The sequence below is a fragment of the Atractosteus spatula genome, chromosome 14 (assembly GCF_055471065.1).
Source record: "Atractosteus spatula isolate fAtrSpa1 chromosome 14, fAtrSpa1.hap1, whole genome shotgun sequence".
Taxonomy (NCBI): Eukaryota; Metazoa; Chordata; class Actinopteri; order Semionotiformes; family Lepisosteidae; genus Atractosteus; species Atractosteus spatula.
In genome coordinates, this window is record NC_142719.1 from 27,306,435 (window position 1) to 27,368,719 (window position 62,285).

A 62,285-nucleotide genomic window follows, 5' to 3' on the forward strand; every position below is an offset into this window, starting at 1 on the left:
GGTTTTGAGTGTAGCATGTAGAACCACAAGCTCTGTTGAGCACATAGTTCTCTTAATGTAATTATTATGGTTTTCACTCGATTACCAATTTCCCTCATTTAAAAAGTAACAACATCTTCATTTTACCCAGAAAACCGAAATGAAACTGAACTGCCATTCACATTGACTTTCACAGCTATTCCAGATCATACCTTTACACACACACTAATGCCACCTTTATCACTTTAAAGATGAGAAGATGAAAGGAATAAACTCCAACAGCAAAGATTCAACGACTCTCCATCACAACTGCTATATAAGTGACATTTATTAGACATTTTGCTATATTTACAAATCTTGCACTTTTCTGGACAATAAAACTCGCCAAGGTGCAGTACTACTTGGCAGAAAGTATAGAAATTGGATCTGTCCATTTTTACGATGAAAAAGTCATCTCACTCAAGAGAGACTTACACTAACGTAGAGAAATAGTAGATAGATCAAAGGGACCATGTAAAAAGTTCTCAGGTAAGCCTAGGGCGGAAAAAAACGTATTCAAGTTGGTAAGGAGTTGGAAAATCAGCATTAGACCATTCCTCTCTCTAGACATTATTTCACAAGATAAACCTCTCCTGACACTGACAATGAATGTAGGGGAAAATATTTTAAATTAATGCCCAAGCCTTGATCCACCTGAGCAACTTGAGTTCAGCTGAATGGAGACCTACAAGGAGCCTGACTACTCAAGCTCTTGTCACTTCATCATTACAGTAGTAGAAATAAGACATAGAACAAAAACTGGACCCCCTCACTTATGCTCTCCTTTGACATTTGGAATTAAGCAATTCCAGGTAATCTGCCTGATTGAACGTGCAGTAAAGATGTGATTATTTTGTATACTGTTAACACACTTCTGTTTGTTAGATAGATGTAGGTCTTTTATATTTTTATACATGATGCATTTTGGACCCATCTCTCAACCTACTGTAAGTTCAAACAAACACCATGGAATTATTTTCTATTAAAATGTTACTTTTTACACCTTTTGCTTTACTCACGTTTTATAAGAAACCATTTGCCAATCAGTCAATCTTTATTAATAAAGAATAAAGCCTGTAGTACTGCCTTGGTTTTTATTTTTATTTCTGGAAATTAACTACTTACAGCATTCCTTAGAATTATATGTTAAATTTCTGCTGTCCTGTATGTATACTTATGTTATAAAACATACCTATAAAGTAATTCTAAAGTATGCTATTTTCATAATTTTGAAGAAATTTCAACAAGGGTAGTTTTACTTTTATAACTTATGCAACAAAACACTGTTTTGAAATTATTTCAAGAAAATGTAATGTAAACCACTGAACTGTTGAGAGTCCCCATTGCTGAACTGCAAAATCATGGCCAGCATAAGGCTGGATTCCAAATCACTTACAGTTTGAAAAGACAGGGAAAAAGCAAGACTGCCCTCTATTGCCTAAAAAGGGCATAGTGCATGCTACTGAGTAACTATGAACAGATAGTATGTAAGGCATTATTCGAACGTCACAGACTTGATTGCAAATAGCACTTAACATTAGCCACTAATGATTGAATGGTTACAGAATCTTCAGCATCCACTAGTAAAATTTTACATCTAGAAACATATAGAAAGAAATGTCTCATTCTTAAACGGTATTTTGTTATTTAAAGCAGTGATATTATTCCTTTTGTCTTCTGTGATCTGTCTTGATTCACTTCCTGCAGGTGCGCAGTTGATATTTGATGGAGTTTTGTTTTTTTTTCTGCTTCCAGGACTCTAAATGCAGGAAGGGGGCTGTTTTTGTTTCCGAAAAGCAGCTGTGAAAGAAGGGCATTGAAACTATTAGACAAATTGTATTCTATTTTAAGAAACCGTAGATGTCTCACAGAAAAATGCAGGATGATTGAATGTGCAATATCCTCTCCAGGCACTGTGATGCTAATTTAATTGAGAAATACTAGTAAGAAAGTGACTATTTTGGGTCTTAAGTTAAAAAAACTTCAATTTTAGGAGGAGAGAAGCTACTGATTCCATTTTTACTACAAATCACATAGACCATAAAGATAAAAAGAATGGAAGACAGAAATAAAGCTCATTTCTGTTTAAAATCAGCAAAATAATTGTACTTTGTAGTACTAGTACACAGCAGAAGAATACAGTGTGGTTAAATGGGTACTAAAAGTATCCTTTTTTTAATCTAAGATTTTAATCCAGTATCAATTAACATGTTATAGTGCTCTTTGATATCCGCTTATCACTTCTGAACTTTACATAGCCTTTAGTCTGGTTCTCCATTAAAGAGATGGACTGTGTAAGATGAATGTTGTTAAAATGTGTCAATTTCTAACAAAAAATGTTAAACAATGAACAATTTTCAATAATGACATGATGACTAAATATATAAACATTAAATAAAATGCACTGTACACAGACTAAGATATGCAAGGTAGGAAAATAAATATTCAATGACCTAAAACATCCTAAGGTGTAAAAGAAATGAAATCACCGATTTCTGAATTCAAAATCCAACAGAAATACTGTTTAATCACAAAAAAAGATTTTGATATTAAGTAAAAATTCACATACAAAGCCAACAGCGGTAGTAATAATTCAAACTCTGCAGTAGATACCGAGTATCACTATTAAAGCACTATGGGAGTTGATGAGATTAGACACTTCACAGGTTAAATTAATTGGTTATTAGAAAATAAAAAGTGGAATGGGGCAAAAGCACATCACTTCTGTGTATCAGAGTCCCAAAACTCTGAGCAAAGAAATTCTTGTGCCCAGCATCAAAACCTATGTTAAGGATCAGAGAGCAGTGCACTCTGGTCACACAATGGATGTCATGGGCACATTGAAACTGGCTGAAATCTAAGTATGCCACATGCACTTCTGAGCTGCTGGGTTCACATCTGTCTGCCATGCCATCCCAGTGAATGTTTTTGTTGTCTCCTCAAACCTTGCTGCTTACCTTTAGTAAATGAAGAGGACTCTGGTACGAGGGAGAGTAGAAAAGCTAGAGTCTGACAGTTTCCTGACCTTCGCATAGTTGATGAAGCCCCTGAGGAACAAGAGGAATCCTACCGCAATGAAAAATAAATATATATGAGAAGTGCAGAACTCTTCCGTCTCTGTAGGCTAGCTTCACAAGCAATTTCAAGTTCACAAAGAACCAAAAACACAAGTATCTCTCTCTCTGTTTGTTAAAGCATATCAATAATTTCATAAAATGGCAACGATATGGAACAAACTGTAGACTGCTTCTGCAAACTTCAGCAGCTCGTGCAACTCTGGATTTCACAGCAGCAACCAAAAATACTTAAGAAAACTACAGAGAGCTCTGCCAGGTATGCATTTGCTTCATGATCTGGAGTTAGATGGGATTACTACACAATGCCTATTCAGAATAAAATGTCCACCTGCAGCATACGCTAGTATGAAAAAAAAGAAGGCACTGACATGGTCTGCTGATACAAGTGTGATATGGCTTGCACATTAAACATATCACATGGGTTTGGTAGAGATATCAATTGTACTTCAAAACTTTCCAAGATATCCAGTGAACCAGCAATGTTGAAGAGGGGTTTAAATTAGACAATGAGTGGGTGCACCATATACTTTGTCCTTTCTCGAATATATTTACAACCAATGGAATGGATGGTGGAGGCATGTTTCATCTCTCAATTTACTGTCCTGTCACAGCTTGCTCACTGAATTCCTGAGTACCTTCTGAAACATGGTTTCCTCTCTCAACCCCATGCACCAGCAGCCCACATTAGCAGTGTGTGTCAAAGGATATACTTTTCTGAGAATTAATATACCACAAATATTTGCCACTTTAACAGTAAGAAAGTGAGCTGGATATTGACACTCACCCAGTACAAGGAAGACCCACCACAGCCAGTACTGACCATCAAAGTACCCAGGGAAATAGGTAGAAAACTGAAATGGAAAAAAATAAAATTATGAGGACAAACGTTTACAATATACATAAAATAAGAGTAGGAAATGCACAAATTTGACAAAAGTGCTTAATATATATGCATGCATTTCTTTACACACCTCTATAATCACCATATGTGGAAAAGGAGCAATGGGAATATTATTTCAGGAGCTCTAATGGCAGGACATAAAGAATTTTCTTACCCGCACAATAAGGATCCATTTGATGAGTGACAGCCCAAACCCAGAAATAGCCCCGTATCTTCCTGCAGCAGAGGTTGTGAGGCAGAAGGACAGGAAAAATCCAATCCAGTTAAACAGGAAAGCCACTGAAAATGCAAAAAGTAAACAGATTTCACCAAATATCTGTCCACAGATGTGTTGTTTTCTTTTTTCCACTGGTTTTCAGGGATCTGGAATGCCAATGCCAAGAACATGATCCCAGACACTGAGTTATTTCAGTGATGTCAAAGAGTCACACAATTTGCTGCATGTATAAAACCAGGGATCTTTAGATACGCAGTGTCCTAATGGAGACGAGGGCCTGTAAATTGTGCACAAAAGGAAAAGACAGACCAAATAAAAAACATTTTAACAAGTCTTTTGCTTAGACATCTTTTGCAGTACCAGGGGGTACTGCAAAGAGATGAATCGCAAGAGACCTCACCTACTCCAAAAAGCAGCAAAACAATAACTAATTTCAAGGTAGAAGTCAAGTTACATACAAATCTGGGTGTTATATTAGAATACAACATTTTAAATATGATGCTATTCCTTCTCAATCACCAAGGCAATTAATTCTCCAGTGTGTGATTTTACCATCTGTATTTTCAAAGCAATTAGATTTGCCAAGGCAATTAGAAGTATTCAGTATCCACAAGAGGGCAGTTATACTACAATCATCTCTCCTTTTTTCCATTTGTTCATTTAATTGATGTTTAAGACACTACAGACTTACATAAATTGATCCAATCTGTTTTGTGTACTATGCATTTGTGTTAAGTGCTCTTATGGCTCACATCTCTGCACACCTGTGCAACAGAGGAAGCCTTAAACAATGTTGCTTATAAAAGGAATATGTATGGATTCAGGAAATGCAGAACAAAGAGTGACTAGATTTCTTGAGCTCTATGGCTATACTGTTTATCCTCACTACATTCATGTAGCATTTTTGTAGCATGCTTGGCTTCTTACAAAAAACCTGAATTAACTTGACAATGTTTAACATAGCACTCACTGAAGAAAGTTAGCATGAATATGCCATCATTCCCTATCCTCAGCTGATCTGCATCATCAAAGTCATCTCTTGCCACAAAGTCATCATCCTGAAACAGACAAGAAAAAAAAAACAAACTATTAGAACTTTAAATTCCTGGGATATCCGTGATGTTCTAAAACAGCAAAAAATGAGACAAATTCTCATTTTAATTGTCTAGCAAGAGGATTTTGATAAATGATATTCACAAACTATTTCATATTACGCAAAACAGAACCTGCAATGTTCCTTCATTTGAAGTTTATTAATCTATACTCAATATATGAGTGTATATATACACACACATAGATTATATATGTTTGTAAAACAACTATGATTATTTAACATCAAAGGTGTTCAGCAGCTACAATTTAAAGATTATTTAATTGTTGATTTCTGAACACTGCTAACCACATTGCAGTTTCTTTTTTCTTGGAACTCTGAAAACAAGGTGCTAACTGTCTGTCTGTTTACACATCAACGCTGTTTTACCACATCTTCAAAACCAGTTATAATACCACACCCACACTTGTGCTCTATTACTGTACCTCCAGCGAATTGCCAGTTACATCATCAAAAGTGTCCAGGCGTTCCCTGTGCTGTACGTAAGCAGTTTGTGGCAAAGAAACACAAACCAGTAAAACAGGACTAGAATAAAAGTCAAATAAAAATATTCCACCTAAATGACGTTTGTTCCCAAGTGTACACATTTACATTCAATGTAATCATTTAGGTAGCTATGGATTTTTTAAAACAAAATAAAAAGCAAGGAGAATGAAAAGGAAATTAATACTTTGGCCTGGTAACTCTTGTACTCACAATGTCCTTTTTTAATAATGTGGAGTCAAATGTAAATTTTAAAACCATCAATTGAGTCATTCAGGTGGTTTTTATAAGAACATAGCTACAATACCTGTGTATGTAAATCCAATAAACAATTGTCACCAGTAGGACAAAAGTAAAGTATTTTCTCATGGAACCAGGAATATTTAAAGGATCTTTTTCACATGTTTGACTTACTCTACCTCATGTCACAGTTCCAGACAATCTCCTTTTTACCACATTACCCTGCAATGACTATCGGTACAATCTGCGAGTATGAATGGGAAAGAAAATCAGAACGCACCCTTCCAGTGACGAGAGGAATTGTTGCTTCAGCTTTGGTTCTTTCAGCTTCGTCGTAAGATGGAAGCGATGTGGCAACATTGTAAGAAGGTGGTTTTGGAAACCCTGCCTCATCTTTATAATCAAAGTAAGCTAAAATAGAAAAAAAGGACATTTTTTTCAACAAACAATACAACATATTTTGCTCCCGAGTATAATCAGCTACATGAAGATAGTAGTTTGAGCAGTAGGTTTACTTAATTCATGCAGTTTAGTGTCCCAAAATATGTAAAATTTCTCTTAAAGAGCAGTGACCAACTGTAAAACCACAACCCTACACATCTTACAGGTCATTCCTTAATCTTCTATTTGTAAAAACTGTAAGACTACTATAATAATAATAATAATAATAATAATAATAATAATGATAATGTTTCTTTATTAGCCCTGTACAATTTCTTGCATTAGGAATTTGTCTTTTCACATACCCCAGCTTTTCTCCATGAGACACAGACACGCAGACAAGGAGAGAAGCTTGGGGTCAGAGCGCAGGGTCAGCCATTGTACAGCGCCCCTGGAGCAGTTGGGGTTAAGGGCCTTGCTCAGGGACCCAATGGAGTAGGATTCCTCTGCCGGCTGCGGGATTTGAACCGGCAACCTTCCAGCCACAGGCACAGACCCTTAGCCACAGAGCCACCGCTCCGCCCTTTCTACCTTTCTACCAGTAAAACTGATAATGTCAATTAAATCAAGAAATACCAATAGCCTTCAGAAAAACAATACAATTTATCTCTATACTATTTTAATGAAAAAATCACATGCTTGATTCAAATTTAAAAAGTGATTCAAATTAAACTGTTCCAAGGGTTTAGGAATATGGCCATTTAAGGTTAATCTCTAAAACCTGCTGGATTGTGGCTGTCCAGGACCACGGATATACCTCACTGGATGGATGCACTGATAGGTCAAAATGGGAAGTTATAAATTAGGGTGACGAGGTAAAAGTAAAATGTGCCCTGGATGTTTCACCAGTATTCTTACTTAGGCTCGCTTACCTGCATTGTCTGCTGCAATGCTGCTGTATGGAGGAGGGGCATCAGAAGCAGCTTGGGAGCTTTCTCCAGGCTCCTCCTCATTCGGCAACTGGAAAAGCAGTAACACCAAAAATAAAACCCCACATTCAACAGCCTGTTGACTTTATATTGCTCATTTTTAAAGAACTCCCCTTTCCAATGAGTGAGGAAAGAAGGTTCAAACCTGTAAGTCATTCTCCAGTGACATCTGCTTTGTGCTGATGTGTCTGTGATGTGCTGAAAGAATTGAAATATTGCCAGATTACACACTCACTGGAACCTCTTTTGAAGATACTCATCTAAAAGAGCTTATAAAGAGTACTGCAAATCTCCGTTGCAATGCTTCTGTTTTGTTCTCTGCCTTGCTCACTACTGTGCAGTGCATCATCCTGCAGAGCTATTTGCACTCTGACCCCCTGAACCCACACACAGCCAAAAAGAAACATCACCCATAACGGAACAACACTGAACCCGTCATCTTTTTCACAGTCGTTTCTGCCCAGCAGGTTATCTTCACAGAATCAGAGACATTTTCCACTATCTCATTACTAACATTGCTAATGCTGGGGTTTTGTGGTTTGTGAGCAGTGTGACAGATATCCATACAACCCTCTTACAAGTATTTATTGTAGTGTACGGATACATTACAGCTCTCTTACACATGATCATACACACAAATATTGCTGCACTGGGTCAGGAGATTTGATGTAAATTGTTTTAACACTGTGAAAACAAAACCGAAGGATTTTTTAATCAAGCCTGAAAAAAAATTGTAAAGATTTGGAAATCCAGGCAGTAAAGGCCACAGTTAAACTTAGGAATTCACAAATAAAGAGATACCTGGGACTAAAAAGAACAGTGCTCCATCACCCCTTGCGAAATTTCGTAGTATCGGTTTAATCTTCTCTTTTGAAAATAAATTCATCTTAACTTAATCTTTCAGAGACATACTTATGGAGTTTTAGAACTCTTGAGAGCTTTAAACGAAACGGTGGCTGTAGAGCTTTCCAGTATTTCTCTAGTTGTATAATCATGGGTTACTCAAAATTCAGCCTGTTCTAGCACTGCCACGTTTGAAGCACTCGGCACATTTCTGTAACTCATATCCTGGATAGGATGTCTTCTGTCTGCTTGGGCAACCAAATGAATCATCTTTTACCTCACATGACATGCACATTTTGCTGAGGGATCGAAACCATTGCTTGTGATTGAAAACAGGGAAATGTAAGTAACAGAATATACAGAATTCAATTTCTATTCTTAAATGGATCTACTGTAAAAAAAAACTAAGAAAATACAAAAGCGGACATTAACTCTGGAAGCATAGATAAGTTTTTCTATTAATCGGTTTGGCAAGCAGAAAAATAGCATTTTCACTGTAAATGAAAGCCTGTTGTTTCATGTTCATTTCTTTCAGAAATCCACTACATGTTTGTATAGCAGGCAGGCAAGGGTGGTGAGAATTTTACGTTACTTACGGAAACACTTTCACAAGATTTTGTTTGCTACAGATAGGACTACTCCCCTATACCATAATAAAAACCTATTACAATAAATAAGCTATTAGAGTTAAAATTAAGGATAATTAGAAGGAAGGTTTCTACTAATTACAATTCCTTTAGTGTCCTACAATAGAAAGAGACAGGTCTAGATAATGCACAAGGGAGGGAGAAGATTTAGTACCTTGAAACACAAAAGCACCCTATTCATGAGGGAGATTGAAAATTCTTCTAATCTATATCTCCCAATTCTCTTCTCTGAAAAGTGTTAGTGTTGAAAACTAGAAATTGAATTCATTTTAAACTTCATAAAACAACAATTAATATCTTAAAGCAGATAAATGCTAGTAAAAAGACTCAAAGCATTTCACTAAATCAGTGGACACATGAATGCTCATGTTCAATGTAAAGCTATACTTTTTTTTAAAATGTGTACTTGCAGGTCCAGATTTAATGCTTTCTTGAAGCAAGATCTATTCATTTAATCCCCTGTAGGTGAATTGCTTTTTTAAAGTTCTTCCCAAAAAGGTGAACCAAAACAAACTTGCAATTAAGAATCTTTTAAATACTCTAATGAAGCTCACTATACGAGTTGTGAAATGTAGTATGCATTACAGTGATCACCATGAGTTAGATTAATAGACAGAATATGAGGACACCTGATCCAACCGTACAGATACCATCTATAGTACTCATGAATAGCATGGTAGCACAGCGGTTAGCATTTCTGCCTTGCAACTCTAGGGTTATGCATTCATTTCCATACCCAGGGTGTTATCTGGGTGCAGCCTGTATGTTCAAATGGGTTTCCTCCAGGTGCTCCAGTCTCCACCCACATTCTAAAGACATACCATTAGGTTAATTGGCTTTTGGGAACATTGACTCTGGTGCGACTGTGTGTACCCTGCAATGGACTGATATCTCCTGTCCAGGGCGTGCCCTGCCTTGTGCCCATAGCTGAACGGGACAGGCTCCAGCTTCATCATGACCTTGCACTGGATGAAACAATTATAAAATTGCTGGATGGATTATTCATCACTGTGAAATTGAAACTAGTTTGACATAATAATGCTGTACTAATGTATGCTTAAGCAACATATTAAATGCTATGCTCGTGGTTTTCTAAGAAACCTTAATATAAACTGAAAGTGTAAATTTTTAACATAAATGAGTAGTTATTTGTTAATGTTTTGCAAAGTCCTACATTAGGACTAGATTATACAAGTCAAAGGAAACGAAGTGAGCTTTTCACAAATCACATGAATTCCTCAGTAATTCCACAAGCTAGGTACTGCTGTAAAATTCCAATAGCATGCATGATGACTACAGAGTAAGGGAAGGTTTGAGGTTGATTTTTTGTATTAAACATGTCTCTCATTTCTGACTCACTACCTAAAAAAAACAGTGGAAAAAGTTAAATAGCTGAATTCTATGCACAACAAAACTTCACATTAAAGGCCGTTTTAATCTCTTTTGATTTTCACAAAACCTAAGAAACAATTCAGTCCAAACAACCACAATCAAAGAATAATTCCTACTTCAAAATTGTGATTGTTACATTTTGTATATTAGAAGAGAAAGATCATGTAGGAAACAAAGCCAAATACAGAAGCTCAATGATGATAATTTGCTGAGAAGCAGTCATTGCTGTAAGCAGGAAGGAGATATTCATCATTAAAATACATCTCATTTTGGAGTGATTTCGATAATCTAAAGAATGCGTTTTAAATGTCAACATTTTGTTATGGGAAGCTGAGGTTGAGTGGGTACCGAATAACTTTATAAAGACTTATAAAGGCCGTGTAAGCCAATTATATTCTTTTCTTTAAATAGATTTGCGCATTAAAAAGCCTTGAGCACACCTTTATATGTCGCTATCAGTAATGCTACCAGTAGTAATGTATTTAATAGTTTACATCTTGATTAATTTATTAAATGTCAGAGCTGAGATCTAACTTTTGTAAAAGCATTACATTTGATCTAAACCATTTTTGCATTTTACAAATTAACAGATCGTAATAAAACTAGTAAAAGTCTATATTTAAAAAGATACCTTCGTCTCAAATCGTAAAACAAAACAATGACAGTCCCTCATACAAATAGTGTTATATAATGCTATCAAATGCATTATTTAGTCCCTCTTCCTGTTTTCTGTTTTGAGAACAGAATCGACCAATTATGTCTACCAAATGAAACCTTTGGCCTACTTTGGTGACGCTTAACTACAATAAAAGAATATAGCGAACATTTGTTGAAATATACAGAAAAGGTGGAATGGTTTCATAGACACATTTTCTTAATGTAGAAAATAATGAAAACCCCACCTTGATAACGTCATTGTAGCCACTGTTTTCATATATACGTTATACTTTAAACGGTATCTGCCCAAAGACCATGAATAACATTCGTCTAATACTACCTAAATACTATTTCAGATCGGTTAAACCAGACAGAAATGCTTCTACTATTTAGTTCAAAATGTTAGGAAGATGTAAAACCAAATCCTGAAGGCTTTCGATTTAAAACTTAATTCGCACTTCTTACTTACTCCGGGTCTCGTCGACTCAAAATGTAGATTAAAATAAGTTTTTGTTTTATTTATAATAGAACAATTTAAAGGTTTGTAGGCGAAACATCAGGAATTGGTAATAATTTGGCCTTGACCAGCTTAATACTGTATTACATTTCAAAACAATCGGGCCTAATATCCTCAATGCATCACCGGTGTTTCCTACACGAAGTAAAAGCTGCCGTCACTTGAATAGACGGTTCGGCCTTCCGTTTTCACCCGGTCCGCTCAACTCACTTCCACTTACCTGCTGGTATCTACTGCTTTGCTCAGTCATTCTTCCGTCAGCGCAAAAGCCTTTAATAAAGTAGTATAAGCAAACCAGATTGTAAAGATTTATCCCCGACTTATTCTTTTTGTGCCAAATCTGTGTAAAATGAAAGAAACGCCTCGTCTGCCAGGCTCTGAAATTCCACAGGGGAACACGTTTCCACCCTTTTCCCCGCAGCTCAGCAATTGCACTCCGTGCGATATAACGAAACAAGGTCGAATACTGCCACCCCAGACCAAACTACGACTTCCACTGAAGATGCTTTCATTTCTCTGCTGTGTATTTTTCCATACTGTGGCAAGTTTTATAATAATAAAACGATTATACAGACGTTCATAGTAGTCATTTAATTATTTTTTATTTATTCATGTTTTTCCAAGTATATCCCAGAAAAGAAATTAAATACAAATTGGTTTTGCTGCTGATTATCATAATAATTTTCACAAAGTAATTTAATTATTTTTGTGGATAAGTACTTGATATCATACCTATCATTAAGCATTATATTTTATGACAATAATATTTTATAGTTATTATTTTTATTATAATAGTATAAGAGTCCTTTGAGTTGAATAACTTGAGACAGTGAGAGTGCAATAGTTCTACAGTGTAATTTTACACAGTGAGCTTTCATACCTTTTAAAAATAAGTGTGACATCCTCTTTCCCTAAATCCATTTGGCTAATTTCTAAGTATTGTTAAGGGGGATCATTTATTAAGAAAGCAAATCTCATTATGCAAGCAAATTAACTTACAAATAAATGTCAAATATGTGTAAAGCTTTCAAATCTTTATAATATTCAGGGTAAACAAATATGGTCAAATCAATAATATTGCTGGTATGTTTCAAGTGTAAGTCAAACACAGATGGGCATGTAGTATTGCAGACAGGTTGCAAAGGCCATGATCTCCCCTCTTTTGTATGTTTTCTGATGTTCTTGTGCTCTTGTGCCTAAAAATGTCTTGATTTCTTAATTTAGAATTTCCCCCGGTTTGAGTTTGTTTTCTTACATTTTATTTACTTATTTCTCCATGGATACCAAGGTTGATGTAACTGGTATCTTATTAGACAGTCTGACAACTTTTAAACTTTATTTATTTATAATCAGTAAAAAACCTGCACTGGAAGAAAATGCAGTCTGAATTGTCTTTTATTGTGGAATGGAAAGGATAAAAACAATACGGCTGACATAGTCACTGAAAGTTTTACAAGTTGGTGGAGAACCAGGTCAGTTTCTTAGGTACTTTATGAGAATGGGATAGGTGGTCCCTATGTGCTTCTGGTTGTAGTGGTGGCAGACAATCTCTACTTCATAGATGCTGAAAGACACTTTAACTCTTTCATTGGGGGAAGTCAAAAAACAGAGGGTGTAGAGAGCAAACTCGAACTCAGGACTGACTCCAATGAAGATACTGCCTTTGGGCTTGATCCCATTCTTCCAGCTGAACTGGAGGGCCAGAATATGCTTCTCCTCATCAGGCTAGGTGACCACAAAGATCAAAAGAGGAAACAAGAGTTAACCATGTTATACCTTGATCTTATTCACAGTTCAGTACTGACAAACAAGATTACTATGATGTTAAAAGATTAATTTGAATTTCTGTTTAATCACAGGCTTTGTAGAATTGAGTATCAGGGACAACTGTATTCTGCATGTAAGCCTTCATACGTCTCACTTTGCCTGCAAAGGCAAACTACACAGCATTTCATTTTTCCAAACCTTTAAAATGGTGTTTTTCTAACTTGGGGTGCAAGATAAGGCAGATTTTTTTAAAACATAAATCATTTAAAACATGACTTAAGCTCAGGCACGTGCAGCTTCTTTGTTTGATGAAACCTATATATTTTTAAGTAAACTTAAAGGTGTGATTATCCATGTATTCTTAATTTTACTTAAATTGAAATATATTAATCCATCTTTTTCATTCTGTAGTAGGTATTAAAAACTTACCGTCAATGATTATTTAAGTGGTGCGAAAACATTTTGAAAACCAAAGGGGTACTGGCTGCAGAAAAGGCTGCTTTAAAATAACGCGCTGCCCCCTGGTGGCAAAATATATAAGGAAGCCTGAATATGGTTTCTAGATCCCTGCATCCATTTTCTAACCACGTCATAAAATTCAGCGTTGTGGAATGAGCAGGAGCCTATCCTGGCAAGCAATGGGTATAAATTGGGGTTCAACCTGGACTGGATGCCAGTCCATTACAGGGCACACACGCTCAAACTAGGACCAATTTTCCCAGTAGGTTTTTGAACTGTGGGAGGAAACCAGAGCACCCAGAGGAAACCCATGTGAACATTTTATAACACTCATAATGCTATTTCAACATAAGGTGTGTTACATTTTGTACTTTGTTGTTTGTGTAGTGATCAAAGTCCAGCTTCAATAATCCAGGCAGGTTAAGAATCATGTCAAGGAGACTGTAATCACCACTGTTCATAGACCTATTCACTTAATCATTTTTCAAAAATAAAAACAACACTTAGAATTAGTAGCGCATAATAGGTATTAACAGCAATTCGTGAACTATGATTTGATGGTTGGGAGCTTGTAAAACCCAAAATTGTCTTTAAAAACCTGAAAAAAAATAATCTCGGGAAGATAAACCTGTTTCTTTTTTTAACAAAACAACTAACCCCATAAAGAATTTGTCTCACGCAAAGCTATTTAGAAACAAATATTTATCTTCCATAAAATTGGTAACGTAATTAAAATGACAGTGCTTTAGATGAGACATGAACATCTGTGGATTCCAGGATTGAGCTCACGCATAGCTCTGAAAAAAAGGAATTTATCATCTGCACTGGAAACATTCAGTGCAGCACCTTGGGTGTTATGCAGTATCAGAAAAGCAAATTCACAGGTAAGTTCTCAGCTTCTGATCCTTGACAGAGTTTGCTCACTTGAGGTGAATTTGCATCCAGACTGTAGCCCCTGTAGTCAACGTGTCCCAGCTTTTCCTGCAGATATAACTGGATCCAGTTGTGGAAGCCGATGACAGTATGGCCTCCTCGCGTCTCTCCCACAAACACATGTTCAAAGCCTGACGAGTCCGGCCTGAAGGAAAGACAGGATACTATGAGATATCAAACTCCTTATTTGTGTGGGTTTGCTGAAATAGTTTAAAAAATCTCACACTCTCACCAAAGGTCACCTTTCTATCCCTCCATTTTCTAACCGTACTTCCAATTAAGGGTTGTTGGGAAAGTCAGAGCCTATCTCGGCAAGCTGCAGGCTGAAGGCGGAGTACACACCATGGAAGGGACGCCAGGCCATCACAGGACACAGGCAGACACAGACAATACTGACATCAGGGCCAAGTTTCCCAGAATCCAGTTAATCTACCAGTATGTCTTTGAACTGTGGGAGAAAACTAGAGCACCCAGTGGAAACCCGTATGAACACATAGAGATCATACAAACTCCACACAGACAGCATCACAATCTGGATTTGAACTGAGGGCCCATTATTATTTTATCTTGCATATACTGTTCTTTCCTGTGGGAATACCCCTGTGTTTACTGACCAGTCAATTGTCCCTGGTGTGAGTGAGTGTGTGTCTGTGTGTCTGCCCTGTAATGGACTGGTGTCCTGTCCAGGGTGTTCCCTGCCTTGAGCCTGTTGCTTGCTGGGATAGGTTCCAGCTCCAACATCGATCCTGTATTGGATAAAGTGGTTAGAAAATGATCTATGAAGAGGACCATTTATCAGAGATTATTCACCTACTGTATATTCCTTCCCACTCAATCAGAAATTCAGGTGGTGGAGAAAACAGGAGGTGAAGAGTGTACACAACTTTACTCCTAAAAAAACAGGAAACAAGTCCAAACTAGGGTAATAAAAAAATCCTTTTGCCTACCTGGTAGATCCTCTTCTGGCATATAGCTCAAACCAGATGCGGTAGAGCTGCTGTTTGAATTTTTCAGTGTCCTCAGGAGATAGCTGCTTTTCCACAAGATATTTGTGGGCGATCTATAGTGAAAACATAAGAACAAGTCCCAGAAAGGTTAACGTTACTGTGTCCCACTGCCATGGTCAAATCTCTTTTTAATGTAACCACTTTTTCCTTATGTTTTTTGATTGCAAGATTAACAGATTCCCAAAGGATTGCTTCACACACAAAAACGTATAAAGGCCATAAGTGGAAATCAAGAGCAGATGTCAAATAGAAGGCACAACTTATTTGTATTTGTGGATGTTGGAACAAATTGTCCAGCACAGCTGTTGAAGAGTGGGATTCTTTAAGACCAACTGGATAGTTTAGGAAATCATGAAGAATGGGCTTCCTCTCATTTGCAGCACTTATTGTATTCTTACATTTTATATATTAATATTACTAGAATAGCCTGCATAAATGTGTAGTAACATTTGAAAATAACAGAAACAAACCCTACAGTATAGTTTATATAGGTTTAATAATGTATCTAAACCTATGGTATATATAAAGTGCAGACCTACTCAAGTATTTTCACTATCAATTCTGAACTCTGACTGAAAATGTCTGTCTTTAGACAATACTAGAAATGCAACTTGGAAGCAGTGAAATGCCAGGAAAAAAAATCAACTTCAACATTCAACATCGACCTTTTTCCACTGGCCAGAGGTAAGCAGCTACCTTCATGGTGGGAGTTTTCATGACCGAATCGAGGAACCTGTGGTTTTCAGCTTCCTCTTCTGGGGTCACGACCTCAGGCTCACCTGCATCACTTTCATAGTTGTCAAGGAGAGAGATGAAGGCTAAAGTGGAAAGATCAGAACAGGTCTTCAACTGAATCATGTGGGACACAGGGGATACAGAGAAAAATACCAGCCCTGGGTCATGTTATCCCTCAACCGGTAGCGAAGGTAGGAGTATGCAGTTATTTCTTGAAAAAAAACTCACCAAGGAAGGTTTCCTTTTTAAAAATGTTTTCATCCACAAATGTGAACAGTGGTGAAGTAGCCCCATCGTTTCCATCATCATTGGACTGCGTGATACCCGCCTTTTCCTCCAATATCATAAAATGGACTTGTTAGAGAACTGTCTCTTTGCTACATACAACAGATCAACAGGTCAGACAAGCAACCCTAATCCATTGGCCTGACTGCAGAATTTATAGCTTTCACAATGATGGATATTCACCTTATTCTTTTATTGCCATGTGAGGGATATGCTACCAGACGCACGTGATTTCTCTTTGACCAAATGGACATGGAAGTGGGGTTCTAAAGACCGTGTCAGAACACAGATTCTTAATTCACAGGAAGTGAAAAAAACAATACAATAGCATTGTAGCAAACCTACATGTTCACTTTTGCAGATTAACAATGTGCTTCTTAATACTAATCCATAACTATGTTTAAGGATTTTATTTAAAAACAAACTATTTTACTTCATGGACTGTATGCGAAAACCTTTGCGTAGATTTCATGGTGAAAACGTTAAGTTGCCTTTGGCTATCAGCATGGCCACTGGTACCTGCAGAGAAATTTGGTAGTCCTTGCCAGGCTGCAGCCGGTTCATATCATTGTCCCAAAGCTCTTGTGCCATCGCCGACAGTTCGGGGTCACTTTCATTCATGATGCAACTGACTCCAGGTGGGACCAGTTACCTACCAAATCCTCAGTCACCTCAGTAATAAAGCTGTGTGAAATCAACCATATGGGCATAAGAAAGATTATAAATGAGAAAACTTCTATATCTATATCATTTGGCTGCTAAGTAGCTAATTGATCTGATCTTGCATCATGCCCAGTTGTTTCTTTAAAGAAGTAATGGTATTGACTTCAGCATTCAACAACATGGCTGGACACTTGCTACATTCTTCCACCACCTTTTGTGTAAAGAAATGCTTCATGTAGCCTCTGATTCATGTTTCAATGCTGACTCTGAAGAAACCCAGTGAGAGGTCTATGTGTTTATTTGTTTTCAATGCTGCTAAATCTTAAACAGTGTTTTTGCGTATTGTACTTACATTTGATTGTATTATAAAATATTAACTTTCCTTAGTAAAAGGACCCAAACATAATAGCACAATGAAACAGACAATGAAAAATACTACTACGGCATCCAAAAATGTCCCTTATGAGCACTACACTAAGTGGTTATATCAGTGTGTCAGCAAACTGTACTGTACAGTATATATTATAGGGTAAGAGAACTCATGGATATCAAATTAATCAAGACTTGATTTCACTCTCTTTGAGTGACCAAAACAAATAATAATTACAACATGCAAATTTAAAAAATGCAAACCATCCATTTTTTGTTGCAGTAGAGATGCAAAACAATGTTTTCTTATTCAGTAAACTATGTAAACAGTATAGTACAGTATGTAAACATAGAGCACATAGTATTTATTGTTACATATTGCTTTTCATATTGAATATTGCTTATTGCATAATCAAAGTAATTGCCTTAGAAAAGTCTGAACTTGTCTTCACTTAATAATACCATATGGATTCATATATTGTGAATACTGTTGGCCCTGTAGACTATCAGCTTCATGACTGCAGTACATTATACTGGTTTGTCTTATTGTAATCTTGATGCTATTTATATGCTGCCTTTGCTATTAATATGTCCTTTTTTTAAAAGTTTCAAAAGTTTTTCTATTTTAAATAAACTCAATGGAATATTATTCAAAATAAGGTACATAAAAAATGTAATCTCAACTCACATCACAACTCAAATCACATTTAAAACAAATGAGATCTACTTAACTAACATCTGTGGAAAGCTGTAGAAAAAAAACCGATAGAAATTGTTTATTAATACTGAATCAATTAATTTAATAGTCTCTTTGCAGTCCTGTTTTTCTGTCTCCTTTAAAAAATGTATTTTTAAATACATATCTGTAGTCCATCTCAAATCACATTTTCTTTCTTAAAAATAAATAGAAAATATATTACAGCATCATGTCTTTTCTTACCAGTAGTTGGAAGATTTCAAAACCGGATTCACGATGCCGTCTATGAGCTATGTTTGTTATCACTCTCCACAGCATAAAATATTCATCACATTAATGTTTACTACAATACTGTGTTCTCAGCTCCTCGTCTCATAACAATTGCCCTGGATTCATTCGTCCTCTCCTGACTTTTCTTCTTTTCAGAGTATCTGATCACCCACACAGCACACACCACTGACCTTTTTTTTCCTTCAGCTTGCAGCAACCATGTGTAACGTTCTGGAACCTGTTTGTAAAAACAGCAGTACCTTTACTGCTGTAGACACGATGGTGTTCCTACAGCACGAGTCAGAAAGGGGACAGTTTTAAAGGGTTGTTCAGTGTCAGCAACTCTGGTCAAAGGGATTAAGCTGTGTGTGCTGCCTTTGAATCTCTTGCTACAGATGAATTCTGTCTTTGTTTTCTTTGGTATGGTATTGTTCTTTTCTGTCCCAATACCCTCATCCGCCAAACCCTCCTCCCTCCAGCCCGTGTTTCTGACCCTGGGGAAAATATTGATAGAGATCACTCAAGGGTAACTACACAAGGGTGAAGACCTATAGTCCATATAAGTCCTATAGTACATATATAGTATATATAAAGTGTAGACCTACTGAAGTATTTTCACTATCAGTCCTGAACTTTGACTGAAAATCTTTCTTTAGACTGCTGACACCAATACTAGAAATGCAGCTTGGCAGCAGTGAGCAGTGATTGTAGGGTTAAATCTCCATAGGGCAGCATTAAATGTCCTGGATTTTCATATAGATGTTTTCTGTATGAGATTTGAAAGGTGATAGCCCTCTTCTATAATTTCGACATTAATTTGCTCACACCCAGGGCTTTTTACTTATACATTTGACTGTGCACCTTTCCAAATGACTTTTTCTGTCACTAAGATCCTATTTGGGAAATCTAAGATAACTCAAACAGCTAACATATTCGTAAGGTAACAGGCTTGGACAATGGCAAAGATCAAGCTTTAGAAACGTAACAGTTTTAGATCAAGCCGACAGAAGTCCATTAGATGTTCAGTATGCTGCTTTGTGTTTATACAGATTACATTTTTTTTCATTATACATCGCTGCTCCTCATGACCAGGCACTAAAAATGCTGTATATGAATTAACTTTAAATAATGGAACTTAATTGTACTGAACAGATCATATATACTAGTCATTAATGGTAAAGCTGAAATAAAAAAGCAAGCTATCAGGAACTAAGAAGTCTGCTTCTCTATGGATAATATTCCAACAAATTACACCAAAGTGTTTTTAAAATTACCAGCACAATGAATATTCATCAGAATTCTGGGAGCAACAACACATGATATATGAGTATACCATGAAATTAAAAGATAACATTTTATTTCAATGTGGCAGTTTATTTCAGAATAGGATCTTCAAATTGTTTGTGTAAATATTATGCTGATGATATATTTATTTCCAAACCTGAGACAAAGACCATTACAAAGGTATCCAAGGAGCCATCTGAAAATGCTTTCACAACACTGGCTTCAACTTGTGTTAATATTTAGTGGAATGAGACACAGATCACGAAGAACTCAACCACTTTTTATTCAGGGCTGTATTTTTACCCTACAGGAAGATCATCACTGACATCATTATCCTGATGAAAAAAAAGTTCTCAATCATGACTTCTTAATTACCAATCCATGACTTACTAAGTCAAATGGGTTTAAGATCTTAACTGGAAATATTCCATTGTCCTGGTCATTCACAATGTGAACAGATGAAGATTAATGGCAGACTGTGGAATTTTGTGGAATTGTTCAGTGTGTGTCCAAGAACAGGTCCAGCACAAAGGTTAAACAAAATTGTTTAATCTCCCTGTTTACCCACATACGACAGCATTAAATGTCCTGAAGCGTCATATACAGTAGATGTTTCTGTATGGGTTTTGAAATGTAATAACCCTCTTCAATAATTGTGAACAGCATTACTCTTTAGATGATAAAAATACTCCTCATACAAGATGTGTCGCATGATAATTTAGCGTGTTCTTCTCGAGTGAATTTCCCTAGTTCTCAGTATGACTGTAAGCAGATATTAAAGTAAGGCAGAATTCAAACTACATTTATTCAATCCACAATGGAGTGCAGCACCTCTCTGAAGCACAGCCACATGCCTCTGTTCTTTTACTCTGCAGTGCAAGACGCCTTTGTTCTCCCTTTAAATTTAGATCGGTTTTCCAAAGGATTTTGAAAAGTTAAAAAACAAAAGATCAAGTTGGCCATGTGCCAAACACAGAAAGATGAATGTAGGTGTCGTGTTGAAATCAGTTCACAAGGAGATGACAGGCCAGTGTCTCAGGCTTCAGTCACTGTATGCTTTCTCTGTTGGCTGAGCTCCATTGTTGCTCTTCTTCCTTGCTGCATCGGACAGCGGCTCCACCAGCTTGTTGTGAACATGCATCATTCCTTAAACAACGCAACAGATTTCAGGGTTAACTCTGTAACAATTTCAAAGGCACGCATCAAAACATTCTCCTTATCAAGAGCTCCAGGCACTGCCTGGGGACATATCTTCTAGACAATGTGTGAATCTCTTTGTGTTGAGAGTGCACAATAAGAATTTTTAAAAAGTAATGGAAATTATTCTTCTGATTCTTATTCGAGGCAGATTGAGAAGATTTCTGGGAAAAAATCAGATGCTAGGCAATTCATATCAATATTAACACAATGTTTAAATAATACATGTGGAGTAAAAACAGTTATAAAAAAGAAGTACAATTATCAGGTTATGAATTAATAGAGCTTTTATAAGGAGTACTTTATGCATCCACACATACAGTAATTGAATATAACAATTTTTACATCAGTTGGTCCTGTATGATTTCAGTGTGATGGCTGCTCAGGAAACCTTTTAAAGACCCTGACTATGATCCTGAAGTTACTGCACATTTAGAGAAGAAGGAAACTTCACAGATGAGGGCAGCAGCTCTGTTCCTCGAAAGTCTAGACTGAGGCCTCTTTAAAGCATCAGCACCTCAAGGACTTTGTAGAGGATGAAGCTAATCTAACACTTGGTTTATTCAAGTAGTTAAGATAACAGGAAGAATGAAAGCATGCAGACACTACAGCTTTTAAGGACTGGAATTGTGCACCACTCTTTTGCACAGAGTGCACGGTTGAGAGCTTGGAATTGCACCTTTGAAATACTTGACAGTTTTAACCCGGAGTTCCAGGGTGGCGTCCTCATCACACACAAACACAGTCTGGGGGTGCTGCTGGAAAGCAGAGACAGTCCACATGTGGTTGACTCCCTCCTCTATGGCCTTGTAGAGTGCAAATGCTTTATGAGCTCCTGTGATGAGGATCATCACCTGAGAAGACAGTGCAGCCACAGAAACCATTCACATTAATCACGGACAGCTTTCTTACCAGTTCTCTCATTTTATTAAAACAACGATTGCTTTAATTCTGTATACACAACTCATGAACCCATTCCGATTTGCTTTAGTCTCTTTCTCCACGATTATTTTTAGTAAAGCGTTTGTTGTCCGACTTGTATCTTGTCACCTGAGGTAGTCCCAATATCCAACAGCCAAGCACATTCACTAATTTAAATTGAAAAATACTGATGGAAAAAAGAAACGCAACATTTTCTGGAATGCGAATACTATAGTTATAGCTAATGTACTTTCACAAAAAGTTGTCAATTTGTTTTAAGCCCTCTGACCAGCAATACAGCTTTTGCAATGAGGCATTACAACTTGCCAATCACACAAAAGCTCGTTAGGTGCATTTTTACCCAATGAGGTCCAGGTGGAACAATGTCTGATCAGGTCATCTTTAAAAAAGGCCTTGATTCAAAGCTTAGGTCACTGCAGGAGAAAGGCCACACTTAGTCAGTTTTCTGTGCATTCCATAATGCCTCGAATGTCACCAGAAGCAAGGGAGAGGTCCATTGGCATGCTGCAGGCATGTGCCAGCGTTGCCAGACACTAAGCCACTCTACTGTGTCCCAGCTGCAGAGAAGGTTTCAGCAGACCAGCAGGACAGATGACTGTCCAAGACCTGGTCGCCCTCAAGTGACCACACCAGAGCAGGACCGACACATCAGACTGCTCCATCTGAAAGATCGTTTCAGATCTGCCAATCTTACTGCTGCTGAAACTGCCGGCAGACACAATTCCCGCATCAGTGACAGGACAGTGAGACTCCATGCTGCTGGCCTTAGAGCAAGGCGACCTGTCAGAGGCCCTCTGCTCACACCTCCTAGACGTCACACCCGACTGGTTTGGGCCAGACAGAGGCTGCGATGGACTCGTCAGCAGTGGCATCAGGTCCTCTTCACCTGTTCTTCTGCCTGTACCACACAGACGGGAGGGCAAGAGTGTGGAAGAGGAGGTGCTGCATTTCTTTTTTCCATCAGTATATAAGATGTCTTTAGTGAGGTCATGAAGCCAGCCTTTAATAAGATGGTACAGAGATAAATTGGGACTGGAATAAGAGAACTGATAAACAAAGTATATACTGTATACCATACAACAAAATAAACAGATAGACAGAGAGATAGACAAAATAGGATCAGGAAAGAGAAAGCACACAGCTTAACAAAGAATTGACCATGTAAATAGAACTTTAGAGAAACCGGCTCTCTGTAAGAGACTGGTGCCTTATAATTGTGGAAATGGTTATTTCCTATTTGTGGTCTCCACTAGGCTGAAATAAATCTCTTACTTGTATTCTGATTCATCATTTGGAATGGGGAAAAGGTTCCCATTTTATCAGCATCCATTATAGTGGTACTTTAGTCCTGAGTAGAGTTGTTTTATATGATAAAACACAGCTTCTGTGTTTCCTATATGGTATTTGTACCTCAGTTATAGGATGAGTTCTATTTTTTTCTTTATCTTCAGAAAGCTGGGCTCTGAAAGTTACAGTTCCAGACAAAATAGTCATACAGTAGATGTTATGTGCTGGTGTTTGTACATTGCTGCAAATCAATTTGTCTTTTAGATTTGCTACCTGACTTATTATGACTTATTATCACTTTATTATTAAAAAACAAAAGAAACACATGCTTGTAAGTGTTTCACTCAGTTTTTCCCAGAAAGCACTTTTATGACCAGTCGGTTAAAACACATTGGTCTCCTTTTTCCGTGGGGCATAAAATACAAAATATTCCAAGACCATGGAAATCATTTTCTACATAGATAAAAGAAAGTAGGTGATGCAGATATTAAAACTCAAAGATAAGGCAAAATCAAATTTAAAGGAAAGTCGAAGAAGAGCTCATTCATTAAATATGTCCTTTCAGAGTGCTAAAGGAGTTCTGTATCATGGAGTTATCTGGCACTGTGTTATTTACTAACTGTGATTAAGGGAATGGTTGAGCATTATCATTAATGACTGTATCCATCCCCCAGGCTGAAACAATATCTCTACCTGCTTCTGTTCACTGAAGTGAGAAAACGTCCCCTTTCCAATGCACTAAACTCAGAGAATGCACAAGATATCTTCACATCTCCCAGCTGGGCACTAGCTATGATAATAAAATACTTCAGCTCCATATATCAATTCCAAACTGCAAGTATACTGATGCAATATTTATTTAAAAGACAGGTGTTATACATCCCCGCCTACCTCTCTGGCATCCATAACTGTTCCCACCCCCACGGTTAGTGCCATAGTGGGCACTTTGGACAGGTCCCCATCAAAGAAGCGGGCATTAGCCAGTATAGTATCCAGGGCTAATGTTTTTACACGGGTTCGAGACACCAGACTGGAGCCTGGCTCATTGAAGGCAATGTGCCCATCAGGTCCAATACCTGCAGAGAAAGAGAGTACACTTCTTCATCTGTTTTAGAGCCAAAGTCTTAAAAAAAAGTTCCTCCTGGCTCTCTTTCCTCACTTTTATTAAACCAAGTCAAATCACTTCAAAACTTGTTAATCAATGTCTTTATGTTTGCATTATCTTGGGTTACAAAGCTGAACACAACTCCTCACCATAAATGATTCAATCAGTTGAGTACTACTATTTCTCTATATGGCTACATACTGTACATATCATGTATGAGGAGTATTTTTTGCTGTAGTAGCAATTGTAACAGTTAATTAACTCAGCCACATTACCTCCCACAAAAAGCTCTATTCCTCCTGCAGCTTTAATTTTGTCCTCAAAAGCATCACATTCAGTCTGCAGGTCTGGTGCATTTCCATTTAAGATGTGTGCATTTTCTGCTTGGATGTCAATGTGCTTGAAGAAATTATTCCACATAAAAGAATGATAGCTCTCTGGGTGATCTCTAGGGAGGCCTAATTATGTTGGATAGGGAAAAAAAGAGATAAGGATAAGCATGGAACACAATGATGCTTTGAGTTCACTAATGATTTTTTTACACAATATGTAAATCTGGTATTACAATTTGATTGCCACTCGCCAGCCTATAATTAAACACATTAACACACTTAAATAGTGGCATTGTCTGAATGGAAGTATGTTCTCAAGCTTCTGTTGTATATCCTTTTAAATTTGTTTTAGCAAATGTTTTGACATGATAACTTCATCACATCACTTTCTTTTTCCTGAATCCAATTCAGGATCACAGCAGCCTGGAGTCTAGCGCAGGAAGCACTGAGTGAAAGGTACACTCTGAAGGGTGTGCCAGTCCATCACAGGACACACACAGACACTGACCCAGACACACACACTCACACCAGGGCCAGTCTTCCCACTACGTCTTTGGACTGTGGGAGGAAACCGGAGCACCCGGAGCAAACCCATGTGAACACAGGGAGAACATGCAAACTCCACGCAGATACACCACGTTAATTGAAACCAAGGCCCCAGTGATATGAGGCAGCAACACTAACCACTGTATTAACAAGCCACTCTCCATTCTAATACAATATTTGTAAAATCAAGAAGAGACAAAAATGCTGGATGGGGCTCTTTTAAAGCTTATTTTACAGCTTGTTGGTAGGATTAAACAAAATGTCAATACTGATGATGTTCCTCAAAAACTTTCACTTTTGTGAAATAATGTCACTTCGAAATTACACTTGTCTAAATCAGTGACTTTTAACCTGGGGTGAGAGACATATCAGACATTTTTGGACTTTAAATTAAGATTTTACTCCATTACTGAAACATATCAGTAAGTACAGATTAAATCTTTTTTTGAAGATAAGGCATCTACTAAAGGGCTTACAAAGCAGAAGCCTTAGATTTCATGAGGAATCAGAGGACAACTTACCAACATACTCATCCATGTTAAAGGTTTTAACATATTTGAAGGAGAGCTCTCCATTCCTGTAGTACTCTATCAGTTTCTTATAACATCCCAGAGGAGTACTGCCTAAGAGATAAAAAGTGTACTGTAAACCATGTTAAGTGAACTTGCGTGACCAGTGCTTTAAGAATATAGTCCACATCTTCAAAACCATATACATTTATAATTAAATACAAAGGACTGTACATTGTCATGGTAGAAAACTAGATAAGAACATAACTGATATAAGAAAGATGAGTTCGCAATCTGCAAAGGATTAAAGTGAATTTTTGAAACAATCCTCTAATTTCTCCTGGAGCACTGCATACATTTTTAATTAAAAACAGTATCCGTTTTAATCTTTGTTATTCTCTGATGGTGTTAAGCAGTATTTGGTGTTTTAAGGTAAGAACTAGGTCCATATTTTATGCAGTACTATACAGTATATTCCTTAAATAGTTAATATTTTCTGCAGTGGAAAAAGCCTTCTTGAAATTATGGCAGTGTTTTTTTAAGAGCTACACGCCTGGCTGACGGTGAAGTCCGCCTCACTTACTTAATTTACTTTGTTAAATTCTTACCAGTGGGAAGTCCCATTGTGAAGTACCTATCAGGTCCTGCGTTGAACTGAAGAATTCTGTTCCTTATGTATTTGGCCGCCCATTCGCTCGCCTGATCGTAATCGTCAAGAATGATCAACTTCATCTTATGAAAGAGCTGAGACGAAAAATAATGAAAAAAAAATGTAATGAAACTGTAGCGGAATCTGCAAATCGTGGACTTTAAGAGGAGGAATTGGAAGTATAACTCTTCGGTAGACGCCCCACCTAAACCAGACCTTTGTACTCATTACAATTATTGCAGAGTAATTACAAATAAAACCTTTTTTTTCAGCAAAATACCGCTAGGGGCAAAGTTAAAACATGCAAAGTCTGAACAGAGATCGAGCTTGTTAAATATTTCATAGGGTCACAGTTATAAGATCCGGAGCTACCAGATTCCTGAGTTGACAGTGTTAAGATTACCCACAAAACTGCAAATGAGAGAGATTTGCAAACAAGTCTGTCGCAAAAAGCGAACACGTCTGTGTTGATACTTTGATCGGACGCAGATACAACAATGTAAAAATTCAGTATAAGAAAGCATTTTTAACCCGACAGTCTTATTTCGGGCAACAGGAGTTACGTTACATTATTAAAGTCTTTTATTTTTCATTTCTTCATTTTTTAAAGTAATCATACCCGCGAAAAAATCGCTCGTTTGATTCTTTGTTTCGGCAGCTCCGCAGTCTTGCAAAACAGGAACAGCAGCTCTCAGGAATTGCAGGCAGTCATATGACTTTAAATTAAACAGAAGCATCTGGAGTAAAAACCACAAACCAGCAAGTTATATCCAGAATATTTTAAACCTTAATCGTTTCAGCGTTAGATGTCTTGGATTTTCAATATCTGAAACGATTTTGTCACCCTAGTCACCTGACTTGTTATGTTAGTTCAGATTTATCCACGATTTATCGGTAATTGTTGAACAGATAGGATAAATGGATAGACCTAACGCAGACATACAGTTCAATGGCATTAGCAAATCTAAAAAATACCGCAGTGTAAATAATAAAATATTTTTCACAGTTTCTTCACTTAATGACATGTTTTTCATGTTTTAGTTTAGTAATAGATATTGTTTCCACATTCATGTTAAATTCTTTCGATTACTACTTGTGATCCGGTGGTGTTTTTCATAATTTGCATTTATTTTGTAATATGTACCCCTGACGATGCTTTTGTCTTAAAATGTTATAAGTACTCTTGTTTGTATTGTATTCTTTGCTGCTGTTAATGCTTAAATAAAAAAAACTTGTGATCCGGTGTAAATCTCGGAAGACACATTTTCATGGTCTCTATATTTCATCTGTGGTGTTAACTGAGACGTGTCTTATATTATTCTGAATTGCCAACAAACTGTAACTTTCATATTAACCAAATTCCACAGGCTAAGTTAGGTATTTTTTTTGTTCTTTTCATTGTTAGTTTCTGCATCTAAAAAAATCAAAGGTCTACTTCGTCACATTAAATTTAAATTGCTTTAACTAAAATCGCGAGAAAATCTAACCTTCAGGTCTAATGCCAAAAAATATTCACCGGCCACCTGTGTAGCTGAATTCTTTCATAATCTTTTCTCCAATGGTTTCCCTTTCAAAACCGCATGATGCAATCCAGTCTTCAATATCACTGTAACGAACCACTCATAATAAAAGGTATTAAAGCATTTGGTACATATGGTATGTTTAAAATAAAACGTTAAATTCTGAAATTAAACATTTAACGAGTAAAGTATTGCAATAATATACTGTATAACAATATAAAAGACCTTCCTTCGTGTCTGCCGAAAGAAATTACAAAAAGAAAAAGAAAGAGGGAAAGAAAAAAAACTGCTTTTTCAAGTTTTAACCAAAAGCTTTATTTACATGTTTCACACAGTTACCATTAGTCTAAAGAAACTGTACATTACTGATCTATCTGATGAAATGACCTTTGAAAACCATTAAGAACTATTGTAAAGCACACATCACAAAATAATATCCATCCCACTCTTCTGTTCTTCTTTTGCATAACCACTTCATGGTGGAATACATAAGGTACTCAAACTTCTTACAGTTTCGACAATTTATCAATAAAACATATGAGCAGGTATCGTCCATTACAGGCTGTGCCTCTATCATACAGCCCATATCTTGTCCCCATGATTTTTTATTCTTTGCACCCCAAAAACTGACTTCAAAGATCTACTGGTGATAATGAGCTCCAACTCAGAGTAAAATGGTAATTAAGCAGCAGTAAAAAAGCCTTCTGCCAGGACAGCATCAAGAAACTGGTACTACTGTGAGCTACTGGAATGCCACACATAGGGACTGTGGACAAGGGGTGATTGTCCGTTTTTACTGGATGTTATGAAGGTGCAGGACAAAGGAGTATCCAGGTAAAGGACAGAACCTACAGTTTGGTGTCTCCCAAACTAAGATGCTCGACTTTGTTTTTAGTGTTTTGTGCAATGAAATACTGTGATTAAAGATGGCCAGTGTTCATATCCAAAAAACTCATGGCTCATATAGATTTTTAATTAATATAGTCTCAGCACAAAAATGAAAGTGCTCACTAATATAAGCTTGCATTGTGATAATAAAGACATTCTTCTTCAGGGGAAAACCCTCTAGCTCAGACTAGATTTCTGAAATAAGGTGCAGTGTACAGCAGCTCCTTAGTAACGGGCCATGTGTCCCAAACACACTTTCCGCTGTTAGTCCTCTTCATCACTCCAGAATTCCTCATCGTCATCAATATCCACTCCTTGGAACAGCCTAGAAAAAGAGGCGATAAAACTTTGTGTAGGTCAGTGCATGGAAATACATGAGTCGGAATGCTTCCCCCTTTAAAAAAAATATTTAAAACAATTTAACGTACTTCCATTCCTGGGCCGTTAAAATTTGTAACTGAAATTGCTTTCAACTGACAATTACAATCTTTCAGAATGATGAACTTAAAGGCTTTTCAAACTTTGATTCGCTTTGGAAATACAGTAAGTCCAACGGTATAGTATTTTATTATTTGTGGAACAGCTGTCAAAGAGCAACAGCGATGCCTATTGAGTGCTGCATGCCTCCAATCACAACGCCTGAAGCTCTTAGGTCGCTGTCTAGATCTGGGGTTCTTAACCTGGGGGTCGCGACAGTCCCACACACTATAGTATAACAGTATAACTGGCAAACACAGTGGGGTAGTCATGAAAGTACAGGCCGTTGCACTGTTTGCTTTGCGCACACATTATTTGATTCACAGACGAGCCCTACCAGCTAAGAAAATGCCCCCCGAACTCAAACAAGTAATGGATGAAGCTGTTCGTAATGTAAATTCCATCAAGGCCAGTGCAACAAGCACACGACTTTTAAAGATTATTCCAAAAATCAAGCATAGGATCACTGGAGAGGCAGCCTTTTGCTACTATGCACCCAAACTGTGGAATAGTATTCCTAAAAATATTAGAGAGGCTGGCTCTGTGGATATTTATAAACGGCAGCTCAAAACTTATTTTTTTACTCTTTGTTTTTCTTGATTTTTCTCATATAATTTTAGTGCTATTTGTATTGTTTGTGCATGGTTCTTTTAATTTGTTATTGTCGCTTATTTTAAGTTGGTTAAAGTTTTTCAATTTTTTTTGTAACAAGCACTTTGAGTTGCAAAATATTGTATGAAAGGTGCTATATGAATATGAACTATTCTTATCATTATTCAGTGAGTAGGCTTACAATTTATACAACGTGACGATTTTTACGTGTGTGTGTGTGTGTGTGTGTGGAGGAGTCACAAAATATTTTTAATCCCAAAAAAGGTCACAATCTCAAAAAGGTTAAGAACCCTTGGTCTAGATCATTCTGTTTTGTCCTCGCTAAAACTGGAATGACATTATAATGTCCTGCAGCAAGTTAGAAGCTTGATTTGTATACAGTAAATAATCACTATATGTGAAGTAAAATGTTGAGCTTACTGATTAAAGCAGGGAGATGAGGTATCGTTGAAATGGCCATATGGATTGACCCTTGACAGTGGGCCCAAACACAGCCAACAGAAGTATTGCTTGCAGCTGGTGCAGGTCATCTTGTTACAGCCGTCCACCTTCTGTAAACCAAGAGTCACCATCGGTTAGCCTTTCTTTCAGAGACATTAACATAAGACTACAAAATGTAACCATGCAATTGCAGATTCCATCAAGAAGTGTCATATTATAGAGGGCTGAAGAAAACAAAAAGCTCTGGAATTGTATAACATCAAATTTAAGAATGGAGTAATTTGTTGTACACATTATTGCATCTGTATATCCAGATGGCACATAATTAACCAACTCTTATTCAAAGTAGATGCATGCACTGGTGCAAATTAAGATAAGAGATCACTTTATTGCCCATATACAATTTCTTGTATTAGGAATTTGTCTTTCCGCATACCCTGACTTGCTCTGCATGAGAGACACAAGACAGGGAGAGAAGCCTGGGGTCAGAGCACAGGGTGAGCCATTTATACGGTGCCCCTGGAGCAGTTGGGGTTAAGGGCCTTGCTCAGGGGCCCAACAGAGTAGGATTCCTCTGCCAGCAACAGGATACGAACCAACAACCTTCCAGCCACAGGCACAGATTCTTAGCCACAGAGCCACTGCATCGCCAAAATTATGCAAAACCAGCTTTCTCTGTTTCTTCTGTGTAATAATTCACTACTAATACCTGTTGTCCGTGTATCAGGTATCTACATATCTCTCTCTCTTTCCTAGCGTTAATCCTGCATCAGCAGGGTCCGCTTGTTGGCACACCAGTCTCCATTTGGTGGTTTGAACCAAATCTTTGACCCGACGTTGCCATTAACTGCGACCGAGAAATACTCCAACCGGCGCATCACTCCGCCTGCTGTCGGAGTGGGAAGGAGAACAAAGTAATGTAGCCAATTCATAAAGGGGGATTATTAGGAGGCATGGGACATTTGGCCAGGACGCCGGGGTTACACCCCTACTCTTTTTGAGAAACACCCTGGGATTTTTTTAATTACCACAGAGAGTCAGGACCTCGGTTTTACGTCTCATCCGAAGGACAGCGCTTATTTACAGTATAGTGTCCCCGTCACTATACTGGGGCATTAGGACCCACCTGGACCGCAGGGTGAGCGCCCCCTGCTGGCCTCACTTACACCTCTTCCAGCAGCAACCTTAGTTTTTCCCAGGAGGTCTCCCATCCAGGTACTGACCAGGCTCACACCTGCTGAGCTCCAGTGGGTTGCCAGTTGTGAGTTGCAGGGTGACATGGCTGCTGGCCATCAGGTATCTACATATATTCATTGTATATACCTGGATGTTTGAGCTACAGCGTGGACAGGCTTTGGAGTTCTTTTCTAGCCATTCACTGCTGAACGACTCCTCCACCGCCTTCTGAATGACTCTCTTCCCAAAGCGCTGCTCCAGAAACTGCTTCTCCTCCTCGCTGGCCTTCAGATACTCGTCACGTAGGCCTTGCAGCTCCGCTGAAGTTCAAATGTGAGCAACATTAGTAACACATTATCAACATATTAGGGCGTTATTAGGGAAGACACAGCTAAAACACTGGCTTTCATCTACTATGGGAAATCTGCCATTAAATTCCCTGCATCAACCCCCAGAGTTTCTCCCCTGAGTAGGAGAAACCAGGGGAGAAACTCTGAGCTTATTTTTGCATGCAAAGCATTGTTAATAAATAAGGTGGGTAAATCTTTAACAAATGCGTGTCAAAGTTTGATTTCACTCTGTGGGTGATAGGGCCTTCTCTTGTCCCAGAGCTCTGGAATTCTATACCCAAGGAAATCAGAGAGTCTCCTTCCCTGAGCACTATAAGATCCAGACTCAAAGCCCTCTTCTTCGGAAAGGATTTTACTTAATCAGTTCTGTATCTGCCCCTTGCATCTTCTGCATTCTCAACCATGCTTCTTAATTGGGCTAATTGTGTGACCTCTTCTCCTTGTTTACTTTTTTCTCTTTGTTACTTTCAAAGGTCCTACATTATAAAAAATAATGTAAAAAAGTTAAAGTTATATTGTTATCATTTAATTCCTAAATAAAATAAATGACAGTTTAAAACTTGTGGACTGACTGAGAGGAACAGTTCTGCAGAATCAGGTTCAATGCCTTAGAATGCTTTTGTTGGCAATGGATGAATACTAGGAAATTGCTTTGCTGGGCTTTTCCTTACCTGCTGTGGCCCGGCATGGAGACAGCCCATGATAGCCCATCTTACAAAGGGTACAGAAGGCATACTGGCAGGAGGGGCAGATACCCATGGTGGTGTCTGGCTCTACCAACACAGCTGTCTCACACATCTTTCTAGGGCAGTACACAACATCTGCCATGAGGTCCAGGCTGGATTGAAGCAGGAGGCGGTCATAGCGAGCAAAAAGCTCTTCTCCAACCAGATGCTTGACCTGTAAAACACATTTTTAATATTGCATGGTACTGCACATAATCCTGTTCATGAAACATCTAGATGATCGCTGTAAAATTAATGTGGGGTACCTGAGCAGGTGTGGCAACAGAGCTGCACTCAGGCTCTGGGCAGTTAAGGCACTGGACATTGCCATCTCTGATCTGGATCTGGAAGTAATCCCTCATGCACTCTTTGCAGTACACATGCTTGCAATCCTTAAAGCACGTGCACTCAGATCCCATCTTCTCAGAGAAGCAGATGTTGCAGCAGAACATTTTGCTGTCAAAGGCCTTCTGTTGCTGCATCTCGTCAAAATCCAACAGCTGAAGCAGGAGGTTGCTACGGGGATCTACTTCTTGGATAGCCCGGGGATCTGGCTGCTCTTTTGAGTCCTTCTCCGTGTCCTCTGCATTGTCTTTGCCAGCTCCTTCCTTCTTTCGCTCCTGCTTGCCTTTATTGCTATTCGTGACTTCCAACGGGGACTCGATGCTCAGGAAGCTAAAGAGGTCTTCTTTGAGGAACTGAATCCAGGAGAAGAGGACCACACTCCCTACATTCTCCTGCCACAGCTCATCCAGGCGCTTGCACAGAGTCCCCAGCTGAAAAAAAAAAACACCTCATAGCTCAGAAACTCGTGATAAAGTAAAAGGTGGTTTGTTTTCTAAAAATAAAATTAACAAAAGCCCACTTGTCATGATACGACACATTCTGCACTACATTTTGAACTTTAGTGTGTCCAGAATTCTGCAGCCAGAATCCCGGCTAGTTCACATGCAAGTGATCACATTACTCCTGTCCTGGAGTCCTTGCACTGGCTTCCTGTCAACTTAAAATCCTCATGCTCACCTACAAGGCTCTGCATGGCTTGGAACCCTTAGTACCTGTCTGAGCTACTATTGTCCTACTCCCCACTTCTCAACTTTCATTCAGCTAATTTTCCTATCTGTCACCTTCTGTCATTAGAGCACCTTCCCTGAGCACTTTCAAATCAAGATTCAAAACCTACGTCTTTAGAAGGGCTTTTATTTAACTGGAACTGTCCCATTGCTTTCCTATTGTATTCCAAACCCTTACTATAATTGTGTAATCCTGCTGGCTCCTCTCATTGCGTGCTTTTTTTTCCTTAATATAAAGCGGTTTGAGAAGCTACCTGTAAAGATGCTATATAAAATAGTTTATTATTATACAACTTATTATAACTTAAGTTTTTCAAATCTCCATTGTTTTAAATACACAGAATATGCATCCAATACTACTATATTAAAACTTATTAATAAAAATACGAATATCCATTAGTCTATGCTCCTAATTTCATAATGAATTCTCAATAACATCAACTATCACTCCTCAAGGCAGAAAGCAATAAATAACCTGGACTCTTGAAAGCCATCTGGAGCTCAAAGTGAAGACTGGAGGAGAATTCGAAGGGTAATCTGATGGAAGTTCAAAGTTCAAAATGAGAGTCGGTAGAAAAGACACTGGATATTTAATATGTTCTTCCCCTGAAAAGAAACAAAGAAAAAGATGTCATTTGCTTTTGGAACTATTATACCTGTAGTAATAGATCAACTACACTTCTGATTATGTGATGATCTATAAAAAGTTACTTCAATTCACATCAACTACACATACGGGAAATCTGCAGTAATGCAAATTCCAAATTCAAAAGACTCCAGAACTCGATTGCCAATAATGACCCTAAAGTGGTTTAGTCTGGGCTATGTCAGCAACTCAGCAACCCAGGACTAAGTCCAGATAAAAAGCAGAGATCGCTTAATCTTCGGCCTCCCAAGTTGTTTTTGGCAACAAGCCTGATAGAAAACTGAATCAAGGCTGGCCCAGTGCTAACAGGGGCATTAATAGGCTGGTGGACTATACTGGTGTGGCTCCCCTCTGTGTCACTGAGTCCCACAGTTTGTTACCGTTGTTTTCAGGAGGCTGAAACACAGGTGAGAGTTTGACCATACTCACCAACAAAATCTTGTGCAGCCCCAAATGCACTGCGTCTGAACTGTCCTTCAAGGGAAAGAAAAACTGGCCAAAGATGTAGATAAGTGCAGCACTGAGGCAAATTTAAGACAGCTGTCATGTAGTGTGCTCAGAAGCCACAATGTTCCGAGACCCACCCTCGTTATGTAACGAAGCATTTTAAGCCCTTAATGAGGCAGTGGGCTTGCACGGAGTAAAGGAACGAACAAGAGCCTCTCACCTTTTGCGAATATTCGGAAATCTTGTGGCAGCTCCAGGCTGATGCGTATCTCCCCTCCTTGGGCGGACTCAGCCCTGTGGAACTCCTCCTCATTGTAGATGCTCGCTAGAGCCAGCAGCTCATCCTCCTGCGCTTCCAAATCCTCCGAGGACATTTACATTCCTGAGAAGCACCGGACACCCCCACCACAACAGGTCACTCCTCCGTACCAGCACACGTTGCATTTCTCCATTTCAGTAAACTGACACAGTGTTACCAACACATCAGTCCTTCTCATGTCAGCACTCTCGGCTCCAAACCCCTAATGTGCTTACCTGCCCACTTTCAACATTTTAGCTTTGCTAGTGTTTTAGATAAGGGCAAGACGCATGTCAGGTATGGAGGCTGTTGACTGAGTCTGGGAAGAAACCATATTTGTCTCTGGTGTAACTGCTTGCAAACAAAAGTGGTGCAGCTAACACCTGCCTTTTAAATAAAGAGTGCCTTTCACACAGGTCACAGTTCTCTAAGGTTCTGTCCTTCTAAAGCTAGGTAGCTACATATTAAGACATATATGATTTGCTTTAGTGAGATTTCATTTGATATTTTGTCGTTAAATGCATCACGCTCATTATGCGCTTAACCTGAATCCCTCAGTTCTAGTCAAACAAGCCTACAATTAAATAAACTAATGGAAGAAATAAGAAGTGAAATAGTGACAATTAGTTAACAACACACAACTCCCTAAAGCGCTTTGTTTTTTCCTTTTTAAATATATTTAAACCACTTTTATTAAACTGTAGACTACTACTGTCACAGGGTGAAGGTTCTGTGACGTCATTTCATGACATTTATTCGGCACGAGAGCCATACTCGGAAAACCCAGTTTGGAAACTGGAGCAACAAAAAGTCTCCTGAGAACAACACAGATTCACTTCATGTTTCATACTTGCAAGTACCACACCTCAAGAACCTATATATTCCGCAGTCGGAAGTATATAGTGCAGTAGTTAAGGAATAAAAAGTAGCCTATATAACAGGTCTGCATAGACATGTTTATGCAAGTGACAAACTGAAAGCCTAAATTAGAAACGATAAAAGATAAAATCTGAGGAAACATACATCCGTGACCGAAACTGTAGCATTTCTAAGACGCAGTTAAAGGATTATAACAAACATATACGTTATTTTTAAACGGTTATTTGTTTTTTCCACGCCTACCTTACTCTTCCCCACCGACAGGAAGACCGGGACCAGGGTTCAGTTGTGCAGCAAGGGAGGAGCTGAACACGCAACCAAGAGCTCGCAAAACCTGGCCTGCCCCCTAAAGGACACAGTGCCATTCAGCACCCAAATGTTTGCTGCGCTGCCATTTCAGTCTTTGAGTTTTTCTCGATCCGGGCTGCTTTCGGGCTCAAGACCATGTGCTACAGCTAGAAGACAAACGTGGTACTTTTTAAACCTCAGTAAATGTTCATACACAACAGTGTCTGGATATGCTTCCTAGTGAAATTCCGCCAGAATTTTTTGAAAATCGTTTTAGCCTTGTTCAACGTATGTAGCGACGTAATAATTGCGAAAACATCATGTTCTCGCAATCCAAAAATAGCAACGATGCAGACTGAATATGGGGGTTGAAATCGTGACGGTTTAGTATTAGCGCAGGTATAGTAAATGTTGTACAGTATGTGAACTAAACATGAAGGCTACAGGGTTATGTATGTTTCCGCTCATTCGTTCATTAATAATCTTTTGTGTGTTTATAAGCATGGTGGTGCAGTGCTGGGATCCTGGGTTCAACTCCTGAGGTACTTTGGGAGTACGTACGTTCTCCCCGTTTTCTCACGGGTTTCGTCCTCTTGCTCTGTTTTTCTCCCACAGTCCAAAGACATGTCGGTAGGTCAAATAGCTTCTGCAGAGCTTTGCCCTGGTGTCTGCATGTCTGTGATGGACTGGTATCCCATCCACAGTGAATTCTGCCATGTGCTCATTGATAGCCGGGTTAGGCTCTAGAGCTTCAGAGAGCAATATTATGTTGAGAATATATGTCCATTTGCTAAACTTCATGAATGAAAAGGGTTTCAAGGCATCAATGTCACCCCTTCTCTGAATTTTAACCCTCATCATGGTAAGGTACAAGTTGAAAAATTACTGAAAAAATGTACCGCAATTAATTGGCGTTCAGACATGTAAACTGCATGTGACTTGCTGAAATGGAAAATAAACTTGAGCCTGCCACCAAACACAGCAACTTGTTTACAAAAATTAAAAGTGATCCAATTCCCATTGACAAGCTCTGAAGCGGACATAAAATTGAGATTTCGTGGATTAGAAAGCCTTCCATCTTCAATTTAGATCCTAAAGTTCTATATAAAGTGTATATATATATACTTGGTCTCACCTCTCATAACACTGCACAAAGATAAAATACATGTTCATAATGTAAGAAGTGGACAATAATCAAGGACCTACCTTGAAAAACATTCCTAATGTGAAATATTTTCCTTACATGACTGCAGCACATTTAAAAAGTATTATCAAATACAACATGGTGAAGAATTTTATTTATTTCACTTCTCTGAAATTAAAAGCAGTGATAATAGCAAATTGGAAGTATCAAGAATAAAAATAGACACCAGCATATAATGTTTCATCAGGCCAGTTGTGATGTGCCTTTACAACAGAGACAGTGCAAACAATTTTACAGAAAAGATTTCCACCACCACTGGAGGACTTCAATAACTGACGGGATCTCTCTAGATTTCAACATTACTGGCAGATTCTTTATCCGCAATATCCAATTTGAAAAAAAAAAATCCTTTTATTCTGTACACATCAGATCGTGATTTAGGAGACATTGATGAAAGGTTACGAAATAGAGCCCACTAATCAATGAAGGTTTTAAAAAAATGTATTATCAGGTTTAGAGAAATAGTTCAGCTTTTACCATAACAAGAGAACACCTTCACATTTACATACCATACTACTCTGTTGTTCAATGCATCATAATTGTATAAGTACTGTATACAAAATCGACAAGTTCATTCCATGCCACTAGTTGGAAGTTTTAACAATTATGTTTTTTCATATCCTATTTTATTACCAGATCCATACATTACTCTGGGACGGTCTCAAATTAATCTATTAACTGCACCAACAGAGATAACTGCAGAAAATCCTGCAGAGAACAAATCCAAAACAAATTGCAAAATGCAAAATTGAACCAATTACAGTTTTATTCTCAATTATTTTGATTTACAGAACAAATGATTAATTCACATATTTATATTAAATACCTGTATAACCTCTTAAACATTATGAAGCCAGTTGCCAGTCTGTTTTAAGGAACAAAACACATTTGACTACAAAAAAACAGTGTATTTTTTATTTCAGGGCTCATGGTTTTGCACAGATATTTCCAAAATAGTGGCAATGAAAATCAGAAATAATAATTGAATATTTAAAAAAATAAGAACTATAAATTGAAACACTGAATACAACCCATAAATTGCTAGACCATGTAGAACGCAGTTCTCAGTTACATTATGTTTGTGACTTGCTCCTACGTAACCATCAATATATGGATTGATTCTTTTAATGAAAAATGCCATGTTGGCATATGACTAAGGTAAGTTAGACCATCTAAATAACAATTCTCAAAAGGCTATCATAACATTTCAGATGTTGGTAGCACTTGGAAGATGCAGCAGCTTGTTAGTCAATGTCCATCTCAGGCAGCTTTTGGTCTGTGGAGTCAGCGTTGGACTGGCCTGTACTTTCAGCTGCTTTCTCAGTGCTGGAAGGCTGCTGTGCGTCTGTGTTTTCCTGTCCATTTACTGGGCCATTCTGTTCTGCTGCCTTCTGCTCCTCTTTTGGTGGCTCTACTTTCGGTTTGGGCTTTGAGACAATGGGATTGCAAGCCAAAGTAAGCTCCTAGGAAAAAAATAAAATATACAGTTAGGAGGCAAGGGCACAGGGCAAAATAAAAAACTAGCACTAAATTCCAATAGTCACAATTTAACAAATTACAAATCCTTGACTTGAAGGCTTGAAGTATAAATAACCCCAAAAATAAAACTGGAGAAATTCAGAGATCTAAGACGATAATACTTATTCTAATTTAAGTTGTGGATCCATTCCATTTAATTTAACAAGATCCATTACACTGGCAACAAGGGAGGAAGAAATGTTCATATTTCAAGGCCCACGCACTTCCCAAGACATAAATTAATCAATACATACAAAAATGTACAACTAATTTCACAAAACATTTTTTAGGAAGACATTTAATTAAAACTGAATTCTAATCTCAGTTTACTTCCAGTCTGATTGTTATTGCACTAGACTGTTGATATTTACTGTACTTGTTATTTACTGCCCATTTTAGTATTCACAAATTTACGTCTTTTACCTTTGTTTTTGACTGAATTTCTTTCACTCTGATGATGGGTTCCAATGTAAGGCTCTGTTTGCTCTGCTGATTCATTTTGCTGTTCATCCAAATCATGGCTTCATTTACCATATTATCGACTTTCTCCATTTCAGTTGCATCCAAATGCTCATATTGCTCATCCTGGAATTTAAAAATAAAAATAAAGTCTCCCTTAACCTACAGAATTGCAGACATGTCTGTATTCAACTTTCTATTACAGCATTATCAATTATAAACCACAATCTCTTTAATTTATATGTAGTCCTCAAGCTGTATATGCTTTTCCCCCACATCACCACCTGTCCAAATATTTTTGTCTTGAACAAACTCACATTCCAAAGTCCTCTTTTAAATCACTGTAGCCCTGAAAAGCACATCTATTGCTATACTTTCTTGTGAGAATTTACAGAACTCACTTGAAGTCAGTGACATTTAAGCTTACTTTTCTGTAACAGTGTAAGAATGTGCAGTATGGATGGCCTAGAGATTTAACGGTATATTTATTAGAAAAGTTTTTTTTAAAAGTCAAAAGGCTGAAATTTGAGTGCTTTGTGCCTAAATGTGTACAGACACTCGAACTTTCCTTTACATGAAATGATTTTGTGTATTCAGATACAAAGACATGCAGATGCAGTCTTTGGTTTTCAAAAATTAAATTTGGGAAGAGTGAGCCAATGTACTTTTAAATCTGCAAACACTTTAATTAATGTGTAGGCAATTTTTTAATAAAAACAATAACTCCTTACCTTTGATTTAAAGGCTTCAACTATCTTCATGTACTGCTGGATTTGTTTTCCAAGCTCTTCAAACGCTTTTGGTCTCTCTTCAGCTTCGAGGTATCTTTCCTGGATAGGCTGACCAAGTTTCTGTGGGTGGGGGAAATTAATTTGTTGGAGTTAGACAATTTCTTAGACACATAGTCCTTCACTAGATAGCAGTATTAATGGAGGCCACGTTACCTTAAGTTCAGACAGTTTATCAATGTACACTTGTTTAGGTTGGTCCTCTCCATCCTCATATAGCCAGTTTTCTGTGTCTTCAAGTTTCAATGAAAAAGCATCTCGGTCCTATAAATTCAAATCATTTGTCAGTGGGGAAAAATGTTAATTATTAAAGCCTTTTGCAACACTAATAAGTTCCTTATTCATAATATTCTTTTGAATTACAAAATCTCCAGTTCAAGTCTGGCTGCTCCCATTAGCCAATTGTGCCTAGGATTGCCCAAGCAGCAATACACAACTGGTTACCTGGGTACTGTTGGGATTAGTTAGCCAAGAAACTCTTGGCTTCAAACAAGAGAGTAACCCCTATACAATCCTGGATGCCTGCAGGTGTGCTGCAATAAGAATGAGCAAACTACTTCTCCTTTAATCAGCGATGTCCTTTAATCAGCGTTGTACATTACTTCAGGGCTTGTAACAGATGAAAAGATGAACAGCTCAATCAATGAGACTATCTGCCCAAAGGCACAAATGGAGATTCCCAATTTATATACAATATAAATATTTTTCAATTCTAAAGTTTTAAAAGAGTAAAAAATCCTAAATAAAAGTTATAACTAGACACCTATCATACCAGCATCCACAACTGATATGGAAAAGCCCTTTACTGTCAACATTTAAAGTACTAGCTATATTAAACCAGCACAATAATTATACAAATGTGTCCAAGTGACTAATGTCCATAAACTGGTACATGTCAGAATTCATTCAAACTAATGGCAATGAAATGACAAATATACTTACAGCCTCACTGACAAACTTTTCCAGGACCCCATGCAGCTTCTCTCGCATTTCATAGACATACTCCTCCACACAGTTTTTGGCATCATTGCGCTCCTTCTCAAGTTTATCCTGCATGATCATCTTTCCCTAAGAAAAAGACAATGCTATAACACTCTGCAAACGACCATGACCAGGGTAGAGGCAATTCAAAAGTAAGGAAAGATAAATAAACCACATATGTGTAAGGTAAGAGGTACAATATTGGTGTTGTATTTTCATTTAAACTATTGTTTCTAAACTCTTTTAAAGCAACACTAAGCTTAATTATAGCTGGAGTCCACATCTTCCAGGTTCACCTTTCCAACTTTACTACATAACAACACAAGGCTTAAACTGGCAGCATTTACAGTACTTGTCAAAGAGCTCCATTTATATAGGACACTTTCGGGAAACAACTGCAACGATTTCATTTCAAATAGATGACCCCAAACAATGCTGTCCGCTTTTACTTTCATGCAGAAAGTTTTTTTGCAAACTTGTTTAAGCTATTTACAAAATGTTTTAAAATTCTGGCCCTGGCTTTAAGGCCATAAGAGAAAGAACAAAAACAAAAATTTACTCGGTTAACCAGTTATTAAGCAATTACCTCATTTTCAACAAACAGGTTCAGCATATCATTGGCCAGTTGCCACTGCAGTTGGTTTTCAATGGGAAGGTCCACAGTCTTTGTTTTAACCTTAGGCTTTTTAGCCTGTGGAGGCTGATCAGTCTTCTTATCCTGTTTGGTATCTTCTGATGAAGTCTGAAATTAAAACATTTTGGAAGAATCTGATGTACTTTACAAAATTAATAAACCTATATAAAACCAAATATTACTGTTTAATAACCGGCAAAAGAAACATATATACAAGGGAGCTTTTTAAAAAAAGATTAAACATTTGATCTTCTGGTTATGTCACACAACTAACAGAAATGAACCTGTTCACAGTGAAATGACAAAGCTAGTATTCACTTACCTCCATTTCATCTGCATCATTCTTTTTTTCTGCATTTTCCTTCTGCTGGTTGTCACCCTGGGCTTTCTGATCTTCCTGGTCAACGTGCATTTTACTCTAAAGAAAAGAAATGTATAAAATACTTCATCACTTACTCATTTTCTTTAAATAAAACACTGGAAAGTTTCTATCCTATGTATACAGAGAAGAATTCATAAATATTCAAGTGTATGTCTAGATTTTACTGCTGTCCAGCAGTAACAGTAAAAACGTTTAGAGAAAACAAAGTAGTTTGAAAAACCAACACAGAAATCTGTATATCACTTAAAAAGGGACATGCATAATTGAAGATCATTATCATTTAATTGTCAATACAAGCCCTCTTTTAATCAGTTTCTAGGGGCTCTTTGTATATTGACTTTTCTTGTTTGTGCAGTTGTAATCATTCAGTAAAATTTACTTTGAGCTTTGTATTGTAAACCAGGTGCTAGGTGAAACAGCTTTAAGTACTGATTGGCAATAGAATTCATAGAGAAGTTTACTACCTCTTCCTCCTTTACTAGTTGCTCAGTTTCCATTGGCTCTTCCCCCTCTTCAGACTTCTGTATCTCCACTAGAGAGGCACTGGATACACTAAAAACTCCATGGATGTTCACTCTAACCTTCACTTTCACTTTTGAGCTCTCACCGGAAACCTGGGGAACCACTTTCTGTACCACAAATTGACCTGTAGGGAAAGCACACAATGTCAATGTTGGCCAATCAACTGACAGTGTTTGATTATATTTTTTTATTCTATTAATCAATTTTCTAACCACTTCATCTAATTCAGACTTTCAGGGGAGATAAAGCCTATCCCAGCAAGCAATGAGTTAAAGGCAGTGTACAGGATGCCCGTCCGTCACAGGTAATGTTTTAATATAAAATTCAATGACAGTAAAATGGCATATATTTTGAAGGGGATAGAGATTCTCTCACCTATAGTGGGATCTGGGTATGGCAGTTCTTTTAGATTGTTGTAGTAAGCTTCCAGAGAAAATGGCTCTTTGCGGTAGAAGGTTAGCACTTTGGAGAAGGGAGCTGCATGATTCTTTGGAAAAACTTCGCAGTCACTAACGTAAAAAAAAACACATTTTTTGCAATTTAATTTCGGATGAACCAATGTTTTTTAAAAAATACTAAGAAAAATGAAACGGGATTTTTACCTTATTCCTTCCTCTGCTGCAGAGTTCCACTTCAAGGAAATTGGAAAAGGAACCAAATCCGTAATAGAAAACTCTCGCACTTTGAATGCAGGAGACAAGATAGCACACTGTGGAGAAAAGTCACCACTTAATATAGACGTCTTGCATGGAAAACTGCTCAATCAGAATTTTAAGACAAAATCATACGTATTTCTGATTTATTAAAGACCATCAATAGAGAATGTGTGAAATTGCATATTTTAGTTTAAAATTTTTAAGTAAACCATTTGATTAAAAAAAAAACTATTGAAATCAATCTGTGCTCGCAACGAGCCGTGCTGCTTGTTAAGCCACTTAGAAAGTCCTTTCACACTGCAATTCAAACCAGTGCTGTCAGTCATGCTTCTTCCAGTCTCTTGTAAATATTAATACCTTGAGTGGCAATTTAGAGATGTCTCACCATTATTACAGTAATTTACCTCACTGTAATTTAACTTCATTATTATGAATACTGCTTATAATAGTCTATAAGAAACATAATTGCAGAGGCATATTGCCTTTTGGCTTCCTTTAACAGTAGTGGCTATGACGATCACGTCTTAAAAGAGGTATAGCCTACAAACATTACACCTTCTGCCCTGGTTACATCTGACTAGACACATAAAAAATAATTTACATGTAAAACCTTGCATAGGTTCCATAATTAAATTTTCCGGTTACTGAAAGTAATGTTAGGTGTGTAAAGAGCAAGTACTGTAGTTGTTGGGTTGCTTCTGTGGATGAATAGCATAAATACAAGTAATGTGGAGACCACAAGGATGCTGTTTTTAGAATTAAGTCATGCTTTGTTCTTCTGCAGCTGTGCTGAAAATTGTGAATAACAACCCATATCATACTCAAATCACATTTTATTTTGTAAGTAATGGATGTAACACTGATTACATAAGTTTACAGTCATTATAAACCATAAAGTACAAAAACTTACCTGCAGGGCACAGCCTCGTGCAACAGCCTCATCTGCATTTAAAGTGGTGCTAAGCTCTTTACCAAAGAACTTGCTAATTCTCTCTTTGATGGCAGGGATTCTGGCTGCACCCCCCACAATCTCAACAGCATAGATGTCCTCTTTCTTCAATCCTAAAGTAATAGAAAATGTATTTTTTAAAAACAAAATAGTTTGAAACACCCAGTTACTTTTCACTTCCTGCTCCATTCCACTTTGTACTGAAATATATTTTCACTCACTGGCTTGTTCTAGCACACTGCGGAGAGGTGGTTCCACTCGAGCCAAAAGTCCTGCACACATCTCCTCCATCGCACCTCTGAAAAAGAATGTACAGAAGAAATAAGTGCAGTAATGAGATATTAATAAAAATCCTATTAAATGATGGCATATGCTGCATTTTACTTTTGCAGACTCACGGTAATTTAGATTTGTACTAATAAACAAGTACTGAATTATATATTCTGAGAAAGAATGTTACTATACTCCATATTGTTTAAGTATAAGAATATACTCAAAAACACTGTTCATACCTGTTCATTTTTCCAGACACATCAATATCATTCATGAAACACTCAATGTTCATAGGCAGGTCTGAAGAATTGGCACTCATCAGCTTCTTAAGTTTCTCACACTCCTGGTACAGCCTCAATAGCGCTCTGGTCTTGGATTTAACATCTAACTTGTATTTTTTAGCAAATTCTTCACAGAAATAATTCACCAAAATCTCATCGAAATCCTTGCCACCCAAATTCACATCAAAAGCTGTTGCAAGAACCTAAAAAGTTGGAAAAAAACGGGACATTGAAAAATCAATTATTTTAAGGGTGTTGTGTGCATATTCTTATCAATGACAAAACTTAATTCTACAATATGAAAATGAAAATAAAACCATGAAACAATGAAAATAAAACCCATACTTTATCTTTTTGGGGATATTTAAGATAAGTGTCCACCTTAATCAACACTTAATAAAGCACTACTCCATTATAACATGCATGCTGGTGTGCAGAACTTGATGCAACATCCTGTTGCATTTCCAATTACAACGAACACTGGCATGCTTTCTCCGGAAATGATTTGTGATGCCCAACAGCCAAACTAATACCCTTAACGTAAAAGAAACCACTAACTTTAGACCACAATTCATATTAAAGCAAACTACAATACTGACTTCGCTGTTACTGTTCTGTTCCTAATTCTGTGACATTTTTAAATTTAGAGGCTTGCTCTTTCCTCATGTTATACTGCTCCTTATGTGCGGATTGTCACAGAACACTTAATCCAATGCATACTGTGCAAAACCATACAAGACATGGTAACGTCAGTTCAGGCTATTCATCTTAGCATATAGGTGTTCGCAGTCATTGCTACAAAGCAAATGTCTTTAATAGATAATGAAACAATGCTGGCTGACCCCTGGCAGCTACTGTGCATATTCCAATATGACCCAAGTCCTCACAATATTTTTCCAAATATTTATATTATTTTCAGCTTTAGCATAATACTGCTTAACTACAGTTATAATATGGAGGTGGGACTAAATGTGCCACCTAGAAGAAGGGAGGTAGATCTTGAGCGTGTGTCAAACTAGTAATCCTCTGTGACCTCATGCAAATTACAAAACATAAGCAGTCTTAAAAATAAAATTACCTTGAGCTTTCCTTTGTTAAAGGCACATACTGAAACCTGGTATGCAGAATGGCCAAGATCAACAAATACTACTATTCGTGGCTTCTCCTCTGGGGCAGGAAGGTCCTGTTTATAAATTCCATATGCAAGCGCCACTGTAATTAACAACATTAATAAGTGGTATTAAAGCATCATGTTGTATAACATAAGCACAGCAGGAAACTTAAAAATGCACAAATATCAAGCAACAATATGCAATGAGATTTTTCAGAACTATCATTTCTAACTAGATTGCTGAGCTTTTGTACCATATACAATACTTCAAAATGTTAAATTTCTCGCTGACACTCACAAAGCATGCTGTAGAAGAAAATGTGCTAAGTCCTGAAAACGCAATTTAAGGAATTTAAAAATACAGAGCTCAGCAAAATTATTCAAATACCTTTCCTAACAAATATCAATACTTTCCAGCCTTGCTCTCTTACCAGCTGTTGTTTCATTCATGAGTCGCAGACAGTTGAGACCTGCAATCTGTGCTGCATCTATTACAGACCTTCTCTCTGCATCTGTGTAGAAGCAAGGTACCTAGAGAAATGGGACAAAAAGCATCACTAGATACATTCATGTTTAGAAACACAGAAAAACCCTGAAACCCCAGCAACAAAACTTCCTTTCATGAAAGGCGTGTTTGATTCTATATATACATTGCTCTTAAATACGATCAACAGAAAGGAAGATCATCTTAGTTATTGATTGCTATATAGGTCATGTTCCCTGAAAATGTGTGCAGGCTGGTTGATGCTCAGGAAGGAGATATACTTCGAAAAGTCACATTTCACACAGGACAGAATGGGTCAAGTTGTAGTTATAAAATATTACTTAAGCAATACAACAGATAGCTAAGAGTTTTGAATACAATTCTACAACTAGCGTTCATCAAAATTGTATTTAACCCTATTAACGACTGTCTATTTCCACTGCTGAAAAAAACTACTTAAACATGCAGAGATAAACAGCTCGCATCAGATATTTTACTGATTGATGTAAACTAATGAGAATTATGGGCAAACGCAAGAATTTTAAAAAAAGGTAGTTCCCTGTAAAGGTCTGCTATAAAGGTCAGTCTGAAATCTGTACATTTTGCAATGAGCGAGTTTTGCAAAGTGCAATGTGCAAGAGCTTTCTCAGTATAAAACTACGTACAGAGATGACGCAGTCTACCACAGGTTTCTTCAGTGCACTTTCAGCGGTCTCCTTTAGTTTTGTCAGCAGCATGCCAGCGACTTGTTCAACACTGAAAATCCTCTCCTCCTCCATATACATCACCTATATGAAGAAATTCAAGATACACCACAAAGCTTGGCTGTTAATATTTTTATCTGTTCTAAAAAAGGCTAGTCAGCATTATTGACATGACATTCTAGCATAGGAAAATTTCATAGTTATCAAAACACTTTTGTACTACATCAGTTTAATGTCAAATCACTGTGACAAAGTTTTAAAAAAATGTGTTAACATGCCAGTTTACAGACCACGGAGGTCAATAAAAAATTGTAACTCTTTTTCATGAGCATTCTTGGAATATTTGTACTTACACAGAATTTGTTCTAAAAAATCAGAGTAAATGCTTATCAGGGTAATCCTATCATTTACAATTTAAATTCATTTCAGAGATGTTCAGCATATCTGGATCATTCTTACCTTGATGCCAGTTGTTCCTGTTGGCATTTGGGCAAGTTCATAGGCCAGGCCGGATTTTAAAGACTGAATGTATGGGTCAGAATAGGCTCTGCCATGAAACCTTTTAAAGCCCTGCACTGTATTCGTTGCATTTGTGACGAGCTACAGGAGAAAACAGTGTGATAAAGTTGATTGCATTCATTTCTAAAGTAAATACACCAACTAGCTTCAAATCATTTTACTATTAATAATGAACAAAACGTGTTGTCTACATCATACATCACCACATTTATCAATATTCTGTGCAACATATTTTTAAAATGATATATAATAGTGTTTTAAGCAGATTGATTGCATACCACAAACAAAAATACAATAAACGATGTATAAAATGCAGGAGCTGAAGTACTTTTAAAGAGGTCCAGATGCATACTTGGTACTTTTTGGACAAATCTGAACTCATTATTACATATGGCAAATATGGCTTTACTTTTACATACTACCAGAACACTAGTAAACAGGTGGGTACAAATTTACATTAAATATTGTCAAACCAACCCACTGTAGGAAACATCAGCAGTCTTACCTGGCTTTTAGCAGCAGCACCAATTGAACGATTTCTTGGTCCGAAGGACACACATGATCTAAAAAAAGAGGGAAGTGAAGTTTTCATGACTTTATTAGCAGTTTTTTTTCTCAGTTTCCTTTTACAAGGAAAAGGAAAGAAGGAGGCTCCACAGCCGAAATGCTGTGCTGCCTATGCATGCTCACACAGCTACCTACTTGAATTCCTTTTACAAAGCCTTCAAGCAGTCGTGCTGTCAAACATGATCTTCAACCCATTATTATACAGGTGAATACAGATGATAGATTGTCGACACTGATGCAGCATGAAACATTTCACTATAAGAGACCGGAGTCACAGTGATCTTTTCCAGCAGACGCTATAATGATGCAAATAAGCATCCAATCCAATCAGGTTTTTCCTATTTCACTGATGTTCACTTCACTCAATACTGAGCCTGATACTTTGCCACTGTGAAGAATGAAGACACTACAGAAAAATACGTCTTATACCATCATAATCTTTGAACACCGACATACAAAAGTCAATGGTGTCCCTGCTTTTTTTAAATTTACATTTATAAATGCAAATAATTCCATCGTGTTAAGGGCACAAATTAGGACATTTTTAAAATAAGTGTGCAGCTCAAAAGGCAATATAACCGTCTGTTCAATTAAAGCAGCATCCATTTTCCTCTAAGGGTAATGCCTCGGCGTGGATTATCTTTATAATAACATTAGCCATGATCTAGAAGCAGTAGTTAAGTGCCTCAGTTGACAGCACAATATCACAGCAGACAGAAATTCAACGTCCAAGAATATCAACTGACTCCAGTCTATGGAAACCTGAGAGACACGTCTTTCTTTTAATCAACAAGACGACACTCCCTAATGAAAAGGCACATCTCAATGAAACGAAAAATGAAACCAGAACAGCGGAGTTAGAGAAATTGCTCAACTTTAAACGAGAACGCCGTTTTCTTACATTAAAAAAAAACCAACTAAAAACACGCGTTTCTGGTTTAAATGGTTAAGGCGTCCGTTTCGAGCGCTTATTGCTGGAATATTCCTTGACTGTACCTACTTTACGACACAGGCCGCAGGTGACAACATCCGCTAGTTACCCATTCACCGGTTTTCATAGCAGGCAAAACTGATCGATTCATAGCTCAACTGACCCTAAACGATAACGTCTGAATTGGGAAAACAAAAGCAGGCGAGTTTCTCGACGGAAGCCAAAAACAGACAGCCATAAACGTCCACACGAAAGCCAGAGCAGCTCGTTATGGACCTCTACTCACGTGTGCTGCCTGTACAATGACGCAAGGCCTCACAACTCAAAGCCTTGCTTGGCTGTGCTCGCTGTCTGGGAATTAAGCGCGTCTATTAATGACAGAAATAAATGAAAAGGCACAGATTTCCATACTCACGGTGTGCAGCGGTCGCTGTACTCGTTGGCGACAGTCTCAATCCCTCCTGCTCGGGCTACTGCAACATAGCAGGACTGGAAACCGACATCAAAACCAACCACTGACATCTTTCCTTTCTAGGCTATATTTTTTTTACTACAAAATAACTATTCAGAAGAAAGGATCGTATTTCAAAATTGATGTCGACTTGGAGTTTCAAAACTAAATGCGAGAGTACAAAAAAAAGCCAGAAGAGTGGGGTAAATACGGATCTATAAAAGTTTTTCTTCTTCCTTTGCTAAATCATTCTCCGCACTGCTGCTGGATGAAAGGGTCTCGCTGCGGACGGAGAAGCCGGCTGCTCACTCAGTTTCACCTCCAAAATCTCGCCGCACCCGTCTTCTCGCGAGGTTTAAGATCTTTCTAGACTGCTCTGGACTCTTCTGTAAGAGAAAGAAATTCTTTTAAATTCAGGGACAGGGGCAGGGACAGGGGGGAGAGGGGCGTTTTCTAAGTATTTTCTCCCGAGTTTTTTCCTGGCGGTTTTGAAGAAATCGTTCTCCGCAAAGACCCCAGTCCACCCCCCCGTGTAAACATAAAATATTATATTATATTATGTACTTTGCATCGTACAATTTTGATTTAACCTCTTTTAAAGCATTTGTTTAACCAGCTATAGAAATAGTCAATGAATTCTGACTTGCAATGTCGACCTGAGCAGGATTCATTTATACAGCTGCAGCCAGGCCATTTATTGGCCCAGTTTGACTTAAGCAGTTTGCAGAAGGATACATTATCGTCCTACAACCCCCTGGAATCCGCAGATTAAACCCCTATTCTGTTGATCGTGTCTTATTTCAGTATAGATGACCAGTGATTGTGTAAATTGTGTAAGGTGATGGCTAAACAAATTGCACTACAGTCATTATCGTTGATATAACAGAACTGTAGGTCAACATAACCACTGTATAGTTACACACTTTACAAATTTAGCCTTGGTTTAAACTAGTTCAAAAGGCTGGCTTTACACAACCTGTTACAAGTGGTCAGCAGCTATATCACCCTGCAGCTCACAACTAGCAACCTGCTGAAGCTAAGTAGGTGAGAGCCTGGTCAGTACCTGGATGGAGACCTCCTGGACAGTTAAGGTTGCTGCTGGAGGAGATGTTAAGGGGACCACTAGAGAGTGCTTACACTGCAGTTTGTATGGATTGTAATATCCCAGTATATTGATAGGGAAATGTTACAGTAAAAAAGGTGCTGTCCTTCTGATGAGATGTAAAACTGAGGTCTTGACTCTCTGTGGTTATTAAAATATCCCAGGACATTTCTTGAAAACAGTAGGGGCCTTGTTGTCCTGGTCAAATTTCTGCCTGGATTTTATCAATCACGGCCTCCTAATAATCACCATTTATGAATTAGCTTCACTATTCTGTTCTTCTCCCCACTGATAGCTGATGTGTGACGTCGCATCATCCAGGTGCTACACATTGGCGGTGGTGGTGGAGGAGGGGAGTCCTCATTATCTTTAAAGCACTTTGAGTGAAGTGTCCAGAAAAGTGCTATAAAAGTGTAAGGATTCTAAAAAGCCACCTACAGTAGTAACCTGTTTTCTCAATGAGGACCAGGCCCAGCAATAGAGATATCAGTAGATTTAGAAGTTTAAATTCAAGGATGAGCTAGTCCTTAGATCTGAACAAGGACTATTTTATAATACAGTGAAACTGTAAGTTTCAGTTTCAGACACGAACCATAGTTGATAGTTTGAACTTCTTGAGATACAGCAGTCAATAAATGTGATATTTTTTACAAATATGATACAATAGTAATCTACATCTTGCCTATCAGTGAGCATTTATTTTACTTCTGAAACACGTTGAGTGAAAGCGTACATCAAAAACGGGTACTATTGAAAACTAACAGTAATTTTCAGTACTGCATAAAAAGTACTGTATAGTCCTCCCAGCTCCTCCAAGCTGGGAGGACTAATCATTTCCCATGTTCCACTTCCGCACCGGAGATCCAAGATGGCGACGCCCATGCACAGATTAATTGCACGCAGGCAGGCGTAAGTTAAATATTTATTATTTATTGATATTTTGTTAGAATTCTTTCTGTGTAGGGATTTAAAGTGTTAACTCAATTATTTTATCATATGGGTTACAGAACGCAACTGTGAAAGATATAAAGACAAGATATACCAAGTTATTTGATAAAAAAAATAACCGGCAGCAGTGTTTGAGTAGTATTGTGAATCACTCAGATTGAGTGCTGTTTGCATATCAATCTGCATAATGTACGTTTTTTATTTTGGATTTGGAAACTCGGGAAGTATTACTGGAATTACAATGTCTTATTTTGAGTTTGAACGTGGTAATGTGTCGTCACATACAATGATACGGTGGAGGTTTGGCGCGTGAGATGCTGTGTACAGTAGATGTCTTCATCGTGCTTTTGTGTTTCACTCACAGAGAAGCTAACAAACAACATGTTCGATGTCAGAAGTGTTTGGAATTTGGTCACTGGACATATGAATGCACAGGGAAGCGAAAATACCTCCACAGGCCTTCGAGGACCACGGAAATGAAGAAAAAGCTGAAAGAGAATGAGAAAACACTGGCCATCATACCAAGGTATCTTCCAAATAGATTGATAGACACTGTAAACAACCGAGAACGCTTTTATTAAGCTATGTTATTTTAAAAGTGAGTTACACGTTAGAATTTGGACCTCCACTTAAACAAAATCTTATTTTGTGTGACCAAAAACCGTGAATACTATGCAGCTTCTTTTGTGTATTGTTTTCCTTACAAAGACTACCTCCCAGACTCCTGGTTCGAGGTGAATTTTGTTTCAGTGTGCTGAGTGCATATTTTCAGTTCCAATTCCTGTGCTTAAAACTATGGTCTAATAATAATAATAACAGAAGAAAAATATACATTTATATTGTTGTGTAGTATTTTATATACAACTATTTGCATTATATATTTAAAAGTCGCACAACATAGAGGATCAAGCTCACAAAAATATATAAAAGGTATAGAATCATTTTTAGTAATAAGCATCCTCACTCAATTACAGCAGAATGATGTTTGTATTATTGTTACATAATTTACAATAGTATAGTTTTCCATCTCTTTAAGACTTTGTTGCAAATTGTAAGCAGTGTTTTGACAACAAGGAAGATGCACTTGCTTAATACACCAAATACTTGCCCAAGGATATTCTCTTTTTTAAATGCATCTTCATAGCATGAGTAGGTTGTGTCTCATTGAGGTGTTCATCTAATCTTGTAGGGATATTTACATGGTTGTTTTGAAGTTTGCCCTGTGGTCCACAGAACAGTTTAAGAGCGTGGGAGAGATTTTCAAATTCCTAGTGTCTGAATCTTAACTTGCTTTCTGTTGTTTTGCCTTAGTTTATTCACTGATCTGTATATATTTAATTTTAGCTACTGTTTAAAACACTGTAATTAGTGCTTTTCACCTCTGTCAAATCCCAGAGCATTCACCCCTATTTTGATCATATTTAATGTGGTATTATTTTAAAAAATAACTAGTAGTGCCATCTAAAGGCTTCTGGTGTGTTTTTAAATAATTATATATATATACATGTTTGAAAAAGTTTCCATTGAATTCTTTATTTAATAATAATCAATTGCATATATATAGCTTTTTTAATCCCAGAGTTACTTATATATATATATGAAGGGACCCACTTAATTTACCAGTGAAATATAGCACCCACTTGTGTGAGGCATGGCCACCATTATGCACCAGCAGCCTCATTATACAGCTCATCAGGTGGAGATGTTAGAAGTTATTTCACCATTTAAATTGAACAGAAGTTTTAAGTAGGCCAGGTTATGACCTTGAAAATTCTTGAGTGGTATTTTGCTAGGGCAACACAAATGGTGCCAAGGGGTTTGTTTAGGTCGGTAGTTATTAATGTTTGATAAATTCCTACCTGTGCTTGTTCATTTTTAACTTGATCATATAGGCAAGTTGAGTGGAAACGGCATATAGTTCCATTAAGGAACAAGTAATAGGTTTATTCTATGCTGAAAAGAGAAGAGAGGAAGCTCAACACTTCGGTTGTGGAGCCTTTCTCAGGTGTAAAGAAGGCTCACACCTGAGAAAGGCTCCACAACCGAAGTGTTGAGCTTCCTCTCTTCTCTTTTCAGCATAGAATAAACCTATTACTTGTTCCTTTGCAGACTACGCAAGTTTAGGTTGGAAACAATATTGCTGATACAGGGTATTATAAAAAAAAGAAAATAATTCTAAACCAACACATTAATTAAAAGTATGACTCACCACTAGTGCTCTTTTTCAATGAAAACTGGAAGACATGGGTACCTAGGACTAAAAACCAGTGATTTAGATGCTTCTGAGCTTGTCAATTAATGTGACAAATATTAGCTATATTGTATAGGTGCAAACAAAGAAACTTTAAGGAGTCCTTTAGCTGTTCTATAATTTATTTTTTCTAGATCAGGCACAGAGGGCTCTTGTGAAAAGAAGGTCAAGAAGAAAAGGTATTTTGAATTTTTTAACTTTCATGCACTGTTAAATGTAGTTTTGTAGTTCTTTTTTGGACAAGGTGTGTATGAGTTAGAAGGGATTCTGCAATTGCAATAATTTAAAAAAAAATCCAGGTGTGTGTTTTTCACATTTCAGCTTTTGAGCATTTGAGCTCCATGACGTCAAACAGGAAAGAATGAGGAAATGTAGGAAGATTCCTCTGACCTGCCGACCTTAGAGCAACTCATCTTTCAACACACAACAGACAACACAGCCCCATTCTCTTAGGTTCAGTGTCATTTGGAGGCGAGGCACATTCCTTGCCATGAGCACCGCAAACTTGCAATACTCCCAGGAGGTCTTAGGGTTTGCTGTGTTTTCTAAGAGTTATTTGTAAGTTGGAAAAGTTCCATATTTGGTTCATCCATCCATTTTCTGACCACTTTATCAAATTTAGGGTCACGGGGGAGCTAGAGCCTATTCCAGCAAGCAGTGGGCACAAGGCAGGATACGCCCTGGATGTCCAGTCACAAACATGCACACACTCACACCAGTGCCAGTTTTTCCAGAAGCCAACTAAGTAAATCTTTGGACTGTGGGGAGAACCTGGAGCACCCAGAGCAAACCCAGGCAATTGTGGAAAGAACATCCAAGGTCCACACAGATAGCACCCTAGGTCTGGAATTGAACTCAGGGCTTCAGCACTGTAAGGCAGAAATGCTAACCACTGCATCACCATGCCACCCTCAGTTTAATCCTTTAATTAATAATAATATGTTGCATTTACAGTTTTTCATCATATAGTCCCTTATATTGATCCCTCACGGGATCCATAAAGTATGGGTTTGACTAAATCTGCAAGTGAAATGCAGCACTCACTTGGGTAAAGCATGGCCACCATTATATACCAACAGCCTCCCTACACAGCTCACCCTGAATGTGCTTGAATCAGAACTTTACAGTTTGATCCACTCAGGAGGCCTCTGCCATTATTTATATGTTGTTTGCGCTGAAGTCCCTTGCATGAAAGCATTTGCTAAATGTCATTTTCATACCAGCTTTAAATGTATTAATGTCTCATTCCCAGGACACAATTAAGACATTTAAACTCGTACAGTATATCTACGCAAATAAAATAATCCATGAGGCTCTGGGCAGCTGCTAAGCAAATACTCAATCTGAAGAAATGATAATAAGCACTTATACAGAAGGCACTCTTGAATGAAGAACCTGGGAATACAAATAAGTTTTATGCCGTTTGTGTGTATGCTAACGTCTTGCTTCCTCTTACACAATCTCGATGTGAAAGTGCAGTCTTGTTTCTTTTGCGACAGGTCAAAAGAATCGAGTAGCTCTAGCAGCAGCGATTCAAGCAGTTCATCCAGTGAATCCTCATCCGATAGCGACTCGTCCTCCAGCTCGTCCTCGGACAGCGACAGCAGCAGCGACAGTGAGGACAGCTCCAGTTCGTCCACGTCCAGCAGTTCCGACTCCGATTCCGATTCCTCCAGCAGCACCAGCAGCTCTGATCAGGAGCCTCCTAAGAAGAGGAAGAAGAAGAAATAAGACCTGCAGCAGCACAGTTCCGTAATAAGGATTCCAGGTTTCCTGCTTCTGTAACTCGGCAGTTGTGCTGAGCAGGCATTTCCTTGTATATACAGTGCGGTATAGTGCAGTTCATGTCATGTGCCTCTTGGTGTCACTCAGTCTGAAATGCATCTTGGGAGAGCCATATGGTTATCTTCAGAACTTCTGAAGGTTGTTTGGTTTGCTGGGACTACATGATCTTTCTGGTTCTCTTCTCAAGGACTATTTGCTTTTCCAAGTGGAAGATGGGTTGCAGATTTAAAGGGTTTTCCCGCCAGCTGGATGAATTACAGTTAAGTCTTAATATCGTGTATTTTTTCATGTTTCAGCTGCCACAACAAAAAACCCTTTTTAATCTTTTTAAATTACATATTAAAATTAAGGATTGGTAAATTTGGAAAATATCCATAAAAGCTTGTAGTTTATACAAGGAGTGGAATTATGATATACCATGCAATATTATTTCAACAGTATCAACATGCAAAGTGTTGTAAGGAACATTGGTAAAAGGTTAACAAGCAGTTTTTGTTTTATTTTACCTTGTTCCTTATTACACTTGTTAAAGGACAGTCACAGGTAATATATTTTTATTGTAGTTTTTCATTTTTATTATCCATTGGATCAGTGCAACTTGCATAGCAGTCATAAAAAAAATAGAGGTTCTGTAGATAATGTGAAAACCAATGGGTGCTAGAGGCCATTGAAACACATTCAGTGGAGGTGTAGTGCATCTAAGACCTTTGCTAGTATTCATGCTGCACGAGGAGCCTTAAATTTGCTGGGTTCGTTCAAGCAGGGTCCATTACCCTGCTATTTTGTATAAAGTGTAGGTTCTATAAAATGAAAGATTATCATTTTGTATTGTAAAATAAAATGTGCTAAGTTTGCCGCTGCTCAGTGTTATGGAGTCTTTATCACTTTGCTAAGTGTGTCATGAAAGTATGCTATGAATGTAGCATCTAAAACTGTGCTAGGCTTTATTTTCATACTAATGTCCCACTTTTACTATTCTCCAATTAAGGATACCATTTTTTTTCTTCTGTTGTTAGCTAGCAGCTATATAGTAAAGCTGCAGGTCAACATAACCAATGTAAAGTTACACATTATACACATTTTTGGGTAGCAGTACGATCTATTCTTGGTTTAAACTAGTTCAAAAGGCTTGCTTTACAAAGCATGTGGTACATGTGGTCAGCAGCTATATATATAAGCCAGAACTGGCAACCTACTGAAGTTAGGCAGGTGTGAGTCTGCCCAGTACCAGGATGGAGACCTCCTGGAGAAGCCAAAGTTGCTGCTGGAAGAGGTGTTAATGGGACCAGCAGGGAGCGCTAACCCTGTGGTCTGTGATGGTCATAATCATGCTCTAGCAGGCAGATAATACAGCTGTTTGGTGTTTGGATTTGTATATTCTAATTAAACAGAACATTGAGAAACAATGAACATTCAGTTACAAAGCCTGTAATGGTGTAATGCTGTTAGCTTTGAAAGACAGTTATTTTTTAACTTTAAATATATGATTCTTGAAAATAGTTTTATTTTTTAATCTTTATAGACATTTAAAATTTGCTAAAATAATAACATCATCATAATAATAACAACAACATTATTTTTATTAATAATAATAATTATAAAAATAGAACTATGCTGAGATACTGCATTGATACCAATGTAGTTTTTGGGTGCATACCTCTTTTTGTGCACAATATTGTTTAAAGAATGATTAGTAAAAATACGGTTGCAGAGGATATTAGGAGTGTTGCAGACATGTAATCACCCTAACATACTATTTGAAAGCATAACCCATCATCAGTTGACAATACAGGAAGGTGGCTTTATTTGAGAAATGACACAACTGAGTCCTTTTATAACTGTTCTGTACAGAAGCCCTTTGATTTAAAGCTGAACATGAAACCTGAGTAAGAAGAGAGTTTAATGTACTGTAGATGCATATGTAACTTGTTTATGATAACTGCCTACTATTTTTTCTAACTAAAAGGTTAGTGAAATTTCCATTTAGATTTCAATTTCAATTTAATACTGAGTGTTCTAATGGAATACACAATAATCACAAACTTTTTCTAGATCTCTTCGTCATTCCTTCTCTTCCTCCCTGGGCTACCTGCCCCTTTCTCTCACCAAACCAACATTCCGTCTCTTCACGGCGATCTGTTCCAAGACCAGGCTTTCTAACCACATTCTATTCCTTTACTGTATGAATACAATATTTCTTAGATGTCATTTTTTAAACTGTGACGCTTTAAAAAATTAATGTACTATCAGCATTATCTTGCACTTCAGCAGTGTTTGGAAGTGATAGTGCAAAGTACAGAATTGTTTTCAGTTTTTCTTAAAGTAACTGAAACGTTACTTCATGTGAAAAACATTACACTGTAATCTGAACTAATTATTTCACTGAAGAAGCTGGCAAAGATACACCTCTAATAGCTTTAACACTACTGCAGCGTACACAGTAAAAACAAGCAATGCCCGCATTATCCTTGCATACGGTAATGACGGGAGATCTGCAATTGCAGCAGTAAAGAACATGAATACCACTGTAAGGAATTCTTGTCCTGCCATGATTTTTTCTTGTCTGTTTTAGCTGTTTGTAGTGGAATATATTGGTAGCTAAAAACATTGATCATTTTTTCTTTCCTCAATATAGCTTATTCATCAAGGCAGGTGTCTGCGCGTCACACTTGTGGCCAGAGGTGAAGCTGTTAATTCTTATACGTTTTTACGCTTGCATTAGAATATTGGTCTTTCAGTTAGATGTTAAAGTAGAGAAAACTAATTTCTTTGAAGCATAAGTGTAAATGTCATTCTTATGTGTGAAATGTATCTGCCCACAATCCTAGAATATATAACAGAAAAGCGTTAAAACCTGATGCATGTATTCCTATAACCTGATTGCTCTGCTATTTTGTTTCATTTACCTGATCGATAAGATCGAATATGAAAACATAATCATGAAATAAAACACATGTGGAGATAACTAACACTGGAGCTATGTAAAGTATTTATATTAAAAGGTATGCCGAAATTCATATCAAACTGTTTTCAAATAGTACATAGACCTGGTGGAAAACCGTTGACCTCTTATGTCTGTGCTTTCCTCAGCATTAAATTACTGAATTGAAGTTGAAATGTCTAAGACAGTTGAGTACATCGCTTCCTGTGTGTTCTAAATCAAGGTCTAAAGTTGAGCCAGAGAGGAATGTAACTGTCTCAGACAACACCGCTGGAAACCCTTACAAATTCAGTTCTGTACTTAACAGAATGTACACTTTTTATTTTGAATGCTTCGACTTCGTGGCATATTCACTTCTTGTTATTAATAGATTACAAAGCTTGGCTGGAGTTTATACGATTTAAAACATTGACCGCAAACGGATTCTTCTTGGTCACATTTCTTCTTATCAAGTACTCTGTTATTTGCAGCATGTTTTATTTTTTTATTTGCTTTGTTGTTAAACGAGACAAATCTGAAGATCAAATGCAAAACCAAACACATATAGGGACACGGAGCTCACAGAATAGAGGAAAAGAGTGAAAAGTTGGACGGACTCTAAGAGAAAGAAGCGTTCGTGCCACCATCACTTTTTTGCTCTAGCGAAATGTAACACCTGTAATTCTTTCCATAAGAACAGTTCCTGCAAATAAATGCAAGCAAGTGCGATCTGAGGATATCACGGTCAATCCGCCCATCCGCTTCGGTTTTTAATGCTCCTAATTTGAGTGATTTTGAGCTCATCATCTGAGAGACTCTGGTTTTGAAAACGTACCAAGAACATGCACGATAAGCAGAAAAAATGCAAATGATATGATAAATTACATTTGCCCACACATTAAGACTTTTCATGTTGTGGTTTCTCAAAAGCATTGTGAAAAACAAACTACACCCACTTAAGTGCAGGCCATTGTGATTTACTTTTTACATAACTCTTACGCAAACTTAAAGTACGGATTCAATCCTGTTGCTGCCACAGGTAAAACTGCTGTGTAGTACATGGGTTTTTAGTTGTAACTAAAAAAGAATATTGCCCAGCTGGAAAGCATTGTCCATTGTAAAGTCCTCTAAAGGATTGAAGATAACATTTTTCAAAAGTAATTACTGTGGAAATGCATGCACATTTTTAGAAAAATAAAGTGTGTGGATTTTGGACAGTGATGAAATGTTTTTGGTGACATTTTGATGAATTGATCTTACACTTGAGTGTCTCTGGCTGCTGTATAAGCACTAATTCATCTCATTAGTGAGAGAGCTGATTGGGCACAGGCAATGAGGTGATTTAACCTGTTGGTTGTCAAGCCTGATTCAAATCAAGAAAAACACAAAAAGGAATCAATGCACTCCGGTTATCAAGAGACAGCCCCCTTGTGCCATTGGTATATCTGAGGCTAGGTTTGGTCACCACAAAATCACTTGTTGTGATTTCAGGTGTTCAGTAGCTTCTTAAGTGGCCAAGACGTTATAGCCAAACACAGTCGATGACTGGCCCCAATCTGGGAGCTGAGACATCTCGAAGCAGGCAGGACACTCCAGAAGCTACAGAACCCTTCATTCCAGCCCTGCACCAATGCTCTCCGAGGAGGTGGAGTTCAAGGCTTGTGAAGTCGTCCTCTAGCTGTGCCTACAGGCCACTCCCCCCACTCCGTCTCTGTGTTTTTCTGCTACATTTAGGCACCACTGATCCAAGTAGTGCCTTTGCCAGATGAGCCACTGAAGGGTCATTCGGCTATTTGGGGATGCTGACTGAAGTGGCAGCTGGCTGCCCAGACACCCTGCAGCTGATCTTCTGTCTCCTTGACGTGCTCCTTCCCTATCTGTCTGTGTGTACAGCGGTGTAAAAGACCTCCCCCTTAAGACGGTAGCGCAATAGTAAAATCTGCACATACTGTATGTCGTCCCTACTTTGTCCCGCTTGTAACAGTGGAAAAACTCACACCCGTTCAGATGTGTTTGGCCAGTCCTCCAAATACCGTCTTCTTATTTTGCCAGTGGCTGAGACAGCTACGCTCGAACCTTTTACTCGGAACTTAGATACTTGTTAACCTCTTTAGCCTGAATGGGTTCTTTGTTTTTGGTTGTATAAAATCCCACCCCGAGATCTGCGGGACTCACTCTTCAATGCACCGTGAGGGGCTGAACCAGACACCCAGACACCAGAACCAGACAAGCTAAACAGTTGTTGTCTGTTGTCTGTGCAGGGGTGCAGCCAATTCCCCAGTTCCCTCGTACAAATGCAGTGTGATTGTCTCATTGCCGCCCCCTGGTGGCTCCACGCCCTTTTCAGCTCCTAAACCTGATACAGTCCGCTACCTCTCCTTCGTTCCCCACTGCTGCTCGGACCAGCACCTCCTTCCCAAATCTTCCAGGGGCTTCTTCTCCACCAGGAAGGCCTTCAGCCCTCTTCCTGCTAAAGCAGGTGCCTGGATGCTACTTGATGACTGCCCCTCTCTTCGTGCTTGACCACTCAGGCTGACTGGTCTCCCCACCCTCCCATAGACACATTTCACTGAAATACTATTTTGCTATTCTGTGTCTGCCTGACAATTTCTGTGTGAGTGTCAAGAATGAAGGATGCCCAAGATCTCCGATGTAAACTCCAGCAGCATGGTGTGTGCACTCTATTTCCCTGAAGGAGGCAGCTCAGAAAAGAAACTGCAGGAGCCTACACTCCACCCCACACTCTGCAACTAACCAGACTGCCCAATCTCTTGTAAGCTTCGATGTCTAATTCTCTCTGGCAGCTGTGCATGGAGAATTTCACACTAGAATTGGCTTCATCGCTCTGTTCTCCCCACTGATAGCTGATGTGTGGTGAGCGTTCTGGTGCACTTTTGTTGCTGTCGCATCATCCAGGTGGGTGCTGTACACTGGTGGTGCTGAAGTGAAAAACGCTACATAAGTGTAAGGAATTATTATAATAGTTGTAGAAATAATAATTTCTTGCATTGTTTCGGTTTTCACCCCAAAGCATCCCCAGATACTTTTACAAATAGGAAGGCAACCACATCATCCACCACTGAAGTGAAGCATCGACACACACTGGGTGACACACTCAAGCCATTCTGTGCCAGAGGTCGATCAGGTGAGGAGAGAAACTGCTTCACTAACTCAGCTGTAAAGAACATTAGGAAGCCCGGATTGGACAAGTCTATCTTGGAAGTAAGTCAGTTGCCATACTGGAAATTGTGCTCTAGAGGGGATTGAGCCGACTGCTGGTCGAACAACCTGGCTTTCCTCAGAGGTCTCCACCCCAGTAATGACGGGGGTCTTGCCTAGCTTCTGAGAGCTGGTGAGATCATCCTGGAAGGTGCTAACGCAACATACCAGTAAGTATGACGAGAGCAAGCTTGGCAACTGAGCACTGTCTACCGTAAAAAGCACCCACGCCATATTTTGTGTATAACGCAGCCAAGTCAACGGTTCACCACAGCGTGTAGTAGCTAACCTAAAGTCTCCAATCTCTCCCCAGCACA

At 38.0% G+C, this 62,285-nt stretch overlaps 6 protein-coding genes across 8 annotated transcripts; 1 reads left to right on the forward strand and 5 right to left on the reverse strand.

Moving 5' to 3' along the window:
• Positions 1 to 289: 289 nt before the first annotated feature.
• Positions 290 to 12,013, reverse strand: LOC148821002 (NEDD4 family-interacting protein 1). Its single transcript, XM_088932252.1, has 8 exons — positions 11,694 to 12,013; positions 7,361 to 7,448; positions 6,328 to 6,458; positions 5,184 to 5,271; positions 4,151 to 4,275; positions 3,880 to 3,946; positions 2,976 to 3,084; positions 290 to 1,818 (listed from the first exon to the last, which is right to left on the reverse strand). The coding sequence occupies exons 1-7, from the start codon at positions 11,721 to 11,723 to the stop codon at positions 2,978 to 2,980; spliced, it is 636 nt and encodes a 211-aa protein (XP_088788378.1). The 5' UTR covers positions 11,724 to 12,013; the 3' UTR covers positions 290 to 1,818; positions 2,976 to 2,977.
• A 933-nt stretch (positions 12,014 to 12,946) lies between these two features.
• endou2 (endonuclease, polyU-specific 2) lies at positions 12,947 to 17,280 on the reverse strand. The gene is made up of 6 exons (XM_088933064.1): positions 17,179 to 17,280; positions 16,603 to 16,708; positions 16,336 to 16,457; positions 15,580 to 15,692; positions 14,624 to 14,777; positions 12,947 to 13,198 (listed from the first exon to the last, which is right to left on the reverse strand). Exons 1-6 carry the CDS (start codon positions 17,278 to 17,280, stop codon positions 12,947 to 12,949), a joined length of 849 nt encoding a protein of 282 aa, XP_088789190.1.
• A 3,199-nt stretch (positions 17,281 to 20,479) lies between these two features.
• Positions 20,480 to 27,246, reverse strand: gnpda1 (glucosamine-6-phosphate deaminase 1). Of its 3 annotated transcripts, none has more exons than XM_088932415.1 (7): positions 27,126 to 27,246; positions 26,469 to 26,600; positions 25,873 to 25,974; positions 24,749 to 24,931; positions 24,260 to 24,444; positions 21,819 to 21,993; positions 20,480 to 21,088 (listed from the first exon to the last, which is right to left on the reverse strand). In XM_088932415.1, exons 1-7 carry the CDS (start codon positions 27,244 to 27,246, stop codon positions 20,985 to 20,987), a joined length of 1,002 nt encoding a protein of 333 aa, XP_088788541.1. In that variant the 3' UTR covers positions 20,480 to 20,984. The 3 variants fall into 3 exon arrangements, with proteins under 3 accessions (XP_088788541.1, XP_088788539.1, XP_088788540.1); XM_088932413.1 differs by having other exon boundaries at positions 26,469 to 26,604; positions 27,129 to 27,207; XM_088932414.1 differs by lacking the exon at positions 27,126 to 27,246 and having other exon boundaries at positions 26,469 to 26,660.
• A 1,073-nt stretch (positions 27,247 to 28,319) lies between these two features.
• Positions 28,320 to 36,360, reverse strand: rnf14 (ring finger protein 14). The gene is made up of 8 exons (XM_088931643.1): positions 36,285 to 36,360; positions 35,085 to 35,246; positions 34,247 to 34,377; positions 32,965 to 33,474; positions 32,645 to 32,873; positions 31,771 to 31,943; positions 30,427 to 30,557; positions 28,320 to 29,242 (listed from the first exon to the last, which is right to left on the reverse strand). The coding sequence occupies exons 2-8, from the start codon at positions 35,236 to 35,238 to the stop codon at positions 29,182 to 29,184; spliced, it is 1,389 nt and encodes a 462-aa protein (XP_088787769.1). The 5' UTR covers positions 35,239 to 35,246; positions 36,285 to 36,360; the 3' UTR covers positions 28,320 to 29,181.
• Positions 36,361 to 37,615: 1,255 nt separating this feature from the next.
• On the reverse strand, positions 37,616 to 50,261 carry LOC148821006 (heat shock 70 kDa protein 4-like). The gene is made up of 19 exons (XM_088931644.1): positions 49,708 to 50,261; positions 48,300 to 48,357; positions 47,735 to 47,875; positions 47,237 to 47,359; positions 46,519 to 46,618; positions 46,055 to 46,188; positions 44,935 to 45,179; positions 44,644 to 44,720; positions 44,384 to 44,535; positions 43,420 to 43,526; positions 43,193 to 43,326; positions 42,760 to 42,941; positions 42,236 to 42,331; positions 41,866 to 42,021; positions 41,241 to 41,366; positions 40,455 to 40,562; positions 40,242 to 40,361; positions 39,475 to 39,636; positions 37,616 to 38,996 (listed from the first exon to the last, which is right to left on the reverse strand). Exons 1-19 carry the CDS (start codon positions 49,812 to 49,814, stop codon positions 38,778 to 38,780), a joined length of 2,547 nt encoding a protein of 848 aa, XP_088787770.1. The 5' UTR covers positions 49,815 to 50,261; the 3' UTR covers positions 37,616 to 38,777.
• A 1,296-nt stretch (positions 50,262 to 51,557) lies between these two features.
• zcchc10 (zinc finger, CCHC domain containing 10) lies at positions 51,558 to 56,689 on the forward strand. The gene is made up of 4 exons (XM_088932412.1): positions 51,558 to 51,754; positions 52,158 to 52,319; positions 54,179 to 54,223; positions 55,544 to 56,689. The coding sequence occupies exons 1-4, from the start codon at positions 51,714 to 51,716 to the stop codon at positions 55,773 to 55,775; spliced, it is 480 nt and encodes a 159-aa protein (XP_088788538.1). The 5' UTR covers positions 51,558 to 51,713; the 3' UTR covers positions 55,776 to 56,689.
• The last annotated feature ends 5,596 nt before the right edge of the window (positions 56,690 to 62,285 follow it).

Coding starts and splice junctions, on each gene's coding strand:
- LOC148821006 (XM_088931644.1), bottom strand. CDS start 49,814: ATGTCAGTGGTTGGTTTTGATGTCGGTTTCCAGTCCTGCTATGTTGCA. Junction 43,327..43,419: donor GCAGCAGAGGAAGGAATAAG/GTAAAAATCCCG, acceptor TTTTTACGTTAG/TGACTGCGAAGTTTTTCCAA. Junction 40,563..41,240: donor AAAAGTTTGTCAGTGAGGCT/GTAAGTATATTT, acceptor TTGAATTTATAG/GACCGAGATGCTTTTTCATT.
- LOC148821002 (XM_088932252.1), bottom strand. CDS start 11,723: ATGACTGAGCAAAGCAGTAGATACCAGCAG. Junction 6,459..7,360: donor CATTGCAGCAGACAATGCAG/GTAAGCGAGCCT, acceptor TTTCTATTTTAG/CTTACTTTGATTATAAAGAT. Junction 3,947..4,150: donor AATGGATCCTTATTGTGCGG/GTAAGAAAATTC, acceptor TTTCCATTTCAG/TTTTCTACCTATTTCCCTGG.
- endou2 (XM_088933064.1), bottom strand. CDS start 17,280: ATGAATGAAAGTGACCCCGAACTGTCGGCGATGGCACAAGAGCTTTGG. Junction 16,709..17,178: donor ACTACCAAATTTCTCTGCAG/GTACCAGTGGCC, acceptor ATGATATTGGAG/GAAAAGGCGGGTATCACGCA. Junction 13,199..14,623: donor TGGATGCAAATTCACCTCAA/GTGAGCAAACTC, acceptor GTGGTCACCTAG/CCTGATGAGGAGAAGCATAT.
- zcchc10 (XM_088932412.1), top strand. CDS start 51,714: ATGGCGACGCCCATGCACAGATTAATTGCACGCAGGCAGGC. Junction 51,755..52,157: donor TTAATTGCACGCAGGCAGGC/GTAAGTTAAATA, acceptor TTTCACTCACAG/AGAAGCTAACAAACAACATG. Junction 54,224..55,543: donor AAGAAGGTCAAGAAGAAAAG/GTATTTTGAATT, acceptor CTTTTGCGACAG/GTCAAAAGAATCGAGTAGCT.
- gnpda1 (XM_088932415.1), bottom strand. CDS start 27,246: ATGCTTCTGTTTAATTTAAAGTCATATGACTGCCTGCAATTCCTGAGA. Junction 24,445..24,748: donor AATAGAGCTTTTTGTGGGAG/GTAATGTGGCTG, acceptor CTTTCTCTGCAG/GTATTGGACCTGATGGGCAC. Junction 21,994..24,259: donor CAGTTATGGATGCCAGAGAG/GTAGGCGGGGAT, acceptor CTGTCTTCTCAG/GTGATGATCCTCATCACAGG.
- rnf14 (XM_088931643.1), bottom strand. CDS start 35,238: ATGTCCTCGGAGGATTTGGAAGCGCAGGAGGATGAGCTGCTGGCTCTA. Junction 31,944..32,644: donor TCCATGCCGGGCCACAGCAG/GTAAGGAAAAGC, acceptor TTTGAACTTCAG/CGGAGCTGCAAGGCCTACGT. Junction 30,558..31,770: donor GCTGTAGCTCAAACATCCAG/GTATATACAATG, acceptor CTTGGTTTACAG/AAGGTGGACGGCTGTAACAA.